The sequence below is a fragment of the Bombina bombina genome, chromosome 1 (assembly GCF_027579735.1).
Source record: "Bombina bombina isolate aBomBom1 chromosome 1, aBomBom1.pri, whole genome shotgun sequence".
Classification (NCBI taxonomy): domain Eukaryota; kingdom Metazoa; phylum Chordata; class Amphibia; order Anura; family Bombinatoridae; genus Bombina; species Bombina bombina.
Genome location: NC_069499.1, coordinates 1,371,188,018 through 1,371,260,106, shown reverse-complemented (window position 1 = coordinate 1,371,260,106; position 72,089 = coordinate 1,371,188,018). Strand labels below are relative to the sequence as shown.

General features: G+C 38.7%; 2 protein-coding genes across 2 annotated transcripts; both read left to right on the top strand.

Moving 5' to 3' along the window:
- The first annotated feature begins 14,787 nt into the window (after positions 1-14,787).
- Positions 14,788-27,924, top strand: SNAPIN (SNAP associated protein). Its single transcript, XM_053704248.1, has 4 exons — positions 14,788-14,939; positions 17,260-17,306; positions 26,207-26,325; positions 27,082-27,924. Exons 1-4 carry the CDS (start codon positions 14,836-14,838, stop codon positions 27,184-27,186), a joined length of 375 nt encoding a protein of 124 aa, XP_053560223.1. The 5' UTR covers positions 14,788-14,835; the 3' UTR covers positions 27,187-27,924.
- Positions 27,925-34,493: 6,569 nt separating this feature from the next.
- ILF2 (interleukin enhancer binding factor 2) lies at positions 34,494-44,873 on the top strand. Its single transcript, XM_053695482.1, has 15 exons — positions 34,494-34,592; positions 37,507-37,563; positions 39,428-39,470; positions 39,556-39,660; positions 39,770-39,847; positions 40,395-40,497; positions 40,580-40,645; positions 41,278-41,394; positions 41,651-41,729; positions 41,868-41,955; positions 42,355-42,416; positions 42,494-42,608; positions 43,700-43,790; positions 43,877-44,049; positions 44,737-44,873. The coding sequence occupies exons 1-14, from the start codon at positions 34,588-34,590 to the stop codon at positions 44,032-44,034; spliced, it is 1,167 nt and encodes a 388-aa protein (XP_053551457.1). The 5' UTR covers positions 34,494-34,587; the 3' UTR covers positions 44,035-44,049; positions 44,737-44,873.
- Positions 44,874-72,089: the final 27,216 nt, after the last annotated feature.

The following is a 72,089-nucleotide window of genomic DNA, read 5'->3' as shown; positions in this document are numbered from 1 at the left end:
ACCTCTCTCTTCAAACTATCTCCTTGTATAATCCCCACAATCTACGTGTTCTTGCTATGGACGTACCCAGCCCCACTCTTGGGGGAGAATGTTTTTCAATATGAGTAACATGAATTCAGGAGAATTTTGTAAGGGAAATATAAGTTGCTTTTGTGCAGTTAATGGCCTTTCCCTGATTAAATTTAACCATTTTAAAAAGAAGGCTGTAAGCCTCTTCTCTGAATATGGTTTAATATTAAATAGTTCGATCATCATCTGTGTGTTCATATTATTTATAAATTCTTTTAAACTTGGCTCTTCAGTAGATTTCCACTTTTTAAGTATTATATTACGAGATACCAAAATAGCCAAGTTTATAAGCAGTTTATGCGGTTTATATTCGACTTCATCGTATAACAAGAAGACATTAACTGCAGTCAAAGATATTCTGGTCTGTAGAAGTTTATTGAGCCAAAAGTTTTTTTTTACCCCAAAACTGTATAATCTTCGGGCAAGACCAAAGACAGTGGATAATATCAGCTTTCTCAGCTCTGCATTTATGACATTTACAGTGTGATGCCATATCTGCCCATTTGTTAATTTTGTCAGGGGTTAAATAAAAATTGTTCAATATCTTACATTGTGACTCTCTCCAGCTGCAGACTGTTGTAGCGGATTCCAAGTTAGTAAGACATTTTTTAACCTCTTGTATCTCTGTCTGAAAAGCTTATTCATATAAATTGTAATATTTTCAACTTGCATTGTCCCAGATTTAGCGCATAACATATTGTACCATATTGAGATTGATCTCTTCCCTGCTTTATACAATTTCAACCCAGCTTCTATCTCTTTCCATTCCCACTCTGTCCCGAATAGTTGGCATAATTGATGAAAGTAACTCCTACTCTGTAGATAAGCATACAAATTTCTTGACTGCAATTGGAACTTATTCAATATTTCTAGAAAAGATTGTATATGTATTGTGCCTTCTTGTTTGAGCTGGAACCATCTCCTTAACCCTTTCTCTTTCCATACTTTATATACCGGGTCATTTAGGCCCGGCAAAAAACCAGGCATACCTATTATAGGACAGTATTTTGAGATATGATATTGGCACTCTAAAAGGTTACAGAATTTCTGCCAGGCTATTATGATGTTCTTAATTGTTATTCATTTAGAAACAACATTAGGGATTGTTTTTTTTATCCACATGCAGTACTGCCTTAAGGTCGAATGGAACAATTATCTCGGATTCCAAATTGTAGTACGTTACATATTCCTCTTCGACCAGCCAATCTGCCGCAAATTTGACCAATGCCACCATATTATACATTTTAAGGCAAGGAAGTGCCAAGCCCCCATCTTTTCTACGCTGAACTAGCTTATTCATTGCCAGCCGAGGTTTACCGTTGTTCCATAGAAAACGAGTTATTAATTTGTTGTACTTATGTAAATCTGCCCTTACTATAAATAGGGGCAGATTTTGTAGTATAAACAAAAATTTAGGGAAAATTATTGATTTAATTACCATTATCTTTGCTGATAATGACAATTTGTACATACTCCATTTTGCTAGTTCCTGAGACAATTTCTCGAATAAATTTTCATAATTAATTTTATACCAGTCATTTGGATTTTTACATATATTTATACCTAGATATTTTAACTGTTGTACCTCTTGAAATCCATGTTTAACATAACTCTTGTTATTTTTTTGTATCCAAAGAATCTCTGATTTTTTCATGTTCATTCTATAGCCCGAAAATTTGCTATAAGCTCCTATTATATTTAGACATTTCGGTATACTTTCTGCCGTGTTGTATAGGAACAGTATTAGATCGTCAGCATATAAAGAATTTTTTGTACTATATTTACCAATACGAATGCCTACTAATTCTTGTCTTAAAAGAATTGCCAAAGGTTCAAGGGAAATATTGAATACAAGTGGCGATAATGGACAGCCTTGTCTCGTCCCTTTATAAAGTGTTATGTATTGGGATAGTTCTGAATTCACTAAAAGTTGTGATCTAGGATTGTTATAGATTGGTTTAGTCAAATTAAGTAGATTACCTTGTAGGCCAAATTTATCGAGTGCTGTGAATAGGTGATCCCAGGTAATAGCATTGAAAGCTTTCTCTGCATCTATTGCAAGGAAGGCCAGATCTCCTTTAATTTGCTTCTTGCTACCCCGAAATTTATTGTAATAATAATCTAGAGTTACCACATTCCTGCCTGGCATGAAACCTGTCTGATCATGGTGTATAACCTCTCCGAGCACTTTTTTTAACCTTTCTGCCACTATTGCCATCAAAAGTTTATAGTCTACATTTAACAAGGATATTTGTCTATAACACCCTAGTTCTTCTCGATTTTTACCTTTCTTATCGATCCGTGTAACAATTGAATCAGTAAAATACTTTGATTGTTTATTATTATTAATATAATACTCGTTAAAAAGTTTTTCGAGCATGACGATTATATCTTGTCTAATACATTTATAAAATTCGGCTGGAAGCCCATCCGGCCCAGGCGCTTTGCTGTTTTTCAGTTTTTTTATTGCAAGGTTAATTTCCCCTTCAGATTCTTTGATTGATATTATTAAGTGCCTCTGTTGTAATTCTAGGAACTTTAATATTTTGCCAAAATTTATTTTTTGCATCTTCATCAATTACTTCGGCCGAATACAATTTTAAAAAAAGCTTGTCTGACTTCAGAAGCGTGTGTATGAAGTCTATCTCCTTCCCTTATATTAAAAATTATATTCTTATTTCTTTTTACATTAATCAATTTTGCCAGGTATCCTGCAGAAGTACCCAGTGGACCTTGAAACCTTGCCCTATTTTTTAGATCTTCCAGAGCCCATTTCTGTTTTAAAAAAAAATTCTCTTTCCTCCCTTGCCTGTTTATATCTATCCCATGAATTTATAGAGGGGTTAGACAAATATGTATTATGAGCATTTTTAAGTTTGTTTGCTAATTGTATTTTGCGTATCTTAGCCTTCTTTCTTAGCCTGCACATATATGCCACAATCTCCCCACGGAGAACAGCTTTCCCTGTTTCCCATAAAACCTCAGGTTTTTCTGCATAAGTATGATTGTTCTTTAAAAATGTTCTCCAAGTGTTTGTTAACCAGTTACAAAATTTACTGTTGTTACTCATATATTTTGGGAAACAAAAACTATTATTAGGCCCTACTTTTCTGGATTTTATCTTTAAACCTATAATTGCATGATCTGATAGGAGAATCTCATTAATTGTGGCATCCATATCACGTTTTAATAGCACTCTGTCAACTAAAACTAAGTCTATTCGAGAAAAGTTTTTAAATGCTCTGGATTCACAGGAGAAACTGTACTCATTTGGATGTTGTATCTTTCAAATATCCTCAACATCCAGAGTCTTCAAAAACCCTCCAAACATTTTTGACTCTTGTATATATACATGCATATTTGATTGTTTGACTCTATCAATAAGAGGATTTAAAGTCATGTTAAAATCACCCATAATTATTAAGTTTTGCCCTCATAGAGGAAACAGCTTTTTCTCCATCTTACCCCAGAATTCTTTATCACTTTTATTAGGTCTGTATATGTTACAAAAAGACCACGTATAATTGTCTATTCATAGCTGTATTATAATATAACGACCTTCTGGGTCAAGTTCACTTTTGATTATCTCATATTCCAGCTCTCTATGAAACAAGATAGCTACTCCTCGACTACACTTGTCACACGGCGTAGCAATAATCTCTTTTAACCAGTTAACCTTAAGTTTTTCAATTTCTGGGGCTTTCAAATGAAGTTCTTGTAAAAACATAATGTCTGCTTTTTGTTTTTTAAGTAATTTAAGAATATTTTACCTTTTAATTGGGGAGTTGACCCCCCCCCCACATTCCATGATACTAAATTAAAGATATTTTAAATTGAGTTGGCAACAGCTTATTTATTATTCTGTGGGGTATTATATTAGAGAGGGGGGGGGGCAGAACAAAAACAACAACAGAGAGAAAAAAAAAAAAAAAACCCACCCAAACGGGAGTCCAGTGGACCATTTCCATTGGATTTCCCATGCACATATTTAAAAACAACACATACATTTAACCAGCATTTATATATCTTCTCAGTAAACCTATTACCCAATACCATTTAAACCTATTACAATAAAGAAAAAAACCTTTCTTCCCAAGCATCCAAGGTCAGAATGATTATGCAAATACCAAAAACTAGCTACCTTTTTCATTTCTTGTAGCTTACATAAGAGGAAACAACATTTTTCTTTCTTTCTTTTCACCCTGACCAGATATCTTATGCTTATGAATTACCTTTATCCTTGTGTAATGTTTAGTATTTATCTTTGCCTATCTTCTAGCACTAGCAATTTTTGTGTTGTGTATTAGTAGCTGTATATTGTTCTCTACCAAAAATGCTTTAACTTCTGCGTAATTATTTAAAATGAGATTGTTACCATCAGTGTCTTCTACAACTATTTTTGCTGGATACCTTAAGCTGGCTCTATAGTTACTCTTAATAAGGGATGTACAAAATGGGGCCATACTTTTTCTCCTGGCCGCCGTTTCCATGGAATAATCCTGGAATAGATATATTTGGGTAGATCCTAACATTAATGGGTTATGATTTCTATAGGCGCGCATTATCTCAACTTTCTCTTGGAAGTTTAAAAACTTCACCATGACCATTCTTGGCCTCGTATAGCCGTCCTGATATTTTATATTAGTACCAGTTCTATGTGCTCCTTCTACTTGTACTTTCCCATATAGGAGGTCTATGATACTACTCTAAAACCCACCCAATACCCCCTTAAAAAACCTAACACTAACCCCTTGAAGATCACCTTACCGGGAGAAGTCTTCACCTAACCGGGCCGAAGTCCTCAACAAAGCCGGGAGAATTCTTCATCCAAGCCGGGCAGAAGTCTTCATCCATCCAGCGCGGAACGGGTCGATCTTCAAGACTTCCGGCGCGGAGCATCTGCTTCCATCGAAGTCTTCTTACTAAATGACGGTTCCTTTAAGTGACGTCATCCAAGATGGCATCCCTTCAATTCCGATTGGCTGATAAAATTCTATCAGCCAATCGGAATTAAGGTAGGAAAAATCCTATTGAAGTTCAATCCTATTGGCTGATCCAATCAGCCAATAGGATTGAGCTGGCATTCTATTGGCTGTTCCTGAAGTTTAGACTCTAAACTGGCTAATATGGCAAAGACAGAAGGCGGATCCTCAGCCAAAGGATTACTCTTTGGGGAGTCCTTTATTCGATATCTGAACAGATTTGTTTCCACATTTACCTCTTTAGACAGAGCTTAGTCTAACGTGCGCAGAGTACTCTATAATGGGGGGGTTTTGCCAGGGCTTGGCGTTTCAGGGTTCGTTCACCCAGCCGAGCAACGTTCAGAGGCTCCTTCCGCCAGCAATATGCTCCACAAATTAGACCCTTGTTCCCTACAAGGGGCCAGCCCTTCCGAACCAGAAGTCATCCACAAGCCCCTCCAGCTCCCACTAATCAAGGTGGGTCATTCACTCCTTCATGCTTCCCCAATAGAACTAGCGGGCAGACTTGCACATTATTTCCCAACATGGAACACCATAACCTCAAACCATTGGGTTTTGCAAACAGTTTTAGGATTCCAGATAGAATTCTTCCAACTACCGTCGCAACCCCTCCCTCCCAACCAAATCCCGTTTCCTCATGCTATGCAAGAACTTATAAATTTGGAAATGCATCAGCTTCTCCGCAAAGGGGCTATAGAACCGGCCTCAGTACGAGGGTTTCTAAACAACATATTTTTGGTCAAAAAGAAGGACGGAGGCTTTCGCCCTGTCATCAACTTGAAGACCTTAAACTTATTTCTCGTCTACCACCATTTCAAAATGGAGGGCATAAACCTACTCAGGGACACCGTGCAAGGGCAGGATTGGATGGTTCGTCTAGATTTAAAAGATGCATACTTGACAGTGCCCATGCATTCAGCATTCCACCATTATCTCCAGTTCCTTTGGAACGGAGAACTCTGGCAATTCACGTGTCTCCCCTTTGGCCTCAGTTCAGCTCCTTGGTATTTCACCAAGATTATGAGACCAGTTGCAGCCTTCCTTTGAACCAGGGGAATCAGGCTCATCCTCTATCTAGAGGACATCCTCATTTTAGCACAAGACAAGAGCTTATTATTCATTCATTTAGAGTTCACAACGAACCTCCTACAACACCTAGGTTTCGTGATCAATCACGACAAATCTCTTCTCTCCCCTGCCCAAACTCTAGAGTTTCTAGGTCTCACAGTGAATTCAATAACGGCTACCCTGGCCTTGCCACAGGCGAAACTAGTCACCATTCAAAAGGAACTCAGATCAGCTCTGAGGAAACCTCAGTTACCATTGCGACAACTTGCGAGGATAATAGGACTCCTATCCTCCTCCATTCAGGCAATTTTTACAGGTCCCTTATACTACAGGGCCATGCAGAGATTAAAACACTCTTACCTACACAAAGACCCTTCCTTGGCCCAACCGGTGACTCTCTCTCCAGCTGTCAAACAGGAGATATCATGGTGGCTTCACAATATGGAAGTCTGGAATGGCAGGGCAATTTTCGGTTCCTCACCAGATTTCATCCTCCGACTTTCAGGCCACCGGGGGAAAATGAACTCCGGAGGAGTCCTCGCTACATATCAACTGTCTGGAACTCATAGCAGGTTCTTTTGCCATCCAATCCTTCAAGGATTTCTTGACCAATTATTGTGTCCTTCTCCGTATAGACAGCATGTCAGCTGTCCAGTATATCAACAAACTTGGAGGTACCAGGTCACTGACCCTATCGAATTTAACGTGACAATTTTACCAATTTTGCTTCGAGAACAATATATCAGTGATGGTGGAATATCTTCCGGGACAGTCCAATGTCGTAGCGGACTGGTTTTCCAGGTACTGGAGAGACGCCAGCGACTGGAAACTGAACAGATGTATTTCTCTCAAAATACAAACTCTCAGGGGACCCTTGTCAATAGACCTATTTGCGTCCCGCACCACTTATCAGCTCCCGACATACTTCAGTTGGTTACCAGACCCAGGAGCCCTGGCCTTAGATGCCTTTCTCCAGAAGTGGCCCCCATACGGCGCTTATGCTTTTCCCCCGTTCTCCATGATCTCCAGGGTTCTAACCCTCATCCGCAGACTCCAGATAACTATCGTGATAGTCACTCCCCTTTGGCCAGCTCAAGCCTAGTTTCCAGCCCTCTTAGAACTAACGTGTCAGTACCCTCTACTGATATCTCCCTTTCCGGACCTCTTGAGGAGCATGGAAGGCGACTATCACTCATTAATTCTAGACAAATCACTCTGTCTTTTAGTTTGGACAGTTTCAGGGGTTCCTGGGACCCCTCAGACCTTTCGTCACAGCTCAGGGTCTCCTCAGAGATTTACAGAGAGGAGACCGGCTAACCATCCGCCAATAAATCCAAAAGAGTAATAGGTAAGATGCAAAAAGCGGGTTTATTTCACAGGTACAAACAGTGCTTTAAAATAAAAAAAAGGCATGCAGAAAAGAGCACCAAACGGACATACTCCGTAGGTTACAGTACAGTAACAACAAACATACGCGTTTCGTGAGGGACTGCCTCACTTGTTCACTGCTTAAACTGTGTACTGGTCTGTAAACCTATATAGAGAGGTATCTATGTTGATTGAACAGGTGTGTTCCATTAAATACTTTAACTACTATATAAACTTTTTAACCCCTCATATATACAGGCTGCAATAGACAGTGTTAGCACAGGATTGCAATATTATACAATTACATTGTGGAAGAGATATATAAATACAATTTAGACTATTATATATGTAAACTCATTTTGTGCATATAAAATGAAAAATTCTTACCACAAAATAAAATATATTGAGACAACAAAAAATAATCAAAGAATAAATGAAAAAATGAAAAAAGTCTCATTATTTAAAATGCCAGGATGAAGTGCATTATACAAACAGATTAACGTCTGACTCAATATTTAAACCAGAAGGTGTCCTAGTGTTCATGTTAAAAATCCACCTGACCTCCTTCTTACTTAGCTGATATTCCCTGTCCCCCCTCTCTTAGAGAAGGGCACATGATCAATTGCCTGGAAAAATGCTAGGGAGGAATCCCCTTGATGGTCAAATTTAAAATGTGAGGCCACTGAGGTAAAGATATCTGGATCATTTATGTCTCTGATATGCTCCAATACTCTGTCCCTCAACCTTCTTTTTGTTTTTCCTAGGTATTGGACCTGGCAACCTTTACATGTCATGAGATACACTATATGTGTTGAATTACAATTAAGATTGTATCTAATTGTATATTGTTTCCCTGTGCTATATGATTGAAAGGCATTCCCTTCCGTGATATGATCACAGGTTATGCACCTAGTGCCTCTACATTTAAAACAGCCAGATCTAGTTGGTAGCCAAGTGCCTCTTTTAGTTTCTGGTAAAAAAGAAGGGGATACATAATTTTGAATACTTTTAGCCTTTCTGGACACAAATTTGACACCACTAGAGATCACTTTCTCCAGAACAGGGTCAGTTTGTAAAATTGGGAGACTTTCTTGTACAATGTCACAGATTTTTCTGTACTCCAAACTATATGGAGTACTGAAGACCACCTTATTAGGCAAATTTAAAGTGCTGGAAGATAATTTGCTTCCCTTCTTGTATTGCAGAAGGGACTCACGTGGCATGCTATCTACAACTAGTCTAGTTTTTGACAATAATTGGTTATTATATCCCCTATTTTGGAGTCTACTGCACAGATCCTCACTTTTCTTTTTATATAGGGTCTCACTAGAGCAAATTCTCTTTGCCCTAATGAATTGACCCTTAGGGATAGCTTTGAGTACATGTTGAGGATGACAAGATCTATAGTTAAGAATAGTATTACCACTTGTCGGTTTTCTATGTAAATCTGTCACAATCAACCCATTCTCAACTGATACTTCAATATCCAAAAACTCAATCCTTGTTGTATTCTGATATCCAATGAAGCTCAAATTATCATTGCAATTTAAATACTCCATAAATTTAGATGCAGACTCCTCATCTCCATCCCACACCAATAGCAGGTCATCAATATAGAATCCAAAATAAATTATATGTTTCTTAAAGGGGTTACTATCTGCATAGACGTGGAGCAGCTCCCACCATCCCATATAGAGATTGGCATAGGAGGGGGCAAATTTCGCCCCCATAGCTGTTCCACGCCTCTGCAGATAGTAAGACCCCTCAAACAAAAAATAATTATGGGTTAATAAAAACTCCAAAGTCCAAATTATAAAATGTTTAAGATCCTCTGAGAAACCAGACATTCTGTCCAAAATATTAGAAACTGATGTAAGACCTGCCTGGTGTGGAATGGAGGTGTAAAGTGAAGCCACATCCACTGTAATAAATCTATAAGTAGATTTCCAATTGATAGTTTGTAGAGCACTGAGAACTTGTGTAGAGTCCCTAATATAACTTGTTAATTGGGCCACTAGGGGTTGTAGAAAGGTATCTATCAGTTCTGAAGTGGGCTCCAAAAGGGAGCCCACTCCAGAGATGATAGGCCTACCAGGAGGATGTGTTGCATTTTTATGCAGTTTAGGAAGAAAATAAAAAATGGGTACATTAGGATTTGTAATTAAAAACTGTTCAAGTTTTCTTTCAGCTATTACTCCTATGGACTGGCCCTGATGTAGAATTTTTTCAAGTTTCAATCTAAACTTTGCTGTTGGGTTAGAATCTAATTTACACTATACCTCTGTATCCCTCAACTGACGCTTAGCCTCAAACAAATAATATTCCCTGTCCATGACGACCACATTGCCGCCTTTGTCTGATAATTTTATGACAATGGTGTCATTAGCTTGCAGAGATTTTAATGCTTTATATTGATTGCCATTCAAATTGTTTTTATTTTTACTCTTATTCTTAGGAGAGGAATTATTTTTTTGATCATTTTCTATCCTTTGTGCAAGGGACTTCAGTTTATTTTCAATTGTTCTCTGAAATACATCAATATTTTTGCCCCTTGCATGCACAGGATAGAAAGAGCTTTTGCTGACTCCAGCCAATTCAGGACATCTGTTTTTTTGCAAGTGACCCTCGTTCTCACCTTCTTGTATAAGGCCGACTAGCTCATTAATAGTACAATGGTCATTAAAATCTAAAACAGTGTTAGATATAGTTAATTCATTAATAGTTTCTTCCTGCCTGTCTACATCACTCTCAAGTTCATTATCTACAAAAAAATGCTTCTTTAATACCAACTTTCTTACAAAGCTATTTATATCCAAAATAGTGTCAAAAAGATTGAAGTGTGTAGTGGGGGAAAAATTTAAACCCATACTCAAAACTTCTAGCTCAGAATCATTTAATTGATATTGTGAGAGATTTACCACATTTTTTAAATGTACTTTCTGATTTGGGTCCGATTGGTCCTCATGTGGTATCTCTTTGATTCCTTTCCTTTTTCTACCCCTACTACCTCTCCTTGTTTTTTTCATTTTTGTTTTGCTCCCTGAGCTTGCTCGTTTTTTGAAGGCTCTAAGGGATCTGTAGGTATATCAAGGGCTGAGGCAGTATCTATCTGATCTATCCCTTCCTCATTAGAATCAATATCAGTTGTATCAACCTCATACTCAGTTTCTAAGAACCTCACATGTTTTTTGGCCTTGTTATCATTATTTTTTCTGCTAAACAAAAAGGTCTTTTTAACATTAGAATTTCTAAATGTTGTCTGAGTCCATCTATACACTCTATTTGCTTCATAGTCCCTTTTGTCACGGGATAACTTGGTTTTTTTAAAATCCCAGAGTTCTTTTGAGAATTTCAACATATTGGCCTCAAATTTCATGTTGTATTCTTTAAACACAGGGTCTGCTTGTAGTAATTGTAAGTCAGTTTGTGTGGCTTTAATCAGGTTAATTATTTCCAACCTTTCTTGCTTTTTAAATTCCACAAGTAAATCAATTAAGGCAAAGGAACAGTCGTTAAGGATTTTGTTCCATTTAGAGATAAAGACAGGATCATTCACTAGAAAAGATGGAAATTTTCTGATCCTTAAACCCCTTGGAATTCGTTGGTATTTTTTATATAACAGAAAAGTCTTTATATCCAAGTCCAGTTTTATGTCTTTTCTGCGTAATTCATCGATATGGAAAAATAGGCTGTCAATAGTGTTTTCAATTATCACTAGTAATGCTTTCCACATCCTGGTCATAAGAGTAAAGAGACGCTTCTAGGTCTCGCAAAACAAAGCTATCCTGTGCTTCTGTCATAATCTGCTGCCCACAAGAAACAAAAAATACAAGCACTGTACCTTATAGAAAAAAACCCTTTTCCATGTCCCGGTGATGCAGTATAGCCAATAAGTAAGGAATGTGTCTTCAGCACCGCACAATAACCAACACTGGGATCGCCCTGCAAATATGAGCCCAGGCTTCTGGAGTGGCCTATATATACTGCCCGTTGAGCTACCGCCAATGGACACAATGCATACAGAGAAAAACAAAGCAAGCGGTGCTTACCCCCAGGCAGTATGATGGGCTGCTTTCTTCAGCGATCCTGTCCAGCGCGTCTTCAGCGTGTGCACTGTTCACACTCCTACGGATGCCGATAGGAGCCAGATCCAGACGTCTCGGTCCAATGACGTCAGCAAACTTGAAACATACAGAGAGGAGACCGGCTAACCATCCGCCAATAAATCCAAAAGAGTAATAGGTAAGATGCAAAAAGCGGGTTTATTTCACAGGTACAAACAGTGCTTTAAAATAAAAAAAAGGCATGCAGAAAAGAGCACCAAACGGACATACTCCGTAGGTTACAGTACAGTAACAACAAACATACGCGTTTCGTGAGGGACTGCCTCACTTGTTCACTGCTTAAACTGTGTACTGGTCTGTAAACCTATATAGAGAGGTATCTATGTTGATTGAACAGGTGTGTTCCATTAAATACTTTAACTACTATATAAACTTTTTAACCCTTCATATATACAGGCTGCAATAGACAGTGTTAGCACAGGATTGCAATATTATACAATTACATTGTGGAAGAGATATATAAATACAATTTAGACTATTATATATGTAAACTCATTTTGTGCATATAAAATGAAAAATTCTTACCACAAAATAAAATATATTGAGACAACAAAAAATAATCAAAGAATAAATGAAAAAATGAAAAAAGTCTCATTATTTAAAATGCCAGGATGAAGTGCATTACACAAACAGATTAACGTCTGACTCAATATTTAAACCAGAAGGTGTCCTAGTGTTCATGTTAAAAATCCACCTGACCTCCTTCTTACTTAGCTGATATTCCCTGTCCCCCCCTCTCTTAGAGAAGGGCACATGATCAATTGCCTGGAAAAATGCTAGGGAGGAATCCCCTTGATGGTCAAATTTAAAATGTGAGGCCACTGAGGTAAAGATATCTGGGTCATTTATGTCTCTGATATGCTCCAATACTCTGTCCCTCAACCTTCTTTTTGTTTTTCCTAGGTATTGGACCTGGCAACCTTTACATGTCATGAGATACACTATATGTGTTGAATTACAATTAAGATTGTATCTAATTGTATATTGTTTCCCTGTGCTATATGATTGAAAGGCATTCCCTTCCGTGATATGATCACAGGTTATGCACCTAGTGCCTCTACATTTAAAACAGCCAGATCTAGTTGGTAGCCAAGTGCCTCTTTTAGTTTCTGGTAAAAAAGAAGGGGATACATAATTTTGAATACTTTAAGCCTTTCTGGACATAAATTTGACACCACTAGAGATCACTTTCTCCAGAACCCCTCAGGCCTTTCGTCACAGCTCAGGGTCTCCTCAGAGATTCCTGGGCCCCTGGAACTCGACGGTCCTATCAATCCGCATGGTCGATCTGGGTTTGTTGGTGCTTGGCAGAATGTACTGATCCCTTTTCAGCACCTCCGGTGATTATAGCTAATTTCCTTGCACATCTATATGAACAAAGGAAAGCTTATCATACTGTTAATCTCTTTCTCTCAGCCATTTCAGCGGCTCACCTACTGGTTAATGGCTTACCAGTTGGTAAGGACCCTCTCATCTCTCGCCTCCTGAGGGGTATCCGTCTTAGGATTCCCCTCAATCTCGTTATAAATCCTCGTAGGAGGTCTCAAAACTTCTGTCCTTATTTCAATCCTGGCCGGATAACTCCTCGCTTTCCATGAAACTGTCAGCAAAATTCTCCCCTTCTCTGTCTTCTCTCCTTTAGGAGAGCCTCTGATGTTCAGGCTCTTGATATAGACGGGTTTTCTCTATCTCCGTCAGCTTTACAGTTTCATATTAACAGGTGTACTAAAACCTTCTCGTCTTCTCTATCTTACCCTTATCTAGATTCGGAACCTCTACTTTGTGTAGCAAGATGCCTTAAAGAATACTGCGCTCGCATAGCTCCTTTCCGTACTTCAGATAAAGACCCTTTACTGATTTCTTATGTTCAACCCTTTCGCCCCATATCGGTCCCTACTATTGCCAGATAGATACGATGGGTAATGTCACTAGCTCACATTCCGTCCTCCTTCGGAGCACATTCAGTCAGAGGGGCAGCAGCCTCCTGTGCCTTTAGGAAAGTTTGCTCTTTGCAAGACTTATTGGCTGCGGCAGACTGGTCTTCTGGTCGTAAATGTTATTTTAAACCTCAGGCTGCTTTGTCACTTAAATACTCAACCTTAAAAAAAGCAAAATAGGAGCCTCCTGTCTCGTCATAAAATATGGATAAAAAACTGTTATTTTGTGTTACTTTTATGCATTATCTGTTTTTATTCTAGTGTGAATAGTCTGATTTCAAGTTCAGGAAATCTTCCTGGAAGTTGTCTGTTAAGGAATCATGTTCCGGTTCCTTTGGAGACCCGTTGGTCTAATATTCTGCAGTTCCTGAGGATTGGTTCGGTCCGGACCAGTAAAGAAAGAGGAAGTGGATTGTCCAGAACCTGGCTTTATTACTGTGTACTGTGATCTGATTGGTTGTCCAGATATACTATGTTTCTTTTTTCTGTACTTGTATTACTGCTGGAGTTTAGAAAGTAAAGCAAAATACTCTCCTCCTGTCTTTAATAAAATTGGGACTATAGAGTCACCAAGGCTATCATAATCCATATTTAATAGCGCGATCCGGTTGTGACTAGGTTTACTGTCCCTTTAATACAAAAAAAAATATGAAAAGCTGCAAGGTCTCACTGTGTAATTTTATATACTTTGTAATTGAGTTCTCACTAGATATTAAAAATGATACTGATGAAGATATTTTAGCCTATTTTGCATTTTTAAATTATATGATTTAAGAGAGAGGGAGAGAGAAAATAAAAGCTGTTTTGTTTTTAGTTTTTAATCTGCGTTTGCATACTACTGTTTTTATGTCCCTCGAAATTTAACAGTTGCAGAATTTTGCAAATTTCTGAGCATAAGTGATTGTACTGGAAGAAACCTGCACGATAGTGTCACTTTACTGATACATGATGTGGAAAACATACCTCAAGCAATATGTCAGTAGTCGTGTGACTTGACAGCTGAGCTCTGGGATTAAACAAAGAATGGTTACACGTACAAGTTGCGTTAACAAAGCTATAATGTTGGTAAATAGCACTGCTACAGTGTACTCGTTTCTCTGATATAAATATAACGCAATAAATATGAGCACATTCCATTATGCAATATGCAGCAATAACGCAACCTTTCACATCCCACTGAGAACTACAATGCCCAGCATACTCCGCGGTAGCTAGTCATTTTTTTAAGCGACGTTACGTTTAGCTCTTGCTATCATCCTAAGAGGTTTCTGACATCATCGGTCCAGGATGGCGGTACCGGTGTCTCCCGGGAGAGACGTATTCGCAGAGGGGTTGCTTGAATTGCTGAAGCCGGCTGTGCAACAGCTCGACTCGCATGTACACGCTGTGAGGTGTGAACACCCCAGAACTGAACTAGGGGAGAGGCAGCTATAGACTTGCGGGGGCTTAGTGAGACCTTCTGACTTCTTGAAGGGACAGTGAGAGAAGAGTCACGGGTTTATTCAAAAAACTGTTATGAAAGGGTCTTTCAGAGAGACAGGAATTAAACTCGAGCCATGCAGTAAAACTCCAAATCCAGGGGAAAAGAAAGGATGGTGGCACCAAGTACTGGAGCAACCAGAAAGAGAAAGTGGAACCAGAGAGTCTCAAATTGAGACCACTTTGCAAAAATGATTTAGTCATAGAGTGCGGGATGAAGAACAAGAGGAGGGTAGATAGGCCTGGAGAAATAGAGCTCAAGAGACAGGAAGCAAGACAACAAACTTGTTATCACAAAGGCCAGAGAGAAGCATCTAAATAATTCTGTGATGGACCACCTGAGAGTAGAGTGACCAAGAACCCATAAAAAAAAACAAGGGTATCCATAGAGGTTTAAGAGTTAGACAGTGGTGACCTGAGATCAGAGATCAATAAGGGCCCTGAGAACAAAGTAGTCAGACTCACAAAGAGGAAGGGGACCCAGTGATAGGCAGCGAGAAGGGTGATTCAGATTGGCCACAGAACCAAAAAGTAAAGGGATAGAAAGGTCAAAATTGAAATCGGCATGGGTACGTTTAAATATGAAATAGAAGCATTTTTGCAATATACTTCCATTAGCAAAAATGCTTCTAGTAAAATGTATTACTGTTTTTCTGTGGCATACGCACATATTTTGAGAAGGCTGTGCACCAGTATTCAAACAGCCCCACTTCATAGAGAGTCAGCAGTGGCTTTTATGACACAAATTACATCTTCACAGAAGAAATAGAGATCACTGCCAGCTCTCTGAGCATGCATAGTGTTTGAATACAGGAGCACAGCCCTCACAGGATATGTGCGTGTGCTGCAGGAAAAAAAAAACTTTTAATAAAAGCATTTTTTGTTAATGGCAGTATATTGCAAAAATGCTTTACGTATTCAGGCAATACACAGTGCCATCATGTTTATATGCTTCTTTTTCATAATAATGAAAGTACATTTTTGAGTACAATGTCCCTTTAAGGGAAGACAGATTTCACTACACATTAAAGTCAGAATTAATATGTTCAGTTTAATTCCAGTTAAACTGTGTATTAGCTTATTTAAACAGATTAGACTAGTTACAGTTTCAATAGCTTTTATATTTTTTACAACAGTTTTTACTGCATATGTATTTATTTATTAGGTATGACTGCACGTCAAGTAGAGTAAAATAGTCCCTGTGCATTGATGACCATTTGAAAGAATAGAGAGGAAACTGGAGAACAAAAGGAGTTCAGAAAGAAACACATTAAAGGGACATGAATCCCAAAATGTTTATTTTATGATTCAGATACAACATACATTTCTTAACAATTTTCCAATTTACTTCTATTAACAGTTTTGCTTCATTCTCTTGGTATTTTTTATTAAAGGAGCAGCAATGCACTACTGGAAGATAGCTGAATACATCGATAAGCCAATGACAATATACCTATATGTGCAGCCACCAATCATCAGCTTCTTAGCCTACCTAGGTACCATTTTCACCAATGAATACCAAGAGAGACAATGTAATTAAACTGGAAAGTTGTTTAAAACTGTATGCTCTATCTGAACCATGAAAGAACAATTTTGGGTTTCATGTCCCTTTAAGGAGGCTCAGTAAGATTGAGTAAAGGGCAATTCAAAACGGGGAGTCTGAACTCTGGAGGGGGTAGAGCAGAGAGAAAGTGTCTGAGACCAGAGGGACTCGGTCTAAAATAGGTAATGGGAGTTGAAAAAAAGCAGAGAGAATCTGAGATGGTGCCCCTAAAATCAATGGATAATCTCATATCACTGTGGAATATAATTTATAATCAAGATGACCTAAAAGGGCTCGATTTATCAAGCAATAGTGGACAGGGGCGTACATATTCGCCCCTGTCCGCCCAGCTCGCCTCTGGTGGGCAGCAATTCACTGGTGGAATTTACCATTGCACGTGAGCGCTTTTTTGCACTCGCGTGCAACACCGCCCCCTGCCTGCGCTCAGCCAATCACACACGGGCAGGAGCTGTTAATCTCCCTGGTCGGACAAGACCGGGGAGATTGAAATTCTCCAGCTAAGAGGTGGAGAAGAGGGTAGGAAGAAGCGGTCTGATGAGCGCTGCTTGATAAATACTGACTGCAGATTCTCTTGTGAGAACCTGCAGTCATAGGGGAGGAGGTTGGAAGAATCTCTAATCATAGCACTCTTAAGCTTTCCTTTCTGATTATTTTTTTCATTTTTCCAGAGAGAGCCAAGTTGATCTCCGTGAACATATTGATAGTTTAGCTTTAGGTGAGTATTACACCTGTAATACCTTGTTTGATATGGATTCTAAACACAGTGGTATTTAATACATATATACATCATGTCCTGTGTCTATGTAGAGCTTCTGGGTATTGATGATGTGTTTAACATCAGCTGAAATCACTGGATGAAACTAGAAGTATATGAATACGCACATAAAATAAATAAGCATTTGCAAGAGGAGGGAAGGCCACTTACAAGTAATGATTTCTAATTTGAAATTATATTTATAATGCTTCTTCCCTCCATACACCAACATTTGTATTGCCTTGACTTCCCAAATTATTTTCCTTTTGCTCACTTATCCTCATCATACAGACTATTGTACCTGTTGCCCCGGGCTTGTCTGTAAATATTTGTTGTACCCACCATTACTTATGTATATTTGCCCAGTAAAATAATGAATATAAATGAATGCCTGACTTTTTTTCTTGTTAATAATCTACTTGTCATTGACTTCCAGCTACCAAATCTTAAAAGACAATTAAAGGGACAGTAAAATAAAAAATTAAACTTTCATTACTTGGATAGATCATGCAATTTTAATACATTTTCCAATTGATTTCTATTCTCTAATTTGCTTTGTATTCTTGGTATCCTTTGTTGAAAAGCATACATTTTAGGCTCAGAAGCAACAATACACTACTGAGAGCTAGCTGTTGATTGGTGGCTGCACATAAATGCTTTGTGTCATTGGCTCACCGATGTTTTCAGCTATGCATTGCTGATCATTCAACAAAGGATACCAAGATAACAGAAGTAAATTGAAAATGTGTTAAAATTGTATGCTGTATCTGAAAATGTGGGGTTCCATGTCCTTTTAAATACAGTAGATCTGTATATTCAACCAATGCTATGCCCCACTCCCTCCTTTATGTATTATCAATCATTTTGTACAAATCATTAGAGGTTGATTTAACTCTGCCATCCTTTGTTACACGCATATTTGGATACATTCCTGATACATAGTGTTCAGGACACATACACGCTCCTGAGTATGAGTTAAGTGTTAATAAAACATAACAAGTAAATTGAACATTTTGTTTTCTTCTCCTATTGGACGCTTTATCTGAATTGTGATTTTTACCATCATGTCCATATAAATCTATATGCAATCTACTAGGGATATGGGGAAGCATGTCTACAAATCTATTTATACTGTGATCCTAATGACCAATAATGTAGTTACAATTCTTTCTTTTACAATGAGAGCTCAGTTGCTTGGAGCTATGGGCTAGGCAAAAACAGTTGTGCAAATCAGCTATTTGCTGTCTCTATACACAAACAAACTCTTAAAAATGTATATTATGTATATGAAAGAGCTCTAACATTTTAAAAATAGCTTTTTGCATTATAAAGCGATGTTAAAGCTGTTTGGTTTTATTTTGAAGCAAACAGGAAGCGTGTCTGTGTGTACACAGAGGCCTTAAGGACTAATTACTTACTGGCTGATAAGTTAAACTCCTATTACTTTATTAGTTGACAGTGAAACGCCACACAATGTGAGTTGTTGTTGTTTTTTTTTTTTTTTTTAACCCTTTAATGACACAGCTTTCAGTTTGCTCAATTGTTTTATGACGGAAAAATTCTGTCATATGTCCTTAAGAGGTTAATCAATACCGGAACATCCTAAAAATAATTTCCATATGACATATTTTAGATGCAACGAAGGCAAAATTACTTTTGTGTAACTTTTAATGTGTTTGTCTCCACATTTAGAAAAAGAATGGCCTAAAAGATCACTGAGCATAAATCTTATTTTAATATTAGAAAGCTAAGCAAGATTTATGTGGCGCATTTGACACTTTTTTCAGGGAAATTGATCTTACTCAAGTGGTCATGGTAGGTTAGCAGGGCATCCGGTCAGACCATAGGGCCCTATATAGCAGTGAATATTAGAGCTGCAACAACTTCTCAATATAATAGATAATGATTGATTATGAAAATAGTTGTCAACGAATATCATAATCGATTAGTTGGTCTGAGCACAGCACCAGCTGCTTCACTCCGATGAGCTCCTGCACATGGTATTGAGTTTTATGGTTATGCCTTTAGCCTAAAGGATGTCTACAGATGTTTCACTTTTTTGTGACAGTATAAATTTACAACTACTGGCTTATGTGCAACCCAGAAATAAAATAGGAGTCATCGTTTGGATTGTTTATATTAAATCAGGTGATTTGGAACTATGCTTTGCATGATACAGTGCCAAGCTTGTTATTTACACCTAGCCCTAGATTGATGCGAGTTATTTGAATTGATGTGCACTATTGTCTGTTTGCACAATTATTAGCGGACTTGCTATTGCTGATTATATGTACTGCATTGATAAATGTGTAAGGCTTTGTCCTGTTATTGATGTATAGTCCTTAGCACTTCTGACTTTTTTTTTAAATTATATTTTTTATTTATTTTCAAAACTGAAACAGAAACAAAATCATAAGCGTAAACGAATACAAAGCCAACTGACTTTTTTTTATATATATAATTAATTGTAATATGTACCAGATTCAATTTTAAGAGTGGACTAGATATTTTTTCCTAACCTTATAGCTGGTTATTTACCATTGCATATACAGTATCTCATAAAAGTGAGTACACCCTCACATTTTTGTAAATATTTTATATCTTTTCATGTGACAACACTAAAGAAATGACACTTTGCTACAATGTAAAGTAGTGAGTGTACAGCCTGTATAATAGTGTAAATTTTCTGTCCCCTCAAAATAACTCAACACGCAGCCATTAAAGGGACACTGAACCCATATTTTTTTCTTTCGTGATTCAGATAGAGCATGACATTTTAAGCAACTTTCTAATTTACTCTTATCAAATTGTCTTTATTCTCTTGGTATCTTTATTTGAAATGCAAGAATGGGTTGTCCTTGCTGATTGGTGGATAAATTCATCCACCAATAAAAGCGTGCTGTCCAGAGAACTGAACCAAAAAAAGCTTAGATGTCTTCTTTTTCAAATAAAGATAGCAGGAGAACGAAGAAAAATTGATAATAGGAGTAAATAAGAAAGTTGCATGCTCTATTTGAATCCCGAAAGAAAAAAATTGGGTTCAGTGTCCCTTTAATGTCTAAACCGTTGGCAACAAAAGTGAGTACACCCCTAAGTGGAAATGTCCAAATTGGGCCCAATTAGCCATTTTCCTTCCCCGGTGTCATGTGACTCGTTAGTGTTACAAGGTCTCAGGTGTGAATGGGGCGCAGGTGTGTTTAATTTTGTGTTATCATTCTCACTCTCTCTCATACTGGTCACTAGAAGTTTAACATGGCACCTCATGGCACAGAACTTTGAGGATCTGAATAAAAGAGTTGTTGCTCTACATAAAGATGCCCTAGGCTATAAGAAGATTGCCAAGACCCTGAAACTGAGCTGCAGCACGGTGGGCAAGATTGTACAGCTGTTTCACAGGACAGGTTCCACACAGAACAGGCCTCCTTCAACTAAGGATACCAAGAAAATGAAGCAAATTTGATAAAAGTAAATCTGATATCTGCAAATTGTATGCTCTACTGAAACCCAAAAGTTTTCTTTCATGAGTATGTCCCTTTAAGGTCTACTTCTTAACTCTGTATGTTTATTTTATAATATTTTTGTTGTAAAGAAGGGACATGTTATTTCTGAAGACACAAATTCACAGTTTTGAGAACAACACAACCAATAATGTGTTAATATCTTCAAGAAACCTTGTCCAAAATAATCTGACAGAAACTTGTGATTGGATCAATGGAATTAATTTTCCACAAAAAAAACATTAAAGCCATGCATATAATTAAAAAAACAATCTATATTTTGGGATGAATAACCAGCTACCCAATCTTAAAAGACCATTAAAGGGACAGTAAAATTAAACTTTAATTACTTTCATTTTTATCCACTCTGCATGCAACAAAATGTGTGTGTGTGTGTGTGAGCAGTACCCATCAATCACCACAAACAAGTAGGAAAGTTCTGTCTTTTTGAGTTTCTCAGTGCCTTTCCATAACCATATACTGAGGTTTAGTAACTGGATATAGTACTGAAGGCTTGAGCCTACCTCAGTATGCTCTTATGGAAAGGAGCTAGGTTTTAACAAATGATACATTTTAATTTTCTTTGATTACTGAGATAAAGTAGGTTGTGACAGTACAATTGATTGAAGATTTTATAGCCCAAGCAAGTCAACTATATACAGTGGTATGCAGTTCTACAATACCTTTGTTGACAAACAATTAAAGGGACATTAAACCCAAAACATTTATTTCATGATTCAGATAGAGGATACTATTTTTAAAAAGTTTCCAATTTACTTCTATTAATTTTTTTTATTCTCATGTTATTCTTTGTTGAAGAGATACCTAGATAGGTAGTGTGCACATGCCTTGAGCACTACACAACAGGAAATAGTGCTGCCATCTGGTGCTCCTGCCAAGTGCCTGTATGTTAATGTATTGTAACATGAAGTCATTTTGTAATTCCAAGTTTTGTTTTTTTATGTCTCTTTTTAAAGGGACATTAAACACTTTGAGATGGTAATATAAAATGATAAATTGTGTATATATAAAATAACTTTACAATATACTATCATTTTTATTTATTTTGTCCCCTTTTTCTGTAATTCCATTCTGAAATTGTGAGCTTTTCAGTTCCTGTTAGAAATGAAAGTGCAGAGCACTGTTATATTCTGCACACTCTAGCACACAGCAGAGAAGGTAACCTACATTACAACATGGCAGCTCTCATTGTTTAATAGACACTAAAACGTTACTTATTTTGTCACTATTTAAAAAAACTAATGAAAATTTAAAAAAATACATGTTATACTCAGACTAATCTTTTCTTTGAATGCTTCATTCTATCTAGTATTTATTTAGTGTTTAATGTCCCTTTTAACACCTTTAGTGTTGCTGATGACACTTTTCCGCCCACCTTACAAACAGAAGAGTGTGGTGAATAATGTGCAGGAACTCCTTGCTGAGTCAGTTAAAGGGACAGTCTACACCAGAATTGTTATTGTTTAAAAAGATAGATAATCTCTTTATTACCCATTCTCCAGTTTTGCATAACCAACACGTTTATATTAAAACACTTTTTACCTCTGTGATTACCTTGTATCTAAGCTTCTGCAGACTGTCCCCTTATCTCAGTGCCTTTGACAGACATGCAGTTTAGCCAACCAATGCAGACTCCTAAATAACTCCACGGGAGTGAGCACAATGTTATCTATATGACTAGGAGGCGGTTTTCAACGGTTTAGAAATCAGTTTGAGGCTACCTAGGTTTAGCTTTTCAAAAATTCCACCAAGGGAACAAAGCAAATTTGATTATAAAAGTAAATTGGAAAGTTGTTTACAATGGCATGCCCTATCTGAATCATGAAAGTTTAATTTTGACTAGACTGTCCCTTTAATTTTCTGAGGCTGGGGGTAGGGCTTTGAAAGCCCATATCTCAGTCCCCAGACCACTTACAGGGACAAGAGACCCCCATTTTGAAAGTCTGTGTAAGATGCAGATGATCTCCCTAAAAACAGCTAATACCTGCTGCAGTTTTTAAAGGGACATGAAACCCACATTTTTTTTCTTTCATGATTTAGAAATAACATGACATTTTAAACAACTTTCTAATTTACTTCTATTATCTAATTTGCTTCATTCTCTTGGTATCCTTTGCTGAAAAGCATATATAGATAGGCTCAGTAGCTGCTAATTGGCGGCTGCATATTAATGCCTTGTGTGATTGGCTCACCCATGTGCATTGCGAAATCTTCAACAGATATCTAAAGAATAAAGCAAAATAGATAATAGAAGTAAATTGGAAAGTTGCTTAAAACTGTATTCTCTATCTGAATCATGAAAGAAAATATTTGGGTTTAATGTCCCTTTAACCCTTTGAGTACTAAGCACTTTCCCACCTGGGTGCTAAGCTGATTTAAAGGGACAGTTAACACCAGAATTTTTGTTGTTTAAAAAGATAGATAATCCCTTTATTACCCATTCCCTAGTTTTGTTAACCAACACTGTTATATTAATATACTTTTTACCTCTGTGATTACATTGTATCTAAGCATCTTCTGACATCCCTCTGATCCCATGACATTTTATTTATTATCTATTGACTTTCATTTTAGCCAATTAGTGCAGTGTCTGCCACAAGCCACGGGCGTGATTACAATGTTATCTATATGGCCTACATGAACTAGCTCTCCCCTGTTGTGAAAAGCAAGTTAAAAAAAAAAAAGCATGTGACGAGGCGGCCTTCAAGGGCTTAGAAATTATATGAGCCTTCCTAGGTTTAGTTTTCAAATAAGAATACCAAGATAACAAATCAAAATTGGTGATAAAAGTAAATTGGAAAGTTGTTTAAAATTACATGCCCTATCTGAAACATGAAAGTGTTTTTTTGGACTGGACTGTCCCTTTAAGGGATTTTTATTTATTTATTTAATATATTTCCCCAAGACTTACACCGTTGTAAGTTGAAAGTTTAGGAGATTACCTTTCCAATGGTGGGATTTGGGGGTCTGTAGCTGCTTAGATGCCTGAGATACAGGCTTCTAAGCTGCATGCCCCCTTTCCCTATATTTGTCAGTCATTTTTAAATTTGTGCGATGAGGTCATTGCGCGTGATGTCACTGCGCAAAACGTAAAGCCCCGGCGATGCCCGTCACTATACAGGCCTGGAGCGGGTGGGAAACCCCAGATCTCCCTCAAGTTGGGAGAGTACTCTGCGACGGCTCAGAGCCGTCGTTAGGACTGAAAAGGTTAAAGGGACACTTAAGTCAAAATTAAAGTTTCATGAATCGGATGGAGCATGCAATTTTAAACAACTTCCCTATTTACTTCCATTAACAAAATGTGCACATTCTTTTTAAATTTACACTTTTTGAGTCACCAGCTCCTACTGAGCATGTGCAAGTATTCACAGAATATACGTATATGCATTTGTGATTGGCTGACCGCTGTCACATGGAAATAGACATAACTGAAATTTGTCAGTAAAAAAAATCTACTAGGTTCAGGCTAAGGGCTATTGCATTGTATTTTTATTCATGTATGGGTTTATTATGCAAATCTACTGTATTTACTGGTCCTTTAAGGTGCTGTTTAACCAGAGGGATAGTGGGCACTAACGGAATCCTTATCTCCCACCCCATGTTTGTGTTAGAGCACATCATCACCCCAAGAGCTATTTAAAAGACACACTACCAAAAATTATCATTAAATCAATTTATTATAAATGATGAAATTAATATTTGATTTGAATATCTTGGGTAACATTTATACATAACCGTAAATGTTATAATATTGTATTTAAAGTATTACACTGCCCCACCAGCTACGTCATAATGCCACCCTGCTGACATTTTCTGTGGAGAACACTGTAGAGTGACTAGTGACCCCTTATTTAAAAGGGCAGACTCCTCTGTTTTAAATGAGGGGCCAGCTGTCCACCCAGAATGCAGTGATTATTGTTTAAAGCAATAAATACTAAATTATGGTGTTTTTATAAAGGTGAACTGAAATTTGGGACAATAAAATGTGTATTTGAAATATTTGGGAAATAATGACTCCTGTGCTGCTATTTAGCAAATACACCATATAAAATTACATAAAGATGCCATTCATTTTGCGTTTCATATGGTGGTGTTCTACCATGTTATGGTATTTTGGGGAACTAAAGTTGTATTCTAAAAATGCTTGGTCTGCTGAACACCACAGAAAAAGATTTGTGTAAATGCACAAACAGCTAACCAGTTCTAGAGGTGTAACGTGGCTCAGCAACTAAGAGGTTAAAGGGACAGTATATTATACAATTGTTTTTCCTTTAATGTCTTTCCAATTACTTTTTCTACCAGCTGCAGAGTATAAAATGTATGAGCTTTGCTTTTTTAAGGCTTATTTGTGTATATGAATTAGCTGATTTTGTGTTTTGATGCCACAACCTAATAAAATGGGTTTAGCTTTTAGGTATAATCAGATCTCATTACTTTATCACATTGTGTACATATACCTGCTTCTTTATCTTATATCTGTCCATAAACCAATCACCAATACTTGAAGAAAACAATGGAAAATTAACATTTTATTACCTTATCTCTTCTATACCCCACTGGGAGTGTAATTTATTCTACTGGCTGTGTTTACACAGCTTGGCCTTAAAGGGACACTGAACCCAATTTTTTTTCTTTCGTGATTCAGATAGAGCATGACATTTTAAGCAACTTTCTAATTTACTCCTATTCTCAAATTTTCTTTATTATCTTGGTATCTTTATTTGAAATGCAAGAATGTAAGTTTAGATGCCGGCCCATTTTTGGTGAACAACTTGGGTTGTCCTTGCTGATTGGTTGATAAATGTATCCACCAATAAAAAAAATGCTGTCCAGACTCCTGAACCAAAAAAAGCTTAGAAGCCTTCTTTTTCAAATAAAGATAGCAAGAGAACGAAGAAAAATTTATAATAGGAGTAAATTAGAAAGTTGCTTAAAATCGCATGCTCTATCTGAATCACGAAACTGAAAAATTTGGGTTCAGTGTCCCTTTAAGGCCAAAAACTTTCAGGATAGCTGGGGATACCACAGGCTAAATCAACCTTAGTATGTCAGCTCTATGCAGTTTTGTGGAGACCTTTTTAAGACAATTAACTATATGATCTTGCACCTGCTAATCACAGCTCCCCCACAGGCTATGACTGGGACTGCTAATGTGTGTATTGGAATAAAGTTTTATTTAATGTATTTTAGGTATGCTACCTTTCTCATTAGACTCTATCCAGTTAATAACAGCGCACACTGGTTTTATTTTTCAGTTGTCAGCGACAAAACACCTATCTTATTCCACAAGGTATCTGTCTGCTTTCTCATTAATGTATTGGGTACTTTTTTGTTTTATGTTAGAGCTCTGCAAGATCAATGAAGATCAGAAGGTCGCTCTAGATCTGGACCCATATGTGAAAAAGCTACTGAATGCTCGTCGTAGAGTGGTCCTGGTGAACAACATTCTGCAAAATGCACAGGTAATTGGTGAAGGGTTGAAGCAAACGATATCAGGATATATTAAAGGGACATAAATCTCAAAATATTTCTTTCATAATTCAGATAGAGCATACAGTTTTAAACAACATCTATTATCAAATTTGCTTCATTCTCTTGGTATCCTTTAAAATATGTTAACATAAATAAAATAAAAGAAGACAACAAGGTGTAATTTACATTAGACTAGATATGTGTATCCGGAGGTTTTGTTCACATCCGAAAGCGGAAGAAGACGGCTCTTCATGCAAATCCAGATTTTAGTGCATTGCTGTGCACAAGAATAAATGCAGCAACGAAAATAGCCAAGTGACACGAAGAGCTTCCACATTCGGAGGTGAACGAAACCTTTCTAATGCACTTGTAGATTATGATTTGTAAATTAACCCAGTAAATTTTGTGGCTTAAAAGAACAGTAAAGTCTAAATGTTATGTTCATAATTCAGATAGAACATGCAATTTTAACTTTCAAATGCGCTTTTATTATCAAATTTGCTTTAATCCTTTGGTATCCTTTGTTTAAAAGCATACCTCTGTAGGCTTAGAAGAAGCAACACACTGCTGGCAGCTAGCTGGTGATTGGTGGCTGCACATATATGCCTCTTGTTATTGGTTCACCAAATGGTTTACCCTAACTCCCAGTTGTGCTTTGCTGCTCCTGAGACCAAGCAAACAAAGTACATTTGATAATCTAATTGGATCTTTTAGGGTTTGGGACTAATTTGGTGTTGTTCTTTCAGGAGCGCTTGAGACGTCTCAATCATAGCGTAGCCAAAGAGTCTGCTCGGAGAAGAGCTATGCTGGATTCAGGAACCCATCACCCCCCAGCATCTCCCAATAAATGAAACCGAATGGTTTGAAGGAGCTGAGCTGTCTTTCTACTACCACCAGATGAGATTGCTACCAGCCCAAGCCTACAAGCTTCTTTCCTTAAGGGGACAAGTCTATAACATGCTGCCCCAAACCTAATCTTGTAGTGCCAAAGGTCCACAAGATTAACTGCACTAGAAGGAACATCTTCCAAAATGCATGACTCTTCCCTTCCTAGAGCTGCTATTTGAGCAGCAAGTAACTGAGGGGATAATATGTTCTCTGGCCATAGTACATAGATAAGTCATTGCCAATAATGTCCTGCATTCCATTCTGCTGATTTCAGTTGTTTCAGTTCCATTGCTTGTAAACTTGTTGTGGAGCTTTTGCAGTTTTAAGCAAATGATGGCTAAACTCTAGATTGTAAAACATTGCTGTCATTCATATGTTAAATCTTTCAGAGAGAAGGGTGTTCGTATAAAATTTGATATGTAAACTTGATTATAGAATTAGAGCATGCAAGTTGAGTGTTGGGTCAGAATAGTGTGCATGTCCATGACATTGTTACCCATTCCTCTGGCAGATGCCCTGTGACAATTGCCCCTTTGCCCAGAGAGTTGTTGCAAACGTATAAACGTATATGCATATTTAGTTTCTTCCTCCGTATGTACAGCTGCTAAATGTGTTTTTATGCTAAAGCCAGTCCTACTGAATAATGCTTTTTCTTGACCTTTTATGACTAATTTCAATAAATGTTATTTATCAAACGGTGAGCTGAGCTTGTGGGTTCATATCTGATACTCATACAGTGTTGACAAATATGCTGAAATATTGCCATTATAGTATGTAGCGATTTTACCATTGCCTAGAAAACATGGCATGGCATGGTTAAAGGGACATGAAACTCAAAGATTTTCTTTCAAGATTCAAATAGAGCATACAATTTTAAACAACTTTCCAATTTTGTTTGTTGGGTATCCTTTGTTAAAAAAAGAAAGCATACCTAGGTATTCTCAAGAACTGCAATGCACTACTGGGAGCTAGCTGGTGACTGCACATATATGCATCTTGTCATTGGCTCACCCAATGTGTTCAGCTAGCTCCTAGAAGTACATAACTATCCCTTCAACAAAGGATAACAAGAGAATAAAGCAAATTATATTATAGAAGTAAATCAGAAAGTGGTTTAAAATTGTATGCTCTATCTGAATCATGAAAGAAAATGTTTGTTACATGTCCCTTGAAACCACTGCTGCAAATCTGCAAAGTAGCTAAATGTATGGGTAAAGTCTCGCTCAAGATCCGCATCATTGCAGCTCCCAACCAGAACATGTTTAGTAATTCTGGAATGGCAGTGATATTAGCCTGCCCAGTCGTCAGCTGTGTTGTGCTTGGGCACTGTTAAAGCGTGTGGCTCCCAAGAGGAACTTTACCTGTGTTTAACCCAATAGCATAGTAAGCTAGAATCAGTAATGGAAAAAACTGGATGCATGAGAATCCCCCTATTTAAGTTACTGCATGTAACATTTGGACAAGCCTCAGAATGTAAATACATTAAAAAGTTTGTGGTTGTGAAATAAAATGTTTAATAATTTGTAGTTGCACTACACTCATCAAACAATGGCTGAGAGGAAACTGTTAGTTTCGTTAACAGTGTCCTTTTTTGTTTAATACCTGTTTCTATTTGTTCATAGCAAAATAGAACAGATAAGGGAAAAGCTAGGTTTCAACATGGTGGTACCCATTAGGTAATGGAAACCTAAATAAATGTTATAGCCACTAAAACTTTACACTTAAAAATGTATACAACTAATTTAAAAATATATCTGCTTACTATTCTCAGGCTAATCTTTGCTTTGAGTACATGATTATATCTAGCATTGATTGTTTCAGTTGGCGAACATTTTAAATCCAGGATTTTTTTGATTTTTTTTTTTTTAAAAAACATTTCAATGCGATGTAAAGGGATATGAAACAAACATTTTTATTTCATAATTCAGATACAGCATGCAATTTAAAAAAAAAAAAGTTTCCAATTTACTTCTGTTATGAAATTTGCTTTGGTGTTCTTTGTTGAAGAGATATTTAGATAGGTAGCGTGCACATGTCTGGAGCACTACGTGACAGGAAATAATGCTGCCATCTAGTGCCCTTGCTTATGTATAACATTGTTGCAAAACTGCTGCTATATAGTACTGCAGACACGTGCACACTCCTGAACTTACCTTCCTGTTTTCAACAAAGGATAACCAGAAAATAAAGTAAATTTGATAATAGAAGTACATTGGAAAGTTGTTTAAAATTGTATGTTCTGTCTGAATCATGAAAGAAACATTTGGGGTTTTATGTCCCTTTTAAACTTCGGCATTAAATAGGTTTTTTTGGGGGCTTGGGTACACACATGTTCCTGGAAAATCCCAGGAGATCAAGTTGTAAACTTTTTCTGGCTCTGAAATAATTTTCCAAATATTTCTTCCATGATATGCCCTTTCCTGTTTCATCTCTAGTGTGACCTTCCTATACATATATATAAAATATTGTATATAATCCAAACTTAAGTTTCATTATTCAGTGTCATTTTAAGACATCGTTTAAATTAATTTCTATGATCACATTTATTTTGCTCCCTACATATGTACTGGTGATTGGTGACTATACACATTTGTCTCTTGTCATTGACTCATCAGATGTGTTCTGCTAGGTCCCAGTAGTCCACTGCTGCTCTGGAGCTGACTTAGTTAATTTACTTATTTTACCTTCATTTGTGTGGTATATTGATGTATAAAAAAACAAAAAAATAGTATACCTGTTTTTGAGTAAATTATGCAAAAGGGGATCCCAGGTGAAAAAAGTTAAAGGGATACTTCAAGTGGATCATGTCCGCCGCACATCGATAAATGCCGATAGCATATGCTGTCTGCATTTATAATTGCACAAGCATTTCTTGTAAAATAATTGTGCAATTCCACCCCCTGCAGATTCGTGGCCAATCGGCCGCTAGCAGGGGCTGTCAATCAACCCGATCGTATCTGATCAGGCTGATTGCTGTCCACCCCCTTAAGAGGTGGCGGACGAGTTAAGGAGCATCGGTCTTAAGACCGCTGCTTCCGGCGAGCCTGAAGGCTCGTGCAGAAACAGATGCATTGGGGCCGATTGGTGAGTTGATGAATCGACCCCTAGGTGTTTAATAAGTGCATAATAAAAAGACAATGATTTATTATGCAATTCTTCTGCATTGAGTGGTCCTTTAAAGCAGCTCTGAAATAGATAATAGTTTGATTTCACCTTAATGAAATATGAGAAAAGTTTAATGCAAATTAATTTTCTTTTAACCAGAGTGCATATGTGCTAAGGTTTAAACTTGTTTTACATCAATGTACTATTACCTAGTGTAGTTCTATTTAAAATGTTGCAGGTATAACGAAACACTTTATTTCTAAGAGTTCATACTCTCCATTCATTATTTCATTGCTTTTGTTAAGATAACTTTTGATTTGTTTTATAGAGCTTGTCTCCTTCCTACAGAATTCTGAGTTTCATTTTACAATTCTGAAAGATTTAAAGGAACAGTCTAGTCCAAATTAAACTTTAATGATTCAGATAGAGAATGTAAATTTAAACAATTTTCCAATTTATTTTTATCACCAATTTTGCTTTGTTCTCTTGGTATTCTTAGTTGAAAGCTAAATCTAGGAGGTTCATATGCTAATTTCTAAGCCCTTTAAGGCCACCTCTTCTCTCAGGGAATTTTGACAGTTTTTCACCACTAGTTTTCCACACACCTGGAATTCAGGTGAGCCAACACTGATTGGCTAAAATGTATGTCTGTCAAAAGAACTGAAATAGCAGAGGTAAAAAGTGTATTTATATAACTGTGTTGGTTGTGCAAAACTAGGGAATGGTAATAAAGGGACAGTCTACACCAGAATTTTTATTGTCTAAAAGATATTATCCTTATTACCATATATACTGCTCTGAGAACACCATACAGAGATTTTCATCCCCACAAATTAATGTCTGTTCCAGACTTCCAGTTGGCTGAATTTAATGCAAGTAGACAATGTTCTGCCTCTCTTCAACCATATTTCAGTTAACTATAAAAAGCAATGTAATTTATTAAATGACGAATAAAAAAACAACATATATGTAATATAAACAGCATCAGTTATTAAGAAACTGCTTCTAAATAAATGCAGCAATGTGATAAAATAAAATTAATATTTGTTCTTGTCTAATCTTTTTTTTAGTATCTATAAAGGTACAGCATTTAAAAAAAAACATTCTAATCCTCTCAAGTTGTTTATTGTTGGTGACATTTTTAAATGTCTGGAAGACTCAGAGACTTATCATTATATTTTTTTTATATAATTAGGTTTTACATGTGTTTAGAGCATTGCCAAAAGAGAAAGACAAAGGATGCAGAGTAAGGTCCCTGCCCAAAACATTTACATTGTCTAAGGTAGCAAAAAACAAGTAAAGAGAAAAGGATGTATAACAATTGTCATTATGTACGCACAGCAGGTTCAATAGCCTTCCCTGCAAAATGTCTTTACTTCTGTTGTATGCCGGAATACACAGCACAACAGGCCCAGGGGTGGAAGCATTGCCAAGCACGCCTCTCATGATGCACAAATGATATGATCATTATAACACCTAGACACTGTTTGCATTCAATCAGTATCCCTCTATTCTTGCTTACTGGGCTCCACCCAGTACACAGTATAACATATACAATACCTTTTGATATGGATCCTGCACACACAAATTGGATTGTGAGGCCTTGAAAGAAACATATTGTATGATATTGATTTGAGCTTTTGTTTGATTATCATATATATTTGAATTGTATTTAATATATATGTATTTTTCTTACAGTGGTATTATAAGGGTGTAAAAAAAAAGTGCAATATAGGGACAAAGATACATTTTTTTGAATGTAGGCATTCCAAAATGTATTACTTATTTATTGAAAATGGATGTTATTGATCTCAATAAACCAACATTTTCTTGTTAGGCTTGTACATGTGTGTTCCCTCTCCACCAATAAAGCTAAAGTAGTTTTTATTATTAGTCAGTGGACTTCATAGGAAGCACACACTGTATACTGCAATATTACTTTACATTTAAAGGGCCACATAGTAAAAAAAAATAAAAAATACATGCTCTAAAATGTTCGAAAATGTAATTTTAAGACCATCAACTACTGTGTGTTTTATCCCCACAAAGGGGTTAAACACACAGTAGAAATACCGCTTGGGACTTGCAGAACACTGCTGGTCCCAAGCAGAAAACATTGTTAATCTAATCAGCAGCTCTATTACACTAGCTGATTGGATCAGTCCTCTGTGGTATTTCTACTGTGTGTTTAACACTTTTGCAAGTGAAACACATAGTAGGCTAGGGTCGATAGTCTTAAATGGATATGAAACCCAAACATTTTCTTTTGTGATTCAGACTTAGGGGCCGATTTATCAAATGTTGGGCGGACATGATTCGCTGCAGCAAATAATGTCCGCCCTGCATCGCTAAATGTCGACAGCATACATCCTCTGCAAATTCAATGCCGCCCTTTGCAAATTCATAGCCAATCGGCCGCTAGCAGGGTGTGTCAATCATCCCGATCGTACTGATCGGGATGATTGCAGTCCGCCATCTGACCTCAGAGGTGGCAGATGAGTTAAGTAGCAGCGGTTTTACGACCGCTGCTTCTTAACTCTTGTTTCTGGTGAGCCGGAAACATCGGGGGAAGATTGCAGCATCCGCTGCTTGGTAAATTACCCCAGAGCATACCATTTTTTTAAAAAAGTTTCTAATTTACTTCCATTGTCAAATTTGGTTTGTTGCCATGATATTCTGTGTTGCAGAGATACCTAGATAGGCATCTGGTGCACTACAATGACAGGAAGTAGTGCTGCTATCTAGTGCTCTTGCAAATGGATAACAATCTTGCAAAACTGCTGCCATATATTGCTCCAGAAATGGGCCTGCTACTAAGCATACATCTATTAGAGCATGCAATTTTTTTTTACTATATTGGCCCTTTAAAAAGATTTAGTAACATTCTTCAGGCAAGTAAAAAAAACGATGCTCTTTCACATAATTTACTTTTTGAGAGTATAACTTAACTTTAAGAAATCCAAAACAATGCCAGGATCGCATAGTTCTGCATTTTCTGGTATTAATATATATATTTTTATTTATTTATATTCCAATTTGTGGTACAATTCAAAGACAATTAACCCTTTCATGACATGGTTATAAAGTCTACATCGGGACAACGTTTTGATGTAGATAAATTGAAATTGCACGATCGCGAGATTTCAATTATGGGATCGGGCCTGGGGGGCGTCCCTATGACGCTAGGAACGCCCTCCAGACCGTGATCAAATCCTTGTGACGCTGGTAATACAACAGCATAACGGCATTAAAAGGTTAAATGTGGTACAAAAATAAGAGAAACATACAGAATTACATTTTCACAATAGTCAAAATCCAAATAATTACATTCTCCTTGCTTGTTATTCTTGTCCAGGAATTGGAGGAGTTTCGAACAAAGAATAGTACATACAAAAGCAAAAACGGCAAACAAACAAAACAAAGGGGGGAAAAGAAATAAAAAAAGACAAGGAAAACAAACAATGAAAATATTGGTATTAATATATATATATATATATATATATATATAATATATTGTATTATTATTAACTATTAGATTCATGGAGTGTATTTATATGTCATGGCCTGATAAAGGTTGGTAGTATAGTATTGGGACATTTTTTTTTACAATACATTGTATATAGAGTACACACAACTAAGCACTGCATTGCAAGAGCTCTGCATACAAAATATGTATTTATGCGTCATACGGTGTCTGTAGATCAAATTCATAGCCAAACAATTGCACTAACTATCATATTTGTAAACCAGGTGAATGAAATTCATTTATAAAAAGGTTTGCTGCAAAGTAAGAGGAAATGGAGGCCAATGTGATCGATTGGCTATGTAATTATACAAACACATGATACGTCCATATTACTCTAATTTGTTATGTTAAAAACGACTCAATTTGGATATGAATGAATGATTTGAGTATGATTTATTTCACATAAAATGTATGACAAATAAACTAATAAAGCTTTACAAAACGAAAAAAAAAAAAGCCGCCATTTTATAAAATGCGTTTAATGCAGATATGATAACGTTAGCTTACGAAGATTGGTCACTGTCGTGTCAATCACAATGGCGTCATTCGCCGGCCGTGTTGTGAATGGTTTGTACATATCATGTGGGTGGAGTTTGTTTCCTTCTTTACGCTCATTGGCCATCAATCCAAACGTTATAACCAATACCTTAGCGTCTTCTTGTCCTAGTATCGCTGCCTCGCGGCTTGAGTAGTGTCCATTGTCCCGGAGCCTGAGAAGTAACAGCAAGCAGACATGAGGTACGGTTTTGCGTAGCTTCGCTCATATAGCATTTATATGGGTCTGTGAGGGATAGAAAGCGTTATTTCTTAGGGTTCTATGGGTTGCAGCGTTAGACTGAATGGAAAACCAAGTTGAGGCCTAGGGGACTGAGTCCGAAAAACACGATGCAGGGTCTTCTAAAAGCAATACTATGTTGAAGTTTTCGTTAAATGTGCAAGGTTGTTCTAAATTAGCGACATAGCCTTCATATATTGCGCGTCTCTAACTATTTTAACAGATTTATTGGACTGTGAATTGTTTTTTGAATCTAGTCTCTTGTTTCGCACGCCAAAGACGCAAGTATTTCTTAGAATACTTTTAGAGTACATTTTATTTAAACTTTCCTTTTCCTTTTGGTGATATTGAATCCACGTGACGCTATAGATAATACTACAGCAATGCTGGAATATCATGGCAAGAGAATTAAAATCTGTGTATATAACATTTGATTTAGTAGAATGGTCAACGATGCACCCGCTAGTAATACACCAGTGTTTTAAAGGCACAATTAAGCGCTATATTGTACATAATATCAAAATTCAAATTTCGTTTAGTTTGTGAAATTTGGATTGCTTTGTAGTTCAGGGAGTTCCCCCTTGACACGCTTCTTGAATGTTCGATTTTCTCTGCCCTGGCCGGTTAAATGGATATGAAACCGAAAAGTATCTCTTGTGATACAGAGCATACGTTTTTAAAACGCGTAACATTTGCTTTGTTCCCATGGTATTGAAGGGCTGGCTAAGTGGCTAGGTAGGTGTCTGGACCATTACATTGCCGGAAATGGTGCTGCCATCTAGTGCTCTTAAAAATCATTTTTTTGCAAAATTGCTCCACACATTTGCACACTTATGTCCCTGCTTTTCAACAAGATGCAAAGAGAATATTTAATAGAGCATGAAATTGTAAATGACTAATTTACTTCTATCTAAAACACAAAAAACGTGTATTAAATTGTCCAAATCTCAATTTTTATTCATTTGAAATAGCTTATTTTGCCTGGTATATTCCACCTATACTGACAATCTCATTATTGAACTGGCTATAGAAAAGCTATGTTAATGTTTTAAAAAAGACAAAGGTACTACATTTTTTTTTTTTAATATATATTCTATTTAAAGTGATTGTAAACGTTAATTAATTAAAGCTCGGTATCTAATACGCTTACAGTTTACAAAGATGCTTATTTTAAAAAATACATTTGCGTTATAGTAAGCATAATGCCAATCTGCTGCCCACACCTGCTGCTTTCTGTAGCAGATCGATGACGAATCTGGCTTCCTCCAATTGTTGCGTTGCCCCACAAGCTGGACACCAAAGGGGGCACACAATGATTGGAGGAAGCGGGATTCGTCTATCTGCGAAAGAAAGCTGCAGATGCTGATTGAGGATTGATGTTTACCATGAGGCAATGGTAAATATTTTTTAAAATAAGCATCTTACCTAGCTATACTAGGCTATAATTTAAGTTTGCAATCACTAAGTATTGGTCTCTGTTCAGGAGGATTTGTGTAGATAGAGAAGCTAATTTCTGCTCTTCCTGCAAACTCAGCCTATTTTGTTAGGTTGTGATTTTCATTATTCAATTAGTAGACAGCTATTTTATATACAGAAATATACCCAAATAGCAATTTACAATATACTTTAAACAGCAGCTGGTATAAAAGCTCAGAGGGCCAGTCAACAATTTGCAAACACGAGTCAGCAGTAGCTTGTATAACCAATTGTTTACACAGATTGGAAGTATATTGCAGAAACTTTTCTATTTTAAAAATGATCAACATTTCGATGTTGACCTTTCTATCTCAAGGGGTAAATCAATTTTACAGTACACTTTCCCTTTTAAAGTACAGTATAAATGAGCTTCTAAACATAGACATTAAATGGACAGTATACACCAATTGTCATATAACTGCATGTAATAGACACTACTATAAGGAATATGCACAGACACTGATCTAAAAATCCAGTATAAAACCGTTTAAAAACTTACTTAGAAGCTCCCAGTTTAGCTTTGTTAAAAAAGGTAGCTGAAACAGCTACTGCAAGTGAGAAATATCAGACACCCCCTTTGCATATGTAAAGACTCTTTACACAAACAAGAGCAAGCTGATGTATGTATACATTGGTATTCTCCTAAAACATTAGGGGTTGGTTAGGAGTCTAAAAATCAGAGCAATGTTATTTAAAAATAAGCAAAACTATATATTAATTAAAAAAAACTGTAGGGGCTATATAAATGGATAATCTAAAGAAAAATCTAGTGTATAATGTCCCTTTTAAGTCTAAGCACTGACTGTACATTGTTTTAGACTTAAAGGGACACTGTACCCAAAAAAATTCTTTCGTGATTCAGATAGAGCATGACATTTTAAGCAACTTTCTAATTTACTCCAATTATCAAATTTTCTTCATTCTCTTGGTATCTTTATTTGAAATGCAAGAATGTAAGTTTAGATGCCGGCACATTTTTGGTGAACAACCTGGGTTGTCCTTGCTGATTGGTGGATAAATTCATCCACCAATAAAAAACTGCTGTCCAGAGTGCTGAAACCAAAAAAAAGCTTAGATGCCTTCTTTTTCAAATAATGATAGCAAGAGAACGAAGAAAAAGTGATAATAGGAGTAAATTAGAAAGTTGCTTAAAATTGCATGCTCTTTCTGAATTACAAAAGAAAAATTTGGGTACAGTTTCCCTTTAAGCTTCTGAAGTCTGGTGTACTCACATCTTTCTGTAGGAACAAGAAAACAATGTACACTAGTCTAAATGAAACAAGCAAAATGATTAAATATATCTAATGTTCAGTTATATAATACAAATCAGATTGTTTGCCATACACTTTTTTTTTTTTTTTTTTTTTTTTTTTTTTAAATTTTGAATTTTTTTCCTCCCAGGGGTGAACGAGGACGTGGACGTGGCCGCTTTGGCTCCAGGGTAGGACCTGGTTCAGGGTGAGTGATTTTGATTTTTTTTTTTTTTGGGGGGGGGGGGGCGCATCTACACTGCAAGAGTTTATCGGGTAATGTTTCTCAAACATTTCTCCCCTCTAATTTGTTCCCAATGATTCACTTTACCTGCTGGAGTGTATTCAATTGTTTACAAGTATTTCCATTACCCTTATATTGGCATTTGAAATAGTTTATTTAGCCTGTGGTATCCCCACCTATCCTGAAACATTTTGGCCTTAAGGCCAAGCTGTCTAAACGCATACAGTAGAATAAATTACACTACCAGTGGGGTATAGAAGAGAAGGTAATTAACATTTTCATTTTCCACTGTTCAGGAAAATGAGATCTGATTATTCCTAGAAGCAAAACACAAAATCAGCTTTTTTTATACACACAAACCTTAAAAAGCAAATCTCATACATTTTATACTCTGCAGCTGGTAAAAAAAAAAAAAAAGTAATTGGAAACACATTGAGGGGAAGAACAAATTTATACTATACTGTCCCTTTTTAATTAGTAATGAGAACGCTAGTTTGTTTTATGCGTTAACTAATCTAGTGATAAAAGGGGCATATATAACCTCTATTTAAATATATTCAAGGGAAATTAAACTGTTGGTCGCAACTAGAATATCATTACACACAATGCTGTTTTTCAGATTTATTTTCCTCCCATGTCAGCATATCTTTTCAAAGCTGTTCTTATTTTAAACCCTTACTGGTTTTAAGCTCCAGTTTTTCATATTGGCTGCTGCCAGCTTGGAGCTTAGGAACTCTTGCACCCTTTGTGAAAGTGCAATCCTGCTGTCAGATAATTGAAATAATAACTGCAATAATTAACTGCATGTAATAGACACTACTCTAAAGAATAATATGCACAGACTCTGATATAAAAATCCAGTATTAAACATTAAGCTCCCAGATTAGCTCTGTTGAAAAGTTTAGCTGGGACACCCACTGTAAGTTGCTGTATAGCAAAAACAGCACACACCCCCTTCCTCTGCATATGAAGACCCTTTACACAAACAGGAGCAAGGTGGAGTAGGTATACATCAGTATTCTCATAAAACTTTGGGGCTTGGTTAGGAGTCTGTTAATCAGAGCAATATTATTTTAAAATAAGCAAACCTATACATTAATTTAAAAAAAAATTATAGGCTATATAAATGGATACTCTAAAACATTTTAGGTTTAAATTTGTGCACTGGTTGCATTGCTCTCTATTCATGTGGCTTTTTGTCATGTAACTTTTAAACTGTATAAATGATGCAAAATATGAAACTTCCTCCATATATTGCATTCAGTAACCCTAAGCCAGTGTTTCCCAAACCCAGTTCTCAGGACCCTGAACAGGCCACATTTATTATATATTGACTAGTGCACAGGTGACATAATCAGTTCACTCATAAGCTGATCAGTTCACCTGTGCACTAGTCAATATATAATAAATGTTGCCTGTTTAGGGTCCTGAGGACTGGAGTTGGGGAAACACTGCCCTAAGCTGACAACTTCATTGATCAGCGCTGCGGAATCTGTTGGCGCTCTACAAATACCTGATAATAATAAATAATAATAATCTGTTAATGGTCATTATGACTGTCAGCCTCAAGATGACAGCACCCAGTTTGAGTGAGGGTTTAAATAAGAGAATGGCTGAGGGGATCTACAGGCCCATGAGGACTATAGCATGTTGAGTAGTAAGTGTTCTGTTGAAGTTGTTCAGCAGTTTGATGTCCCTTTTTTTTAATAGTGCTATTTTATAACTTATCTTTTTGTAAACATTCAACTTTTTTTTGTACAAAGTTGTTAAAACTTAATATATGGGGAATTCATTATTCAGTTGTTTTAATGTCTTCATTGTATTGCAGTTTCAGACCTTTCGTTCCACACATCCCTTTTGATTTCCATGTGGTAAGTCAATTATATATGTATATATTTTTTATTTTTTTTTCTCTCTCCCAATTATAGTAAATACTAATTTGCTTCAACTTTTTAGTGTGAAATGGCCTTCCCACGAGTAAAACCTGCCCCAGATGAGGCACCATTTAATGAAGCGCTCCTTAAAAGAAACCAAGATCTGGCTCCCACACCCGCCGAACAGGTAGAATGTTTACACTTGTGGTTTTTTTTTTTTTTTTTTTTTTTGTTTCCAGTTATTTGTTCAGAAGTAGTTTCTTACTATTTTTTTTTTTATTTTTTTTCTCCTTTAGGCTTCTATTCTGTCCCTTGTAACAAAAATAAACAATGTCATTGATAACCTAATTGTGGCTCCTGGAAACTTTGAGGTGGTAAGTACCCACATCTCTCCAAACCTGTCCATACTGCAATGGTTGTAGGTTTATTTAAGGTGTGTTCTGAGTGGAATCTAAAGTTCATTACTTCTGAGTGCCAAATTATGCTTTTTAGGAAAGAAAATTCCTAAGGTTAATTAGTCTCAATTACACTTTTTCTGACTGTTACACAAACATTACTAGGGAATTATTTATTTTAAATTTGGTAAACTATGTAGTATTAAAGCAATTAAGACCTGTAGAGAGGTATTTATAGCTGGATTAGTAAGGCTTTTATACCAGTGTTTCTCAACCATGGCTCTCAAGTACCCCTAACAGGTCAGATTTTCATAATATCTTAAGAGCACAAGTGAAACCAGCTGATCTGTAACCTGCTCTCATCCATCAGCTGATTATCTCACATGTGCTCTTGAAGGGACAGTATACAGTAATTTTCATATAACTGCATGTAATAGACACTACTATAAAGAATATGCATATACTATTACTCACTGATCATTTAACTTGCTGTGATAAAATTATCGTAACTATTGCATCTTTACAGCAAATTGAAGAAGTTCGTCAAGTTGGATCTTACAAGAAGGGGACTATGACCACAGGCCACAACGTAGCAGACCTTGTAGTCATCTTGAAGATTCTGCCCACTTGTAAGTTGCCAACAGCATAATCTTACTTTAATAAAATTTACTACAATAAGATATAATTAACTTTAACATTTTCATCCTCCAGTGGAAGCTGTTTCAGCTTTAGGAATTAAAGTTGTGGAAACTCTTAGAACGCAAGACACTGCTGAAGGTGAGTCTACACTTTATTTTAATCTGTTAAAACCTCTTGTTTTTGCCACATGGAATGACAGTTTAACTTTTTTGTGCATAAATTGTCGTTTGTGTATATATAGATAGATAGATAGATAGATAGAGATTAGCAACCTTTTTTTCCCAGTCACGTGACTGCTATTGAAAAGCATTGAGAAGCAGTGCATTTATTAAAATAGCCAGTAGGTGGAGCTGTCGGCTTGTATTGCAGCAAAGCCAAGAAAGCTGAAATTAATCAGTTTAACCTGAGCTATCGAGCAGATTTCAAAGGAACAAGATCTTCCGGTCTATAAACCAGTCCAGATTGGAATGCATAGACAACTGTTTGCAGAAAAATGCAAGTGAAGTCTGTTGTGTGATTATTTTATTAGGTTTATAATGCTGTTTAGCAAATGTTTTGTTCATTTAACTTATTTTAATTATATATTGAGTTGTGTGATTATTTTATTCGGTTTATAATGCTGTTTAGCATTTAAAGTCTTCATTTCAAAGCTTTATTTTGAGAGGGGCCTGGAACATATCTCCCTCACTTCCCATTGACTTACATTATAAACTGGGTTTCAATTTACAACCATTAAACCATTTATTTTATTTTTTTCCCGTCTCCTCTAGTTCTTACAATGCTAACAAATGATACTGGTTTTGAGATCAGTTCTGCAGATGCCACAGTGAAAATTCTTATCACTACTGTTCCTCCAAACCTACGCAAACTGGACCAAGAACTGCACTGTAAGTGTATTGCTATACTTATTTTCTACTGATATTTTAAAGGGAAATGGTAATCTGTCGTGTGTGCGTTTACATGAGAGAATGTTGGTTTAAACCTTTTTTACATATGAGATTAATGCTCATTAGCTGATACACTGCAGAAGTTTTTTTTTTTTTTTTTTTTTTATTCCAAAAAATAAAGCACTAATAAGTTTACATTTTCTGTCCTATTATGAAAGAATTGGTATCATGTCTTTAATTTTTTTTTTTTTTATAGTGGACTTTAAAGTTCTGCAGAGTGCCTTGGCAGCTATCAGACATGCTCGTTGGTTTGAAGAAAACGCCTCACACTCAACGTAAGTGTCAATACATTACTTGCAGCAGTTTTTTTTTTTTTTTTTTTTTTTTTTTTGTAGTCTTAACTACTTACTAAGACAACATTTATAGTGTTTGGCATTTTTAAATATGGTCCTGATTATTCTCCCCACTGCCAGAGTGAAGGTTTTGGTGCGATTGCTGAAGGATTTAAGGGGCAGGTTTGCTGGGTTTGAGCCTTTAACTCCGTGGATCTTGGACCTCTTGGTAAGTAACTTTCTTAATGTACTAAAACGCAAACAATTTTTTTTTCTCATTTAGAAAGAGCATACAATAAGTTTTCAATTTGTTCTGTTCCCATGGTCTCTTGTTAAAAAGATGCCTAGGTATGTGTCTGGGTCACTACATGCCAGGAAATAGTGTTGCCATCTAGCTCTCTTGCAAATGTATAACCTTCTTGGAGAAACTGCTGCCATATATTGCTCCAGACATGGACAGGCTCCTGGGTTTTCTCTGCTTTTTAACTAGATACCAAAAGAAGAAAAATCGACTAATCTAAATTAGAATAAATTTAAAAGTTGTATGTTCTATCTGAATCAAAAACCTTTTGGGTTTCAGTAATACTTAATTTTTATTAAATTTTTTTTTTTTTTTTTTTTTTTTTAGGCACATTATGCAGTTATGAATAACCCTTCTAGACAACCACTTGCACTGAATGTGGCATACAAGTAAGGAATTGCCCCTGCGTGCATGGCACCCCCCCCTCAAGAATCCTCAGCCCCTAAATATTATTTATTTTACACAGGCGCTGTCTTCAAATACTTGCTGCCGGTCTCTTCCTCCCAGGTTCTGTTGGCATTACAGATCCATGTGAAAGTGGGAATTTCAGAGTTCACACAGTCATGACACTTGAGCAACAGGTAACTAATTAGCAGCCTATAATAACTTAATGTGATTTATATTGCAGCTGAACATCGGAACAAAGTTCTGATGTAAACAAATTAGTACATTTTAAATCACGTGATCGTACAGGTAATTTCAATAAGATCAGGTCTGGGGGGAGGGCCTATGATGCTAGGCACGTCCTCCAGTCCGCGATCCCAGTTAGGAAGCCGTAGCTGCTTCAGTACAGCAGAATGGCTAGGACATCGCATGTTGTCATAACGGCGCTAAAGCCCAGCAGTTAGGATGGCATGGAACATCCTAACAGTGTTAAAGGGTCAGTAAACTTAATAAAAAATTAATTCTGAACATAGTGCAGAATTATATAACATTAGCTTACCGGCAGCTTTATACATGAAATTGTAAGTAAAAGCTTCTTTTTACAAGAACGCCACTTTGTTCTACTAAGCGGGTCTAGTTTTTCCACAGCGCATTCGGCAACACTGTCTAGTCACAGGGTGCCCGGTCACGCCATTAAAATGAATGTAGCTCGCTTCTGCTCTGGTCTAGTAGCAGGAGCGAGCTACATTCATTTTAATGGCGCGACCGGGCACCCAGTGACTAGGCAGTGTTGCGGGTTGTGCTGTGGAAAAACCAGACCCGCTCAGTAGAACAAAGTGGCGTTCTGGTAAAAGCTTTTACTTATTTCTTTGCAATAATTTAATGTATAAAGCTTGCCTTTAAGCTAATGTTATACAGTTCTGCACAGTGCAGAATTATATAACTGTAGTTTTTAAGTTTACTGCCCCTTTAAGGTAGTGTAATTTCTTCAGCTTTTTGTTTATGCATCTTTTAATACAATACTTTTCAAACTGCTATTTAAAATGACTGATTAAATTGGCTAATTTTTAAGCAATTCAATACTTCAGGTAAAATGGTCATTGCAGATACATTACAAAGGAGAACACTTTACAGTACCACTGTCCCTTTAAGCTAAAACTTTTAACAGTCTTAAATTTCAGCTTTTTTTTTTTTTTTTTAAATATTAGGTGTCTTTAGATCTTACTTTATAGCTTATGCCCACAAATTCATAGATTGACCATCACAATTGTTTCTATTTCCCTTTCAGGATATGGTTTGTTATACAGCCCAGACACTGGTCCGAATTCTGTCACATGGCGGATATAGGAAGATTCTTGGTTTTGAGGGAGATGCTAGTGGTACGTATATTTAATACAAAAGTGAATCTCGTGTACAACACTTGCGTATCTTCTAGTTTTACTCCCTTACTCTTTAATTCATGCAGCTCTTGCCACTGAAATGTCCACATGGGATGGAGTTATAGTGACCCCTTCAGAGAAGGCCTATGAGAGACCACCAGAGAAAAAGGAAGGGGAAGATGAGGATCAACAAGAAATAGTTGAATGTGCTGAGGAAGAAGAAAACATGGAAACACAAGAGTAACCTCTTTTTAAAAAGGTACTTCAATTTACATTTTTTTTTTCTGGTAGTGGATGTCTAAACTGCATCTCTGTTAACCAGTTAAATACAGTTTTTAGTTTTGAGAACTTGGAGGACAAAATTGAATTATGCATTCAATTATGTGTATGCCACCTTAAACCAGTGATAACATTTTGCTAGAAACATGTTTGTTGAAATATATTACATTAATATCCACCCGTGTGCATTTCAGTTATTACATTTTTTTATTATTTATTACTCACAAAGCAAATATAAGTTTAAAGGGACATTCTACTCCAGAATTTTTATTGTCTAAAGATAATCCTTTACAGCCCTTTTGACACTTTCATTTTAGCCAGTGCTGACTCATAACTCAATTAGTGAGCAGTTATCTATGGCACACATTAACTAGCACAATCTAGTTGTAGAAAAAATCAAAATGTACTAATAGGCGTCCAACAGCTGAGAAATAAGCACAATAGCCTACCTAGGTTTATCTCTCAGCTAAGAATACCAAGAGAACAAAGCAAATTTGATAAAAGTAAATTTGAAAGTTTAAAATTGCATAGGAGCTTCACATTTTAATGGACATTAATTGAAAAAAATGTTTAAACTTGCATGCTTTTTCTGAATCATGAAAGTTTAATTTTGACTTGAGTGTCCCTTTAAGCGTTTAACTTACATATATTTTCTTTTCCCTTGCAGGTTGTTTCGTATCTCTGCAAGGAAGGTCTGATTGATGGACCAAACCCACCATTATTTCTGATGTCTGTGTTGTGATTTTTGTTTTATATACTGTAGCTAAACTTTTCTAGCTGAAAATAAATTTTTATTTCCCCGTTCCCTAAGTTTATTTTATTCACAATTGCCTGTTAACTTTGAGAAAATTTAAGATTAAACAGTGACAGATGTGTTAATGGTTTTTTTTTTTTTTTTTTTTTTTTTTGGACACATTGCTAAGGGCAGTGTTTTTCAACCAGTGTGTGCCGTGAGAGATCCTCAGGTGTGCCACGGCAGACTGACAACAGTGTGACATATTTTTTAAACTTTGCTTGTTTTTTACTCCCAGTGCAGGGGTAGTTTGTAGGAGGCATGGCATAACCGCACAATACATACAGTTTGTGTGTGTATATGTGCTGTATTAGGCTACAATGTGTGATTTATTTTTAATTTTGGGATGGTGGTGTGCCACAGGATTTTTTTAATGTAAATGTGTGCCACGGCAAAAAGGTTAAAAATCACTGGCTTAGGGTGTTCATGTTGACTACATGGTGTGGCACCTGATGTATAAGCTGCAAAACTATTTACCTTTTCGGATCTATCCCTGCAGAAACGGTTACTATAAATTTAGTTCATTTATGCATTTCTTTAAAGGGATGTGAAACGCTTAACTTTTGTGATTCAAGCTGAGCATAACCTCTTGAGCTTACAATTTAATTATCAAACTTGGCTGTGTTGAAGAGATACCTAGGTAGGCATCTGGAGCACTACATGGCAGGAAGTAGCGCACTGCCTTTTAGTGCTTTTGCAAATGGATAACATTCTTGTAAAACTGCTGCCATAAAGAGCTTCAGGAATGGGCCAGCTTCTAATATTCAAAGAGGATGAATAAAAAAAATTAATGGCATTAAATTAGAAAGTTTAAAATTGCTTGCTCTGTCACTGTTTTTCAAACCTGTCCTCAGCCTTCTCAATAGGCCACATTTTGAGGATATCAGCTGATTAGTAAACCTAATTATTTTACCTGCTCTCATCAAAGGTAATTGTGAAAATCTGACCTATTGGGGGAGGCATGAGGACAGGGGTTAAAACTAGTGCTTTATAAATCGTGTAAGGAAAAAATTGGCCTTTCATTTCCCTTTAACCCCCTAACAACCAAGGATCTGTCGGGCATCTCCTACAAAAAAAGTTTGTGACCAAGGATGTGCTGGACACATCCTCTGGGATGTGAAGCGATCGCTTCCAGCTGCTTTCAGGGTATTGCAGTCGATCTAGGCATCCTACAAAACCTTTTGTTGGCCACCGATGCAGAGAGCCACTCTGTGACCCTCTTGGCATCGGCCAGCGATGGTGCCGATTGTTGGGTGGATGGCAGTTGAGCAGCCCATCGCTGGAGGCCTTTCTGGATCCTGTCCTGGGAGTGTGTGCAGACCAGCGATTTTAAGCGCATTAAATTTATTGACTGAAGTGGTAATAAATGCTGGGAAGGGGATCTGGGAGGGGGGGTAAGGTATTAAGAAGGGGGGGCTGCTACACTACAGAAAAATGCGGGGGTCTTTTTGCAAAAAAATTATATATTTTTTTAAACAAACTGGGCACTGGCAGACAGCTGTCAGTACCCAAGATGGTAGCACACAGGGGGAGGGTTAGAGAGCTGTTTGGGAGGAGGTATCAGGGAGGTTGGGGGGCTAAGGGGTAATCTAACACTGCATTATATATATATATATATATATATATATATATATATATAAAAAAAATCTATCAAAAGGCTTATTTCCATCTTAATGGGAGGAGAGTCCACTGCTTCATTAATTACTTGTGGGAATTAAGAACCTGGCCACCAGGAGGAGGCAAAGACGCCAAAGCCTTAACCCCTTAATGACCACATTAATTTCTGTCAGTTTGGTACCAAGGCTATTTTTACATTTTCTTAAAGACACGAGTCCACGGATCATCTTCATTACTAAGGGGATATTCACTTCTTGGTCAGCAGGAAGAGGCAAAGAGTGCCACAGCAGAGCTGTTAAATGGCTCCTCCCTTCCCTAACACCCCAGTCATTCTCTTTGCCTATGTTAGTGATAGGATGCAGGTAACTTGAGGTTTGTTTTAGGAGTAGTGCCAGAGTGCTATTTTGTTCTGGGGTGTAGCCTAGTCAATATCGTTCTCTGCAGTAGAGCTCTGGTGGCTTTAGAGCTATGGGAACTAGTGGGACATAATTCTCACTGTGCCTCCCATTTTCAGCTGGCCCATATCCTTCAGCCTGAGATTATTTCTGACTCGGCATTGCTTATCTCTCAGGCCAATGTGAGGGAGAGGACCTCTCAAGCTTGTGAACTGCCCTACTACCAGGCAGTGTTTGAGGTAAGTGCTGCCTTTTTCTGGGATCTAAGGAGTCTGTTTCATTAGCACTATGGTACATAAGGGATTAATGGTAAACCTTGTGGGGACAGTTTCAGACTTTCAGAAAAGAAGTCTTACTTGGTCAGTGATTAGGTGCAGGCACTGGGGCTGGAGTTATTTTAAGTTTATTTTCACTAAAATGGAGGGCTCTGGTGGTTTCACTTTAGTTTTTTCCCTGAGAGGGAAGCAGAGACTTGCAGCATGCCCACGAAGGGTGGGACTTCCTGTTTTTTAGAGCCTCTGCTTGTAGCACTATTTCCAAGCATTTGCAGGTCTTCAGATGTGCTGTACTGGGGTTTATCTGGGCTAGAGCAGCATGTAGAACACTTTTCTTTCATGTAATTGGCAAGAGTCCATGAGCTAGTGACATATGGGATATACAATCCTACCAGGAGGGGCAAAGTTTCCCAAACCTCAAAATTCCTATAAATACACCCCTCACCACACCCACAATTCAGTTTTACAAACTTTGCCTCCTATGGAGGTGGTGAAGTAAGTTTGTGCTAAGATTTCTACGCTGATCTGCGCTTCTCAGCATTGTTGAGGCCCGATTCCTCTGAGTACAGCAAATGTCAGAGGGATGTGAAGGGAGTTTCACTTATTGAATACGAGTTTCCTAATGGGTCTATTTCATGGGTTCTGTTACCGGTCGTAGAGATTCATCTCCTACCTCCCTTTTCAGATCGACGATATACTCTCAATTTACCATTACCTCTACTGATAACTGTTTTAGTACTGGTTTGGCTATCTGCTATATGTGGATGGGTGTCTTTTGGTAAGTATGTTTTTTATTACTTGAGACCTCGGTTATGGTTTGGCACTTTATGCTTTTATATAAAGTTCTAAATATATGTATTGTACTTATATTTGCCATGAGTCTGGTTCATGTATTTCCTTCTGCAGACTGTCAGTTTCATATTTGGGTAATATAAACCTCTTATAGAATTTTTTTTTTTCTTACCTGGGGTTTAGTCTTCTTTAATTCAATTTACTTCTTGCAAATTGCAGGTGGCATTAGGCCTGCGGGTGCGTCAAATGCTTAACTTTATTGCGTTATTTTTGGCGCAGAAAAATACGTCTGACACAACTTGGTAATTTCCGGCGTCATACTTGACTCCGAGACCTTTCACACGGTTGCGTCAGTGACGCGAGTCATTTCCGGTTATTTTTGGCGCCAGAAAGTTTACGTTACGTTGTGCGTCAACTTTTTCATTATTTCAATACCCCATTGATGTTTGCCTCTTGATTTTTTTTTTTTTTTTCCTCTATCAGAGGCCTATGCTATTTGCTTTTTTTTCCCATTCCTGAAACTCATATAAGGAAATAGATAATTTTGCTTTATATGTTTTTTTTTTTCTCTTACATTGTGCAAGATGTCCTAATCTGATCCCACCTCAGAAGTTTCTGCTGGAACATTGCTGCCTGACATCGGTTCTACCAAAGCTAAGTGCGTTTTTGTTGTAAAATTGTAGAATTTATTTCACCGAATGTCATTTGTAATAGTTGTCATGATAAACTTTTACATGCAGTTAGTGTATCCATCAGTAATAGCACATTGCCAGTTGTAGTTCCTTCAACTTCTAATTTTAAAGAATTTATTTGATTCTATTTTGAAGGCTTTGTCTGCATTTCCACCTTCTAATAAACGTAAAGGTCTTTGAAATTTCATCAACTAAATGAGAAGTTTTAAAATGACCAACATAATTTATCCTCTTCTGATGAGGATCTCTCTGATACAGAAGATCCTTCCTCAGACATTGACACTGACAAATCTACTTATTTAAAATAGAGTATATTTATTAAAAGAAGTGTTAATTGCTTTGGATATTGAGGTAACCAGTCCTATTGACGTTCAGTCTAAAATGTTTAAATGCTGTTTTTAAACCTCCTGTGGTTTCTCCAGGGGTTTTTCCTATTCCTGAGGCTATTCCTGAGGCTATTTCTGATATGATTTCTAGGGAATGGAATAAGCCAGGTACTTCTATTCCTTCTAAAAGGTTTAAAAAAAATTGTATCCTTTACCAGCAAAATCTATAGTTTTGGGGAAGAATCCCCAAAGTTGGTGGGGCTATTTCTACTCTTGCTAAACGTACCACTATTCCTATGGAAGATAGTACTTCCTTTTAAGGATCCTTTAGATAGGAAGCTTGAATCTTATCTAAGGAAGGCCTATTTATATTCAGGTCATCTTCTCAGACCTGCAATTTCTTTTTCTGATGTTGCAGCTGCATCAACCTTCTGGTTGGAGAATTTAGCGCAACAGGAATTGGATTCTGACTTAACTAGCATTCGCCTATTGCAATATGCTAATCATTTTTGTAATGCAATTTTTGATATCAAAATTGATGTTAGGTTAGATCCATGTCTTTAGCCATTTTAGCTAGAAGAGCTTTGTGGCTTAATTCTTGTAATGCTGATATGACATCTAAATCTAGATTACTATCTTTCCAAGGTAATTTATTTGGTTCTCAGTTGGATTCTATTTCAACTGTCACTGGGGGAAGGTTTTTTCTGCCTCAGGATTAAAAACCTACGGGTTCCTTTTGTCAGAATAAGGAACAAAAACTCAATCTCCCCCCCCCCCCCCCCCAAGGAGTCTGCTTCAAATTGGAATAAGTCCAAGCCATTTAGAAAACCTAAGTCCGCATGAAGGTGCGGCCCTCATTTCCATCTCATCTGGTAGGGGGCAGATTAAGGATTTTCAAAGATATTTGGATAAAATCTGTCCAAAATCAATGGATTCAGAGCATTGTCTCTCAAGGGTATCGTATAGGATTCAGAGTAAGACCTGGGAGAAGATTTTCTCACGTATCCCAGTAAAAGCTCAGGCTTTCCTGAAGTGTTTCAGACCTGGAGTCTTCAGGGGTAATCATGCCAGTTCCTCAGGAACAAGGTTTGGGGTTTTATTCAAATCTATTCATTGTACCAAAGAAGGAAAATGTATTCAGACAAGTTCTGGATCTAAAATTTTATGAATCGCTAGACAAGGGTCACCTTTTTAGGCTTCCAGATAGAGACAGAGTCATGGACACTGATTAACAGACAAGAGACGTTTAAAATTGGTCGCAGCATGCCGGCACCTTCAGTCTCAGTCATTCCCTTCAGTGGCTATGTGCATGGAAGTTATAGGTCTCATGACTGCAGCATCGGACGCGATCCCCTTTGCTCGTTTTCACATGAGACCTCTACAGCTTTGTATGCTGAATCAATGTACGACACTCTGACATGGTGGATAGATCACCATAGTTTAGTTCAAGGGGCTTCTTTTGTTCGGCCAACCTGGACTGATCACAACAGATGCAAGTTTTTCAGGTTGGGGCGCTGTTTGGGGATCTGACAGCACAAGGGGTTTGGAAATTGAAATCTCAAGAGGCGAGATTACTGATTAATATTTTAGAACTTCTTGCAATTCTCAGAGCTCTTCAGTTTTGGCCTCTGCTAAAGAGAGAACCGTTCATTTGTTTTCAGACAGACAATATCACAACAGTGGCATATGTCAATCATCAGGGTGGGACTCACAGTCCCCAAGCTATGAAAAAAAAGTATCTTGGATACTTGTTTGGGCGGAATCCAGCTCTTGTCTAATCTCTGCGGTGCTTATCCCAGGTGTAGACAATTGGGAGGCGGATTATTTCAGCTGCCAGACTTTACATCCAGAGGAGTGGTCTCTCCATCCAGATGTGTTTTCTTAGATTGTTCAGTTGTGGCGTCTTCCAGAGAGATCTCATGGCCTCTCATCTAAACAAGAAACTTCCCAGATACCGGTCCAGGGATGTTCAGTTGGAAGCAGGGGATGCGCTGACACTTCCTTGGTGTTATCATCCTGCTTACATTTTCCCGCCTCTAGTTCTCCTTCCAAGAGTGATCTCCAAAATCATCATGGAGCAATCATTTGTGTTGCTGGTGGCTCCAGCATGGCCACACAGGTTTTGGTATGCGGATCATGTTTGGATGTCCAGTTGCCGCTTTGGCCACTTCCGTTCAGCTAGACCTATCTCAAGGTCCGTATTTCCATTAGGATATCAAATCATTAAATTTGAAGGTATGGAAATTGAACGCTTAGTACTAAGTCAAAAGTTTCTCTGACTCAGTGATTAATACTATGTTACAAGCTCCTAAATCTGTTTCTAGAAAGATATTTTTTTTTTTTTATAGTTTGCAAGACTTACATTTCATGGTGTTCTTCACATAAATTCTCCTGGCATTCTTTTAGAATTCCTAGAATTTTTTTTTACAGTTTCTTCAGGACGGTTTGGATAAGGGTTTGTCTGCAAGTTCCTTGAAAGGACAAATCTCTGCTTTTTGTTTTATTTCACAGAAAGATTGCTATACTTCCTGATATACACTGTTTTGTACAGGCTTTAGTTCTTATTAAGCCTGTTATTTAATCAATTTCTCCTCCTTGGAGTCTTAATTTGGTTCTGAAGGCTTTACAGGTTCTTCCATTTGAACTTATGCATTTTTTGGACATTAAACCACTTTCTTGGAAAGTGTTGTTCCTTTTGGCCATCTCTTCTGCTAGAAGAGTTTCTGAATTATCTGCTCTTTCTTGTGAGTCTCCTCTTCTGATTTTTTTTTTCTTTTCTTTTTTCATCAGGATAAGGCAGTTTTGCGGACTTTAATTTTTACCTAAGGTTGTGAATTCTAACAACATTAGTAGAGAAATTGTTGTCCCTTCCTTGTGTCCTAATCCTAAGAATTCTTTGGAAAGATCATTACATTCTTTGGATGTGGTAAGAGCTTTGAAATATGTGGAAGCTACTAAAGATTTCAGGAAGACTTCCAGTCTATTTGTTTTATTTTCTGGTCCTAGGAAAGGTCAGAAGGCTTCTGCTATTTTCTGGGCTTCTTGGTTGAAACTTTTGATTCATCAAGCTTATTTGGAGTCGGGTCAGGCCCCGCCTCAGAATTACAGCTCATTCTACTAGATCAGTCTCCACTTCGTGGGCTTTTAAGAATGAAGCTTCAGTTGATCCGATTTGCAAAGCGGCAACTTGGTCCTCTTTGCATACATTTACTAAATTCTACTGTTTTGATGTATTTGCTTCTTCAGAAGCAGTCTTTGGTAGAAAAGTTCTTCAGGCAGCTGTTTCAGTTTGATTCTTCTGCTTTTGATTTAAGTTTTTTTCTTTCAAATGAAATAAACTTACATTTTTGGGTTGTGGATTAATTTTTTTCAGCAGATTATGGCTGTTTATTTTATTCCCTCCCTCTCTAGTGACTCTAAAGTGGAGATCAAGGTCTTGGGTATTGATATCCCATATGTCACTAGCTCATGGACTCTTGCCAATTACATGAAAGAAAACATAATTTATGTAAGAACTTACCTGAAATTCATTTCTTTCATATTGGCAAGAGTCCATGAGGCCCACTCTTTTTATGGTGGTTATGATTTTTTGTATAAAGCACAATAATTTCCAAATTTCCTTTGATGCTTTCTACTCCTTTCTTTATCACCCCACTGCTTGGCTATTCGTTAAACTGAATTGTGGGTGTGGTGAGGGGTGTATTTATAGGCATTTTGAGGTTTGGGAAACTTTGCCCCTCCTGGTAGGATTGTATATCCCATGTCACTAGCTCATGGACTCTTGCCAATATGAAAGAAATGAATTTATCAGGTAAGTTCTTACATAAATTATGTTTTCATGTGCTTTTAGTACAGATGTGGTCCTAGTTCGGTTTTTCTGTCAGGTTGCTGTATCGTTTCTACAAGGGATCGGGTAGCATTGGCTATTCCATCCGTGTCGCAGTATCACGGCTCCTAAGTCTGCTTGTAGTGAAACCTTTCAAGCAACTGTAGGAGTGCCGTGTTTGCGGAGTTTGGTGGGTTCTTGGAGGCAGGTAGGAGCCGCAGCAGTGAGGAAGTTTTTTTCAAAAGTTTTTTTATTCTAAAAAGTAGTTGCAGAGTTTCTGTAATCTGCCCTTTGCCTCATGATTTAAGTGGATTCAGTTTAGTTATTTAAAGAGTACGATAATTTTATTATCTGTTTTTTTTACCAAGATTACTCGTTGTGTAGGTTGTACAAAATGGATGACCTGGAACAGAGTACTTGCCCTATGTGTTTGAATGCCATTGTGGAACCCCCTTTTACACTTTGTCTCCCATGTATTAAGAGGGCTCTACAGTGTAAAGAGCAAATTTTCTTTAATAAAGATATGTCTAATCATTTCAGACTAATGTGATTGAGGGTATGCCGCATCTTTCTCCCCAAGCGTTACAGCCTTTAACACCCGCACAAGCGACGTCAGGTTCTTCAACGGCGTCTGCGTCATTTACTCTGCAGGATATGGCTGCAGTCATGTCATCCACTCTTACAGAGGTTTTATCTAAGTTGCCAGTGCTACAAGGCAAGCGCAGCAGGACAGAGGCCCATGTGGTTCCTGTAACTTCTGATGCTTTAATGGCTATCTCCGATATACCTTCTCAGGGTTCTGATTTGGGGGGGGGGGGGGGGTAGGGAGCTTCTGTCTGAGGGGGAGCTGTCAGACTCGGGAAGTACATTTCCCCAGACAGATTCGGACATAATGTCCTTTAGATTTAAGCTGGAACACCTCTGCCTTTTGCTACGAGAGGTGTTGGTGATTCTGGACGACTGTGACTATTGTGGTCCCGCCAGAAAAATTGAGTAAGATGGACAAATACTACCAATGTGTTTCCGGTTCCTAAGAGAATTTTGGAAGTTATTAAAAAGGAATGGGAAAGACCGGGTATCCCGTTCTCCCCTTACCCTATTTTTTTTTTTTATTGAAAATTTTTTATTGAGACAATCACATATAAATGCATCAAAACCAAAACAGGTACAGTTCGTTAGAACAAGATAATTATACAACGTACTGGCTACAAGATATTAGAGGTAAACATTACTTGAAGTTAGGTGAACTGCCGTAGAGCGATCTACATGCATATAAGGCAGCTTTAGCATATCCAGTCGTTGTAACAAGGAAGGGTAACCTGGTTATAAGTACTTTATTACTTCCTCAAACTATAAAAAGTAGACAGTGGGGTAAAACTATTAAACCTTATAGAATGACAAATAAGATGATGTGTAAAATAATACATTTATTGATACCTACAACTCATGTTAGATTAAGGAAGGTTCGTCCAATATCGTAGAAAGAATAGTGTCACTAAGAATCCGTATATTAAAATTAGTAAGGGGGTGAACACCAGAGAGACACAGTGAGAGGCTTCTTCTGAGGAAGCTGAAAGTAGGCTTCACTCGGAATAGGGATGAGTATGTATGCTTATGTTTACCTGAATGGTAAAGTATACTACCAAGAATACATCACAGGTGGGAGAGGAGAGGATTGATTTAGGTGGGAAAGAGGGGGTGAGCTGATTTAAGAGGGACACTTGCGACCGGCTGGGCTAGTCCGGGAAGAGGGTGAGCCATTGGTGCCAAATTCTGATGTGTAAGTCTGTCTTGTCCAATATTCGAAAGGAGTACTGTTCCATCAGTCTGATAGATATTATTTGTGTAAGGGATGGTGGACTTTTGTTCCTCCATGACCTGGCTATGGACAGTTTAGTAGCCATAAAGAGGTAGATCATAAGGGCCTCGGTGGGGCTGTCTATGGTGGGAACTGGCATGTGGAGAAGGGTAACTTCCGGTAGGTAGGGAGGATAAATAGCTAGACAATTAAGCATGTTGTATATTTTTTTTCCATAAAGGCTGTATTTTTGGGCATGTCCACCAAATGTGCAGGTGAGTGCCTGGTTGTCCGCATGACCGCCAGCATAAAGGAGATTATGAGTTGTATGTTCTGTGTAAATGCATTGGTACTAGATGCCATCTGATGGAAATTTTATAATACAGCTCCCAAAGGGTAGAGCAGTGAAGTAGTTTTCTGGTGATCTGTAACCTATGCTGCCATATATCAATTTCTACATGGAATCCTATTTCTTTCTCCCAGGCTGTGTGTTGTGGGATTTTAAGGGTGGGTTTGGTATTTGCCAGGAGGGTGTAGTGTAAAGATAAAGGGTGTTTTATGTTGTGTGTGTTAGACCACATCTGTTCCCATCTAGTAGGTGGTCTAAGGGCTTTTATCGGTTATCCCCATGAGCGGAGTAAGGAAATGATTCGGTAAGCCTCAAACTGAAGTTTCGGGGGTATGTTAAATTTGGCGCAAAGCTGTGAGTGAGAAAGCAAAGTTCCAGTGTCGTAAAAGTCAGTGACTGATTTGAGATGTAGGTCCTGCCATCTGTCTGGGTGTGTTTCTGGTAGAGTAGAGATCGCTGCTGATAAGGTGAGGGCTGGAGTGGGGTGGGGTGATATGTTGGGATCATGACGGATTGAATCCCAAAGTTTCAGGGCGTCCTGAAGAGTGGGGTGTAGGGGTCCTAATTTATGTCTGTGATGTGAAGGAATCCACAAGAGATCTGAAAGGGCAAGGCCAGGAGGAAGTGTGGAGGACTCCACTAGATACCAGCCAAATACTGCTGCTTTAGCGTTATTCCAATCTAGAATGTGTGAGAGTCTGGAGGCGTTAAAGTAGGTAAAGAGGTTAGGTAAGGCTAGTCCTCCCTGTGCAAGAGGTCGTTCTAGTGTGTGTCTCGCTGTCCTGGGGCGTTTGCCCTTCCAAATATAGTTGGTGCTTAACCCTTGGAGTTTATTCAATATGGGCCTTGGGATATTATATGGTATACAGCGGAAGAGGTAAGTGATCTTGGGGAGGAATGACATTTTGATGGCAGCTATCCTCCCGGACCAGGAGATTTCTTTGTATTCCCAGGAACCTAGTAGTTTGTGGAATTCTAGGAGTCGTTCAGAGAAGTTTTTGTGTATAGTGGAGGCAGGGTCTGGAGTTAAGTGAACTCCTAAAACTTTAACTGAATCCGATCTCCAATTAAATTTGTAGTGATTTTGTAAAATTTTAAGTGTCTGAGGCGAAATGTTAATTGGCAATGCTTCCGTCTTATCTATGTTTAGCTTGTAGAAGCTGATGGGGCTAAATGTTTCAATGATTTTGAAGACTGCTGATAAGGATTCTACAGGGGAAGTTACAAAAAGGGTGATGTCATCCGCGTAAAGTGAAATTTTGTGTGTATGATTATTGGTTTCCTGACCTTTAACCGAGGGGTCTATCCTAATTGCTTGTGCTAGAGGTTCTATGGCTATGGCAAAAAGCAGTGGGGAAAGGGGGCAGCCCTGCCGAGTGCCATTAGTGATGGTAAGAGTATCTGATTGGAAGCCTGTGCCTCTTATTCGGACAGTGGGGTGGGAATATAAAGCCTGAATGGCTTTAATAAAAGGGCCCGGAAACTTAAAAACCCTTAACGTCTCCCAAAGATATCTCCACCGGACCCTATCGAAGGCCTTTTCTGCGTCCAGGGACAAGGCCACGATTTGGGCCTCGCCCCTTGACGTTAAGTATGTCTAGAATTCGTCTTGTGGCGTCTGGGCCTTCTCTATCTGGAATAAATCCCACCTGGTCCGGATGTATGATAGTGGGGATTACTTTCGACATTCTGTTTGCCAAAATTTTGGCATACAGTTTAATGTCTAGGTTAAGGAGGGAGATAGGTCTGTAACTGCTGCAAAGATCCGGGCTTTTCCCTGGTTTAAGAATCGTGATAATCCCTGCTTCGAGAAATTCCGCTTTAAATGAACCTTTTTGCATTACTTCTCGGAAGGTTCTACAAAGTAAGGGGGCTAGTATCCCTTGATAGGTTTTATAGAAGCGGGCTGTATAGCCGTCCGGGCCTGGGGACCTCCCAAGTTTTAGTGATTTGATGACACTGATGACCTCTTGTGTGTTTATCTGGGCTGTTAAAAGGGGAGTGAGTGTTGGGTCTAGGGAAGGAAGGTGAAGGTTCTCAAGGAAGGTAGATGTGTCTGTCAGGGAGGTATGTGGTATGTGTTAGAGTTATCTGCCTCAATGTTGTACAGTGACTGGTAGAAGTCTTTGAAGACTTTGCCTATATTCTTTGCTGAGACGGGTTGGCCGTGTTCATTTTTGATAGTATCCTAGATTGTGCAGAACGGTGGCGTAATTTCTTAGCTAGTAAAGATGTGGCTTTATTACCAAAATTGTAATATAGTTTTTTGAATTTCTCTAAGGTGTTGTGTGTCCTTTGAAGTTCAGCATCAAGTATTTGCTTGTTAACCTCTTGTAGCTTGTCGTTAGTGGTAATGGAATATGACTTGGTTAATTGTTCTCTCAGTATTCTAGCTTCAGTAACCAAAGAGGAGAGGGTAGCCCCTCTCTTTCGTCTGGAGTCAGCCTCCATGTCAAGTAGGTGCCCTCTTAAAACAGCTTTAAGTGTGGCCCATATGTTTTCATCAGAGGTTTGGGGGTTGTCATTTATCTCGAGGAAGTTTGTAATTATTTCTTGTATTGCTACTTTGGTTGGTGGGTCTGTTAATAGTCTCTCAGTCTCCAAGTCGGGCCTATAGGTGGTAAGGAGTGAGCGTCTAGTATCATATGTAGGGCATCGTGATCTGACCACAAAACTGGGTCTATTTTCACTTGTGATGCTTTGTCTAGTAATTTGGCGGGAACAAAAAAATTGTCTATTCGAGTGTGTGATTTGTGGGGGGTGGAGTAAAATGTGTAGTCTTTTCCCTGAGGATGTAAAGATCTCCATACATTGTATAGATCATATTGACAAATTAAGGATCTAAATGCTTTGGATAGGGAAGAGACTGATCTGTCTATTGTGGAGATCTTGGAGCCTAGTCTATCAACATATTGATCCCATACAAGGTTGAAATCGCCACCTAAGATTAGTTCCCCTTGTCTTATCTCTGATAGTAGGTGTAGAGTTTTAGTGAGAAAACGTAGTTGTCTATTATTCGGGGTGTATATATTTGCAATAGTAGTCAGCTGGGAATTAATCTTACATACAACTATAATGTACCTGGCCTGAGTGTCTATTTCGATGTGGATGGGTGTAAACTCTACATCCTTACTTAGAAAAATCGCTACTCCCCTAGATTTGGCTGTGAATGAAGCTTCTAGGACAACTGGGAATTTCTTAGTTGTGCGGAGAATATGTGATGTTGGTGTCCAGTGGGTTTCTTGTAGTAGGGCAATGCTCACTTTATTCTTTTGTAAGTAATTGAGAAGGAGGCTGCGTTTCGTTGGTGAGTTGAGGCGACAATATGTAGGGACTCCATGGTCGACGAGGACTAGTCAGTAGGGAAATGGTCGGGGATAGGGGGAGGCAGGAGTATAGGGTTATGCTTCCGAGTGTCTGTTGTGATGGTCTCTGAGTATGTCTCTTAATATGTATTATTAGTATATGGTATCGACTGAGTTGTAGGTAGTGAGGAAAAGGAAAAGAGGTAAAAGAGTACAGCGGGCAAGAGCCGCTTGAATTAAGAAAGTGGGTAAAGAACCCGTAGGCAGCTATCCCGTGCCTGGGGGGGGAAGCGGAGCTGCCAAGTGTTAGTTGTGGTGTCCTTAAAGGACCGTGTAGGAGATTAGTAAGAGGGTTTAAGGAGCGACCCTGGGGAATCGGGATCATATTATCCTCCAGGATCTGAGGATAAAAAAAGTGTATTTTTTCATTAAGCTAGGTTGAATTGTATCAACTTGTTTAAGAGATGTCCAATGTCTACAAGTTGTAGGGTGTGTCAACAAATCTGTGGGGCACGAGTGAGAGTTGTTGGGTGAGGATCTTATCTTTTTCACAGCGTGTATTAAGGTTCTGGAGTATTATGTCTACATACTTATGTTCAAGTGTTAGTTATCTAAGTGAAAGGGATTACATAATGTGTTAAGGTCCTGCGTATGAGAAAAAAAAAAAAATGTAGAATGGGTAGGCACATAATTTAGTGTTTGAGAGATTGAGAGGTGTGAGGATATATAGTGTTTGGAAAACCTCCTCTTGGGGACTATAACAAAGAGGGGGTAGAATATGAAAACCCTTTTTTTTCTTTTCTTTTTCTTCCCCCCTCTGTATCCCTACATATGACAACATAAGGATATAATAAGGTTGAAGAAAAACATGTAAACTAATGCATAGAACATTTCTGCTTTGTAACTATAACATGAAAAACAGAGAGCAAACACCAAAATGAAGATAACATTAAAACACAGTGTGTCTATTCTCAGATTGTCTCAGTTCTTGGTGAAGGGAGTTATAATGTGTGTCCATTTTATCAGATAGGACCTGGATGGCATCTAAAAAAGTTGACTGCGAGAGGGAGGAACCTTCCCTACGAGAGATGTCTGACTTAGGTTGTCTAGTAAGAGAAGTTGTTGAGTCTCTGGAGTCCTCCTCCGAGTTTTCAGCTTCAGAAGTAAGTTTGTTGTGGAAATGGTCTGTCAGAGTTCTCTTAAGGTTTTTTTGGGACTTTTGTTTTTTCCTCATTATATTTGCCATATTAAATCTTTAAATTCAGGGGCCCTGCCGCCCGATCCCAACGGACAAAATGAGAAGCTGCTTGATAATGACCCCTGCGTTGGTTTGCCTGGAGGGCACGAGATCCCTTACCCCAGGTGGGGCAGCTTTAGCCTGACATTATATTTCAGAAGTAAGTATTAAAGTGAGTAGTTAAGTGTTTGCAACTTAGGGCCTGTATGTGACCCCCTCCCAAGGGAGCGCCCCCTATTGGGCGAAGTGTGAGAGGGGAGTGGGGTATGACCCGCTGTCACTAGGGGCAGCGGGAAAGGGAGGGAGGGAATCTAGGTTTAACGAGTTACTGATGCTATTCAGTGGTTGATGAGGATAAAGAACTTCCTTTGCTTCTGCCGCAATTCTTCTGTGGTGGAGTGAATGGATTTTGAATAGGGAAAAAATGTTCTGGAGTGCTCCTACCAGTTTGAGGTTTTCAGTTGAGTGTCACAAAAGTTGGTGGTGTTGTGGTTGTTATGATTAGCTGGTGTGTTGGTCTCTGCCTATTTCCCCTTCTTAGACAATATATATGGTGTGGGTTTATAGGATAAGAAAAAAAGAAAACCTCCTGGACTGTTTGTCCTGTGGGAGCTAGTGGAATTCAATTTTTAAGGGGAATCTGTTATTAAGTTGTTTTTATTCAATGAAGGCTGGAGGATCAGATATAGATGTCAGGTAAATACTTGTATAAGGTCTGGTTTCTTGATCTTCTTATGACACAGGGGAGCTTAGTAATTACAGAGCTAGCACTGTCAAATATAACTTTTTCTATTTGTTTTTTGTTTTTATACACTCCACTCTGCTCTTGGGTAGCAGAGACATAAAAGTTGGTGTAGCAGTCTGTAACTAAGCTTCAGAGCTATCCTCATCAAACTGCTGATCTAGAAAATGGAGAGTTAGTGAATGATTTTCAATAATATTATCACTCCTTATGAAGTGCCTATATGAAGTCCACACCGTTCAAATCAGGGCCCCCCAAAGATCAAGAGAATGTTAGCAGGTTATGTGATGATCAGTCACCCATATGCCCCAGTGGTAATCCAGATGAGCCAAAAATGAGGAGAGAGTACCTCAGGGTAAACTTATGAGGGCTCCGGTAAGTGGACAGGGGTGAAGAGATCCCTTAATGTGTGTAAAATATCAAAAGGTTTTTACCTGCGATATCCACGTGGGTGGGCCTAGGCAACAAGTCTCTGCAGTGAAAAAAGGATACCGGTGTCTTCAAATAGCCTCTGACTGTCAGCTATACCGGGCTGGACTCAAGTTGTATGTCAGAGAGGTCTCAGGCCGCTCAGCTGCGTTAGTAGGGAGAGCAGCCTGTCAGCAATATGTTCCGTCTTCACTGTTGTTGCGGTGTAGGTGCGCGCAGGCCCAAGATGGTGGCCGTTCGCGCCTTTACCAGGGGGCTGTGTAGTGAATTCCCCTTATGGCCAGATCAGAGGTCCGTTCAGGCCGGTTAGCGCCGGGTCACTACACCAGTCAGCTGTGCCGTCCGAGGAGAGAAGTATCCACAGACTGGTCTGTTTGGGTATGTCCGATGGAGCCACTTATCACTCGTTAGTGCCTGAGAGTCAGGTAAGCGGCAAGATCTATGCTCGAGCGGATCCCCGGCCCTCCGGAGCAGTGCAGAAAGGGGGCAGCTAAAGACCGGTGAGGGCAATCAGATGTCACAGCGGATTCTCCGGAGCGGAGCCCCGACCCTCCGGAGAGAAAGGCCTTAGTGACCGCACACAGGTATAAATGCCGCCTTGTTAGACCTCCAGGTCCCTTGTCCGTATCACCTAGGCTGCTTATTGCTCCTCCGGTGTTGGATAAGCTTCCAGCAGGTCCGTGTATGCTTTCTATCTCTCTAGCTCACGTCAGGCCGCAGTCCTGTTGGTTAGGTGCTAGATTGTCTTCAGCAGGTTATAAAGTATATAGCCTTGGTTAAGCAGCCTAAAGATAAAATTAAGACCCAAACTATAAAAGGAACCTATTATTCCTTAGGCTTCAGTGATTTGGGCCGTTTTGGTTAATTTAAAATTAGTTAAATACACTCTTATTGCTTCTAAGTTCAGGAGCTCAAGTTTTGCACGTCTGATCAGTGCTGTGGCTAGCTCTGCCCCCCCCTACCCTGTTTTTAAGAAGATGTACCCTATAGCTGACTCTGCTCGGGACTCTTGGCAGATGGTCCCTAAAGTGGAGGGAGCTATCTCTACACTAGCTAAGAGAACTACTATCCCTATTGAGGACAGTTGTGCTTTCATAGACCCTATGGATAAAAAGTTGGAGGGTCTGCTGAAAAAACTGTATATTCATCAAGGTTTTCTATTACAACCGACGGCATGCATTGTAACAGTGACAACTGCGGCTGCTTTTTGGTTTGCTCTAGAGGAGTCCCTTAAGACTGAGACTCCCTTGGAAGACATGGATAGAATTAAGGCCCTTAAGCGGGCTAATTCTTTTATTACGGATGCCGCCTTTCAGATCGCCAAATTGGCAGCTAAGAATTCTGGATTTTCCATTTTAGCGCGCAGAGCTTTGTGGTTAAAGTCTTGGTCTGCGGATGTATCCTCTAAATCAAAGCTCTTGGCGATTCCTTTCAAGGGTCAGACCCTGTTTGGGCCTGACTTGAAGGAGATCATTTCAGACATCACAGGAGGGTAAGGGTCACCGCCTTACTCAGGACAAAACGGCTACTCAAAGGGGACGACAGAATAATTTTCGTGCCTTTCAAAACTTCAAGGGAATCTCCCCCTACTGTTAAACAGGAAGGGAATTATTCTCAAGCCAAACCCACCTGGAAACCGAACCAGGGTTGGAACAAGGGTAAACAACTCAAGAAGCCTGCCGCTGCTACCTAGACAGCATGAAGGGGCGGCCCCCGATCCGGGACCGGATCTAGTAGGGGGCAGACTTTCTCTCTTTGTCCAGGCTTGGACAAGAGATGTTCAGGATCCCTGGACACTAGAAATCGTGTCCCAGGGATATTAACTGGAGTTCAAAAATTCTCTTCCAAGGGGAAGGTTTCTTCTTTCACGATTGTCTGTTAACCAGACAAAGAGAGGCGTTCTTACGTTGTGTAAAAGACCTCTCCACTATGGGAGTAATTTGTCCTGTCCCAATACAAGAACAGGGGTTTTACTCAAATCTTTTTTTTTTTTTTTAACTCAAATCTTTTGAGCATGCTCAGACAGTGGAATGGAGATTATGCAGATTTGTTTCCTCATATAGATCTGGATCAGGAGACGAGAGACTCTCTTCTTTGGTGGTTGTCGCTGGATCATCTGTCCCAAGGGACGTGCTTCCGCAGACCTTCATGGGTGATAGTGACAACGGGCGCCAGTCTACTAGGATGGGCTGCAGTCTGGAATTCCCTGAGGGCTCAGGGTGTGTGGACTCGGTCGGAGTCTCTACTTCCCATCAATATTCTGCAGTTGAGAGCAATATTCAATGCGCTTCAGGCTTGGCCTCAGTTGGCTTCGGCCAAATTCATCCGATTTCAGTCGGACAACATCACGACTGTGGCTTACATCAATCATCAGGGAGGAACAAGGAGTTTCTTAACGATGACGGAAGCATCCAAGATAATTCGGTGGGCGGAGGCTCATTCTTGTTTTCTGTCAGCAGTCTACATCCCAGGGGTGGACAACTGGGAGGCAGATTTTTTGAGCAGACAGACGTTTCATCCGGGGGAATGGGAACTCCATCCGGAGGTCTTTGCCACCCTGATTCTCAGGGGCAGACCAGATTTGGATCTGATGGCATCTTGTCAGAATGCCAAGCTCCCGAGATACGGATACAGGTCCAGGGATCCTCAGGCCGAACTAATAGATGCCTTGGCAGTGCCTTGGTTGTTCAACCCAGTCTATGTGTTTCCACCGTTTGCTCTCCTTCCCCGGGTGATTGCACGGATCAAACAGGAGAGGGCTTTGGTGATTCTCATCACTCCTGTGTGGCCTCGCAGGACTTGGTATGCCGATCTGGTGGATATGGCCTCTCTGCTGCCGTGGAAGCTTCCATTGAGGCAGGACCTTCTCATTCAGGGACCTTTCCATCATCCGAATCTAATTTCTCTGCAGCTGACTGCTTGGAGATTGAACGCTTGATATTATTTAAGCGGGGGTTCTCTGAGGCGGTCATTGATACCTTGATTCAGGCACGTAAGCCTGTTACTAGAAGGATTTACCGTAAGATATGACGTAAATGTCCTTATTGGTGCGAATCCAAGGGCTACTCATGGAGTAGGGTTAGGATTCCCAGGATTTTGGCCTTTCTCCAAGAATGATTGGAGAAAGGGTTGTCAGCAAGTTCCTTAAAGGGACAGATTTCTGCTTCGTCTATTTTGTTACACAAGCGTCTGGCAGATGTTCAATCTTTTTGTCAGGCCCTGACTAGAATCCGGCCTATGTTTAGACCAATTGCTCCTCCTTGTAGTTTGAATTTAGTTCTTAACGTTCTTCAAGGGCTTCCGTTTGAACCCATGCATTCCATAGATATTAAGTTATTATCTTGGAATATTTTATTTTTGGTTGCTATTTCTTCTACTTGCAGAGTTTATGAGCTTTCGGCTTTACAATGTGATTCTCCTTCTCTTATTTTCCATGCTTATAAGGTGGTGTTATGTACCAAACTTGGTTTTCTTCCTAAGGTTGTTTCTAACAAGAATATTAATCAGGAAGTTGTTGTTCCTTCCTTGTGTCCTAACCCTTCTTCTAAGAAGGAGCGTCTGTTACGTAATCTGGATGTAGTCTGTGCCTTGAAGTTCTACTTGCAGGCTACTAAGGATTTTCGTCAGACATCGTCATTATTTGTTGCTTTTGCTGGAAAACGTAGGGGTCAGAAAGCTACGGCTACCTCTTTCTTTTTGGCTGAAGATTATTATCCGTGTTGCATATGAGACTGCTGGACAGCAGCCTCCAGAACAAATTACGGGTCATTCCACTAGGGCTGTGGCTTCCTCATGGGCATTTAAAAATGATGCTTCTGTTGAACAGATTTGCAAGGCTCTAACTTGGTCGTCTCTTCACACTTTTTCCAAATTTGACACTTTTGCCTCATCCGAGGCTGTTTTGGGGAGAAAGGTTCTTCAAGCAGTGGTGCCTTCCGTTTAGGTTCCTGTCTTGTCCCTCCCTTTCATCCGTGTCCTATAGCTTTGATATTGTAAAAGAAAAGGAAATTTATGCTTACCTGATAAATGTATTTATTTTACGATATGACGAGTCCACGGCCCACCCTGTCAATTTCTTGGACAGGTTTTTATTTTTTGTTAAACTTCAGTCACCTCTGCTCCTTGGCTTTTCCTTTCTCTTCTTAACTTTAGTCGAATGACTGGAGTGGGAGGGAAGGAGGAGCTTTATATGCAGCTCTGCTGTGGAGCTCTTTGCCTCCTCCTGTTTACCAGGAGGCGATATCCCATAAGTAAGGATGAAATCCGTGGACTCGTCATATCGTAAAAGAAATTAATTTATCAGGTAAGCATAAATTTCCTTTTTTTTAATTTTTTTTTCTCTTCCTTATTGGTCAAAATTGTATTAGTGTTTTAATTTAACCAAATACTAAGCCAATATAATAATTTCTGTTACTAGAAGTGAATCAATTGAATCTATACATAGTGTTGAAATGTTCCCCAAAATCGCCGTTAGGCAGAAACGCTTAAAACAGAAGCCATTACTCACCTTAAAAATAGATTAAGTATTAAGGGAGGGTTAGGCACTTACATTAAGATGCTGAAGACTAAGGCCAAAAATATTGCAAATATATGGTGTGGCGAAAGTGAAATATTTCAAGGGCTGTTAAAATTGGGCCAACCTCAAAAGCAGAGGAAATGCGACAAAATCATTTTTTAAAACTTGGGGTCTGCTCCTCTATAGGAACAATGAAATGTACAATAGAATTGAAGTACAAAATTCACAAATGGGGCAACTGAGGGGTGAAAATTATTCCTTAAGGTTATATGAGGAAGAGGCAGAACTAGTCCAGGATACAATTGATGAGTTTGCCCAAAACATGGCCACCTTACAAAAATATAACCAGAGTTTAGTAGTTCAGATAGAAGATTTGCAGAAGCAACTTGCACAAAGCCAAAGAGATTTAAGTGGTTTAAAAAGGTTTTGTCATAATGAAAACCCTCTATTGGCAATGAGGATAATGCAGATAATTTTTTTTAAGAATTGATCAGAAATGAACTGCAGAACTTTAGGGAAGAATTTAAACAAAGGACCCCTATTGGGTCATAAATACACTTCCCAAATAGACAGTCACCTCATGTTATAAATTCAGGGAACTGCTCTACCTCAGATGAGGGGGAAAGCTCTAGTAGTGAGTCAGAGGGCGGAGCAAGCTACTTAAATAGCCCACGTAGTACTAATGTACGTAGGTCGTCTCCCCATAGTAAATATAGGGCAGATAGGAGGCACTCCAGCCCCAAAAATAAGGTCCCTAGGAAAGCCCAAGATAAGTCTAATAAGGTATATGCCACCCCTAAAATAATTACTTTCTTAAGGGATGCAGTACCTACATTTTCCAAAAACAGAACCACTTCTATAATTGACCACTTAGAGAACTATGAAAATGCTTTATCCATGATGAATGTAACTAGTGAGCAGTCAAAAATTGAATTTCTACCCTGGGTATTTGAGGGTACATGGCATTCACTCCAGGAATATTCATTCCTGGAGTGAAACGCAAATTCAGTGCAAAAAGGAGTTTGGGCAATATCGCACTAAAACCGTTGCAAAAATAGCTGTATACGGTTTAAAATGTAGTGCCAATCAAAGCCCTATAGAATTACTTTCTGTACTAAAAAGTGCATACAGTATGGCTGAAGACTACACCATATTTGAAAAGCTCAAAATTTGTAAATTTATATTTCAAAGCATTGCCTGTGCACATCAAAATTAATTTAGCAAGAGATTTTGATGAGAACCGCTCAGTGGACTGGCTGATCACAGAGTACAAAATTATACTCTATTCAGCAGTCCGTTGAAAAGGGGGTTAAAAGGGAACCAAGGCCCAGCCCCAAAATCGTGGCAGAAACTAGGGTGTCACCTAGCCCCCCTCAATTTGGAGTCTAAAAAGAAAACCTATGCAGAGGTGACCCGAGAAAACAGGCCTTCCCCACAAAGTTTTAAAACTCCCCAACACAGACTGAGGTGCAGAGAGAATATACTCAAAATGGGCGGCATACCCAGGTAAATAATTATCCCCAAAGAGATGAATACTCACAAGGTATTCGGTATCCCCGTAAAAATAAATACCAAAAGTGGCAAAAATACTCTCAGGGTAACCAGACACCCCCAGTAAATAGTGCTCCCCAAGACATTAACGCTGAACAAGTTGAACCCCAAAGACAACCACGTCAAAATAGGAACAATAGTTATGATTCTGAGGGAATCAATACCCTGGGACATCAAAAATTCGGTCCATGGGTAAAGATAGCTTGTCCATTCATGTGGGCCAGCTCAGTACGTAAGTAAGTCAATTATGTACACTATTTACAAATATGAGTCAAGCTTTGACGTCTCAAAACCCTAATAATCTTTTTTTTTTTTAGGGGTACAGCCAGTGGCCAGCAGTGAGACATATAAGAAATAAAAAGTAAATTTATGCTTACCTGATAAATTGATTTCTTCTATGATACAACGAGTCCACGGATTCATCCTTTACTTGTGGGATATTATCCTCCTGCTAACAGGAAATGGCAAAGAGCACCACAGCAGAGCTGTCTATATAGCTCCTCCCTTGACTCCACCCCCCAGTCATTCGACCGAAGGTACAGAAAGAAAAAGGAGAAACTAAAAGTTGCAGAGGTGACTGAAGTTTTAAATAAAAAAATATATATAATCTGTCTTAAATTCACGGCGGGCCGTGGACTCGTCGTATCATAGAAGAAATCAATTTATCAGGTAAGCATAAATTTACTTTTCTTCTATAAGATATGACGAGTCCACGGATTCATTCTTTACTTGTGGGATACAATACCAAAGCTACAGGACACGGATGAACGGGAGGGACCAGACAGATGCCTAAACAGAAGGCACCACTGCTTAAAGAACTTTTCTCCCAAAAATAGCCTCCGAAGAAGCAAAAGTATCAAATTTATAAAATTTGGAAAAGGTATGAAGTGAAGACCAAGTCGCAGCCTTACAAATCTGTTGAACAGAAGCATCATTTTTAAAAGCCCATGTGGAAGCCACCGCTCTAGTAGAGTGAGCTGTAATTCTTTCAGGAGGCTGCTGTCCAGCAGTCTTGTATGCAAAATGGATGATGATTTTCAGCCAAAAAAGAAAGAGAGGTAGCGTAGCTTTTTGACCTCTACGTTTTCCAGAATAGTTAGACAACAGAGATGTTTGACGGAAATCTTTGGTCGCTTGCAAGTAAAACTTCAAAGCACGAACCACGTCCAAGTTGTGCAACAGACGCTCCTTCTTAGAGGAAGGATTAGGACGCAGGGAAGGAACAACAATTTCCTGATTAATATTCTTATTAGTAACAACCTTAGGAAGGAATCCAGGTTTGGTACGCAAAATCACCTTATCAGAATGGAAAACAAGATAAGGTAAGTCGCATTGCAATGCAGATAGTTCAGAAATTCTTCGAGCCGAAGAGATGGCAACTAAAAACAGAACTTTCCAAGATAGAAGCTTAATATCTATGGAATGCATAGGTTCAAACGGAACCCCTTGAAGAACTTTAAGAACTAAATTCAAACTCCATGGCGGAGCAACAGGCTTAAACACAGGCTTGATTCTAACTAAAGCCTGACAGAACGACTGAACGTCTGGAACATCTGCCAGATGCTTGTGCAGTAAAATTGATAAAGCAGATATCTGTCCCTTTAGGGGGAACTAGCTGATAGTCCCTTCTCCAATCCTTCTTGGAGAAAGAACAAAATCCTAGGAATCCTGATCTTACTCCATGAGTAGCCTTTGGATTCGCACCAATAAAGATATTTACGCCATATCTTAAGATAAATTTTCCTAGTGACAGGCTTTCGAGCCTGAAGCAAGGTATCTATGACCGACTCAGAGAATCCCCGCTTGGATAAAATCGTTCAATCTCCAGGCAGTCAGCCGCAGAGAAACTAGATTTGGATGCTGGAATGGACCTTGAATGAGAAGGTCCTGTCTCAGTGGCAGTGTTTACGGTGGTAGAGATGACATGTCCACCAGGTCTGCATACCAAGTCCTGCGTGGCCACGCAAGTGCTATCAAAATCACTGAAGCTCTCTCCTGTTTGATTCTGGCAATCAGACGAGGAAGGAGAGGAAATGGTGGAAACACATAAGCCAGGTTGAACGACCAAGGTACTGCCAGAGCATCTGTCAGTACTGCCTGAGGATCCCTTGACCTGGACCCGTAACAAGGAAGTTTGGCATTCTGATGAGATGCCATCAGATCCAATTCTGGTGTGCCCCATTGATGAATCAATTGTGCAAACACCTCCGGATGGATTTCTCACTCCCCTGGATGAAAAGTCTGACGACTTAGAAAATCCGCTTCCCAGTTCTCCACTCCTGGGATATAGATTGCTTGATAGATGACAAGAGTGAGTCTCTGCCCATCAAATTATTTTGGAAACCTCTATCATCGCTAGAGAACTCTTTGTTCCCCCCTGATGATTGATATATGCTACAGTCGTGATATTGTCCGACTGGAATCTTATGAATCTGGCCGAAGCCAGCTGAGGCCACGCCTGAAGCGCGTTGAATATTGCTCTCAGTTCTAGAATATTTATCGGGAGGAGAGCCTCCTCCTGAGTCCACACACTCTGTGCTTTCAGGGAATTCCAGACTGCACCCCAGCCTAATAGGCTGGCGTCCGTCGTCACTATGACCCATGCTGGCCTGCGGAAACACATTCTTTGGGACAGCTGATCCCGTGACAACCACCAAAGAAGAGTCTCTGGTCTCTTGATCCCCATATTTATCTGAGGAGATAAATTTGCATAATCCCCATTCCACTGTTTGAGCATGCATAGTTGCAGTGGTCTGAGATGTAAGCGAGCAAACGGAACTATGTCCATTGCCGCTACCATTAGTCCAATTACCTCCATACACTGAGCCACTGACGGCCGAAGAATGGAATGAAGAGCTCGGCAGGTGGTTAAAATGTTTGATTTCCTGACCTCCGTCTGATAGATTCGGTAAACATGAAAATTTTTCTGAGTTCCCAGGAATGGAACTCTTGTGAGGGGTATAAGTGAACTCCTTTTTACTTTCACCTTCCACCCGTGAGATCTTAGAAAAGCCAACACAATGTCCATGTGAGATTTGGCTAGCTGGTAAGTTGACGCCTGAATTAAGATATCGTCCAGATAAGGCACCACTGCTATGCCCCGCGGCCTTAGAACCGCCAGAAGGGACCCTAGAACTTTTGTGAAAATTCTGGGAGCTGTAGCCAACCTGAAGGGAAGAGCCACAAACTGGTAATGCTTGTCCAGAAAGGCGAACCTGAGGAACTGGTGATGATCTTTGTGATGATCTTTGTGGATAGGAATGTGAAGATACGCATCCTTTAAATCCACGGTGGTCATATATTGACCCTCCTGGATCATTTGTTAAATAGTCCGAATCTTGAAGGATGGGACTCTGAGGAATTTGTTTAGGATCTTGAGATCTAAAATTGGTCTGAAGGTTCCCTCTTTTTTGGGAACCACAAACAGATTGGAGTAAAACCCCTGCCCCTGTTCTGCTTTTGGAACTGGGCAGATTTACTCCCATGGTATATAGGTCTTCTACACAGCGTAAGAACGCCTCTCTTTTTGTCTGGTTTACAGACAATCAAGAAAGATGGAATCTCCCCCTTGGAGGAGAATCTTTGAAGTCTAGAAGATACCCCTGGGTCATGATTTCTAAAGCCCAGGAGTCCTGAACGTCTCTTGCCCAAGTCTGAGCAAAGAGAGAAAGTCTGCCCCCTACTAGATCCGGTCCCGGATCGGTGGCTGCCCCTTCATGCTGTCTTGGTGGCAGCAGCGGGCTTCTTGGCCTGTTTACCCTTATTCCAAGTCTGGTTAGGTCTCCAGACTGACTTGGATTAAGCAAAATTCCCCTCCTGCTTTGCAGCAGGGGAGGAGGTAGAGGGACCACCTTTGAAGTTTCAAAAGGAACGAAAATTATTTTGTTTGGTCCTCATCTTATTTGTCTTATCCTGAGGAAGGGCATGGCCTTTTCCTCCAGTGATGTCTGAAATGATCTCTTTCAGTTCAGGCCCGAATAGGGTCTTACCCTTGAAAGGAATGGCTAAAAGCTTAGATTTTGATGACACGTCAGCAGATCAGGACTTAAGCCATAACGCTCTACGCGCTAAAATAGCAAAACCTGAATTCTTTGCTGCTAATTTAGCCAGTTGAAAAGCGGCATCTTTGATGAAAAAATTAGCTTGCTTGAGAGCCCTAATTCTATCCAGAATATCATCTAATGGGGTCTCAACCTTAAGAGCCTCCTGTAGAGCCTCGAACCAAAAAGCAGCTGCAGTAGTTACAGGAACAATGCACGCTATAGGTTGCAGAAGAAAACACTGATGAATAAATATTTTCTTTAGAAGATCCTCTAATTTTTTATCCATAGGATCTTTGAAAGCACAACTGTCCTCAATAGGTATAGTTGTACGCTTAGCCAGGGTAGAAATAGCTCCCTCCACCTTAGGGACCGTCTGCCACGAATCCCGAATGGTGTCTGATATGGGAAACATTTTCTTAAAAGTAGGAGGGGGAGAGAACGGAATACCTGGTCTATCCCACTCCTTAGTAACAATATCCGAAATCCTCTTAGGGACCGGAAAAACATTAGTGTAAGCAGGAACCTCTAGATATCTATCCATTTTACACAATTTCTCTGGTGGAATTACAATAGGGTCACAATCATTCAGAGTCGCTAAAACATCCCTGAGCAACAAGCGGAGGTGTTCTAGCTTAAATTTAAAAGCCGTCATATCTGAGTCTGTTTGAGGGAACATCTTTCCTTAATCAGAAAGCTCTCCCTCAGACAGCAATTCCCTCACCCTCAACTCAGAACATTGTGAGGGTACATCGGAGATGGCTAATAAAGCGTCAGAGGGCTCAGCATTTACTCTCACACCGGACCTACTGCGCTTCCCCTGCAACCCAGGCAGTTTAGATAAAACCTCAGTGAGTGTATTAGACATAACTGCGGCCATATCTTGCAGGGTGAAAGAATTAGACGCGCTTGTGCGGGCGTTAATGGTTGTGACACTTGGGGAGAATTAGATGGCATAACCTGATTCTCTTCTGACTGAGAATCATCCTGCAACATGTTTTTATCAGCTAAAATATGTTCTTTGCAATTTATTGCCCTTTCAGTGCATGAGGGACACATTTTAAGTGGGGGTTCCACAATGGCTTCTAAACACATTGAACATTGGCTTTCCTCAATGTCAGACATGTTAAACAGGCTAGTAATGACCACAAACAGGCTTGAAAACACTTTTAGTGAAAAAATAACAATCTTAAAAAACAATACTGCGCCTTTAAGAGAAAAATAGCATACACGTTTTGCATAACTGCTTTAAAACAATCAAATTGTTTCAATTTTATGATATAAGCATTCAAACTATGCAGCTAAGTTTGCCCCACAAGGAAAGGAACACTTAACCC

Coding starts and splice junctions, on each gene's coding strand:
- ILF2 (XM_053695482.1), top strand. Junction 37,564..39,427: donor AGGGTAGGACCTGGTTCAGG/GTGAGTGATTTT, acceptor ATTGTATTGCAG/TTTCAGACCTTTCGTTCCAC. Junction 43,791..43,876: donor TTTTGAGGGAGATGCTAGTG/GTACGTATATTT, acceptor TAATTCATGCAG/CTCTTGCCACTGAAATGTCC.
- SNAPIN (XM_053704248.1), top strand. CDS start 14,836: ATGGCGGTACCGGTGTCTCCCGGGAGAGACGTATTCGCAGAGGGGTTG. Junction 17,307..26,206: donor TATTGATAGTTTAGCTTTAG/GTGAGTATTACA, acceptor GTTTTATGTTAG/AGCTCTGCAAGATCAATGAA. Junction 26,326..27,081: donor ACATTCTGCAAAATGCACAG/GTAATTGGTGAA, acceptor TTGTTCTTTCAG/GAGCGCTTGAGACGTCTCAA.